The 60628-nt window shown below is 37.2% G+C and overlaps 3 protein-coding genes across 4 annotated transcripts; 1 reads left to right on the top strand and 2 right to left on the bottom strand.

Annotated features, from left to right (window-relative positions):
- Positions 1–7356: 7356 nt before the first annotated feature.
- Positions 7357–18585, top strand: mGluR (metabotropic Glutamate Receptor). Its single transcript, XM_064681612.1, has 8 exons — positions 7357–7709; positions 10322–11707; positions 12669–12913; positions 13000–13106; positions 14184–14309; positions 14369–14888; positions 15771–16066; positions 16805–18585. Exons 2-8 carry the CDS (start codon positions 10410–10412, stop codon positions 17222–17224), a joined length of 3012 nt encoding a protein of 1003 aa, XP_064537682.1. The 5' UTR covers positions 7357–7709; positions 10322–10409; the 3' UTR covers positions 17225–18585.
- Positions 18586–19433: 848 nt separating this feature from the next.
- Positions 19434–26317, bottom strand: 4E-T (eIF4E-Transporter). Its single transcript, XM_064681551.1, has 8 exons — positions 25796–26317; positions 24022–25519; positions 22708–22840; positions 21230–21733; positions 20892–21107; positions 20391–20810; positions 19825–20157; positions 19434–19756 (listed from the first exon to the last, which is right to left on the bottom strand). The coding sequence occupies exons 1-8, from the start codon at positions 25819–25821 to the stop codon at positions 19518–19520; spliced, it is 3369 nt and encodes a 1122-aa protein (XP_064537621.1). The 5' UTR covers positions 25822–26317; the 3' UTR covers positions 19434–19517.
- Positions 26318–32379: 6062 nt separating this feature from the next.
- On the bottom strand, positions 32380–47379 carry CtsL4 (Cathepsin L4). Of its 2 annotated transcripts, XM_064681615.1 has the most exons (6): positions 47258–47379; positions 47042–47194; positions 46318–46704; positions 45960–46120; positions 34161–34271; positions 32380–32398 (listed from the first exon to the last, which is right to left on the bottom strand). In XM_064681615.1, the coding sequence occupies exons 1-6, from the start codon at positions 47369–47371 to the stop codon at positions 32395–32397; spliced, it is 930 nt and encodes a 309-aa protein (XP_064537685.1). In that variant the 5' UTR covers positions 47372–47379; the 3' UTR covers positions 32380–32394. The 2 variants fall into 2 exon arrangements, with proteins under 2 accessions (XP_064537685.1, XP_064537684.1); XM_064681614.1 differs by lacking the exons at positions 32380–32398; positions 34161–34271 and adding an exon at positions 45049–45456 and having other exon boundaries at positions 47258–47378.
- Between the last annotated feature and the right edge of the window lie 13249 nt (positions 47380–60628).

Below are 60628 nucleotides of genomic sequence, written 5' to 3'. Positions count from 1 at the left end.
ATAAATAGAAACATTTTCTAGAAGATTTATGATTGGCTTAAGCAAACGTTTTGTTATTCAACAGTATGTTGTCAACTTCTGCAGGTTATTAGCAAATTATGTAATTTATATACATATGTAATAAGTATAAAGTGAAGAGCTTGTATATGATAAGCTGCATCATCTGTTAGATGATTTGGACACAAATGTGACTTAAGCGTTTGTCGGGCTGCAGGCCAATTGGCCCCCAAGGAGGACAATATTATTAAGCAAGATCGGACAGGCACAGCTACATTAGACGCACCCCAAACAACGTAATTAATCCTTGCTTCAGCTTTCTGCCCGATCCGTTGAATGCTAGCGACTTTATCACACAGTTGAGTCAACCTCTACTCATACGATGCATAAATAATGCACCAGAAGCTTTAAAACAGTAATGATTGTTAATCGAACGAGAAGCTTTCGTTATGGTGGAGAAAGAGTCAAGAGTCCATGCTGATCAGATAAGTCTAACATTTGTCGCCTCATAAACAACGTGATACGATTGAATGAGAATGCAACCCAGACCTTTCTCAACCAGTTCTGGAATTTACTTGCGCAGAGCCTAGGAGGCGCCTCTGCAATGATCTGCTTGAAGTTCTGCGCGCCTGGCTGAAAATTTCTCAGTAGCTTATCGCTTAAATATTGATAGTTATCCAAAAAGTACGCTTTATCCGAAATATACATATATACTGCGTAGATATACCATTAATATTGGCAAGCTCCGTTATACCGTGAATGTGTAAATATGAAAATGCAATACAAAAAATATTTGCATAATAATGAACATTCATATGAAAATAACAATAAATTAAAACAGAAAACATGAAACTTAACGAAAATGTAAGTAAATTAGTTTTAAAGAAAGAATGTTTTAAGCTTTTCAGTTTTCAGTTTTCTTTATTACATTTCTTACTTATATTTATAAATATACTCTTGATAAACAAGCATCGCAAACGTAAAACCAAAATACCTGGTCTATGTATATTTAAATCATATCTCTGTAAATTTCATTGGCGCTACACTTTTCGATCACGCTCAGTGCAACGTTGTGAGCAGTGTTGCAAATCATTGGAAACTTACCAACACACGCACAACTCATTTTGCCGGTGCACGTTTGACTGACAGCACTTAACAATAAAAATGTCGCTTATATGATAACGATAACGAATATGGCAAAAATAACATAAAATCTTTGTGCTTCTCGACCTGCTCTGAAGAAGATTATTGCGATCCTTTATTAGTTTAACTATGCTCCCTCCACTTACGAAAAATCTTATTTACAGCAGACTACTATATCATATGGCTGCTATAGGAACGATCGGTTGAAAATTAAGTTGTATGAAAAACTTACTTGTTTTTCAAGATATTTTAACTATTTTCCCAGTGCTTCTTAGATACGGGCAAAGCACTATGAGCATAATGAAAAGATTGGGTCTGCAAGGGTATTATATCTTCGGCGTGCCGAAGATAGCCCTTTTTTCTCGTTTGGAAATTGAGAACGAAAACGAAATTAGTATCATTGCGCTCTCACAGCCGAAAGAGCGAAAAGCTAAAAATAGAATGTACCCTCAGCTTCGGCTCTATGAGGGTCATGCAAGCAGTTATGTTTGTATGTGTGTGAATATGCAAATTAATCAAGACCGATTTGTATTTAAGATTATGATGTATTTATTTTTGATAGCAGTTCGTTTGAACTGTTTGAGAATAAATTTTAAACTAAACTTAAAGTAACTTAAATGATAAAATGCGAGTGTCGAATTTCGTCTGCAACTCTGTTGCAACGGCATCCGGCCGAACTGCGTTATCAGCTCTTGTTGTCTCGCTCGTGTTAACTTACATACATAACAGCATATTTGAATGTGCAGTTATTCACAGCTCTGGCTTTGCGAAAGTATATGAATATTTGCATCGACTTAAAAATACAGATTTTCTACAGAGCCATTGAGTAATAATCTCTTTATTACTCAATGCTACAGAGCCAACCTCAGTACACAACATGCATTCGTATGTGAATACAAATTTGGGGTAGGTCATGCATGATCAGCGCATGTATAATGCACACATACATACAAACATAGGTGCTTGCACGCCATTGGCTGAGACAAGAACTTCTCTCGAGCATACACTGTCCAAAAACAAAAGTGAAATCAATCTATGTATGCTATTTTCCTAACATATGTAGTTATTGCACAAGATGCGCTCTGTGAAAAAATTATTTTATTCTTAAATTTTCCTGTAAAATTGATCGTTAGTATCTAGGGTAATGTATCATTTAAATAAAGCATGCATTTCATGGATAAAGCAAAAGTACTAAGCCGTAAAAAAATGCGTCGATCGTAAGTTTAAAGCTTGTACGCTCAATGTACATACATATATATGTATGTATGTACATACTTCGAAAACAAAGCGACGCAAAGCACCAGCGACCAGCTTCGCTGAAGGCAGGCTGGCGACTAACTTCGCTGCTCGTGTCAGCGCATCGGCCAGCCGCGACTTCGGCATTTGTTCGTCTGAACGAAGAGCAGTCGGCAGCAGTGTTGTCATTTATTGAGTAACCAAAAAAGCTAGATCTGCTTTAAAAAAAAAGGCGCAAAACCGTCAAATGTTGTTCAAAAAAGCTGAACAAAAAGCTGAAATTTTAAAGGTGTTTTTGTTTGACATTTTCAATAAAAGTAATATAGTATTAAATAAATTCAAAACGTTTTATAATGAAATTTAACTCTCATAGAAATGAGGGGCTCGAACATTTTCAATTATACTTATTTGTGCATTTGGTTCGATACATTTTTAATCGGCTAGCCGTGCTGCTGCCATCAAATTTAAAATTGCTCTACTATTTTAACTGGCACATGTGCAAAATCTACTTTGTTTTTTTTGCGTATGTCCACCAACCATACTTAAATGTTTTTTTGTGGCTACATATGCTTTTAAATCGGATAACTTGGCCGATTGCTTTTGCAATAGCTGCAATAAGTCAGCGTATCGTCAGTAACATCCGTGCGGAGCCAGCTTCTAAACTCGACAGCCTGCAGCTTTTTGCTCATAAACAGCTTTCGACATTTTACAAGTCAAAAGTGTATTAAGTTGTGAAATTCACCGCAATAAGCAATTTTAAACTAATATCGATAGTTATACCAGCATGTCAACTTCGCGCTTTCCTTTCAATAATGATGCCAACTTCGCTCATTTAAAGTTTAAGCAAATTATTATTAATATTAAACCATTTAAAAAAAAATGCGAAAAACAATTTTAGCTCATTTTTAAAAAGACAGAATTCCCGCTGCCCGTTGATTTCATTTTTTTTCCCGCAATCAGACTTTCAAAAAAAAGCCAGATCTGACGGAAAAAATCTGAATTGGCAACACTGTTAGGCATTCGTTCGTCTGAACGAACAGCAGTCGGCAACGACATGCTCGTTTGAAGTCGTAAAAGCCAGATGGGAAGCCAGGCTAGAAATTTTAGTTTGCATGAACCTAGGTGAAGAGCTAGCAAAAGATGCGGGTGACCTCTCGTCCTGTTACTTATTGCACTTGCGGCAAATGTTCAATCCCCTCCAGATCCACATACAGCCACTAAGAAAACGATCCAACAGATGAAAAGGCCAAAAACTATGAGTCAGCAGCTAACGAGGATCTTCTTGCTCGCACAACCATGTCGGAAGATAAAGTAATCCAGCCAAAGATATGTTTCTACTATCCGGGCGGCAAACGAAGCGATGCTGGAGCAGAAGAAACAACTTAGCCAAATGAAACTAATTTAATTAAATACAAAAATTCTTCAGCGTATCGTATATTCAGAATCGCCTGCATCGCGCTACTCCGTCTCCTAGCGTCGCCAACCCCGGCACTGCCGGTTCAGTTGCCGCAGTCGCAACCATAACAAGGAGTCCAACTATTGTAAAACGTCTGCACGTCCAAAAAAAGAGGTGAGTTCCACAATAATTTTTGAGTGTCAATTCTTTGTTTGTGCCGAACGTTGCCTTTTGTAGCCCCAATCGCTGGCCCGGAAACTGTCTCTGAAACCGGAGACAAGGCAGGCAAAGAAGAAATCGAAGCCCACAGTTGTGCCAGTGTCCCTGGTCAAAGGCTCCGAAAGGGATATCCCTTTAAATAAGTTAACTTAATTAGTAATGAGTAATTAGTAATTAGTAATTAAAATTAATTAAATAATTAGTAATTAGTAATTTGTAATTAAAATTAATTAATTAATTAGTATTTAGTAATTTGTAATTAGTAATTAGTAATTAGAAATTGGTAATTAGTAATTAGTAATTAGTAATTAGTAATTAGTAATTAGTATTTAATTAGTAATTAGTAATAAGTAATTAGTAATTAGTAATTACTAATACAGTAAAAGATATTTTCAAAAAATAATAAAATGTTCCACTAAAAAATGTATGTATATGAAATAATATTTATATATACTAACGGGTATATCCATCTCGGCCTTGCCCGTGGCACATGTAGAGTAAATGTTCTCAAAAAGCTTTGAACATGATTTTGAAAATGATCGGATGGTCAACAAGCGAATTTCATTCAAACGATTGCCGCCAATTTACCACTGTTGCGGGTGGAATTTCCCAAATCGCTGAAACACGTTTTAATCAAATTCTTATGAGGAGCTTTGCAAATAAGTTTGAAGCCAATCGGAAAAAAATTAAAACTTCACCAATAAAATCTTTGAGTTATTTTGGATTTTGCGAAAAATGTGAAAGACGTCTCAAATGAATTTTCATATAGATCTTTGGAAATTAATTTGAGCGCGAAACGTCACTCACCAAATCTCTTTGACCCCCATATCCACCAAGGAGGAATGCATTTTTCGAAAAGTGTGAAACACCCCTCAAAAGAATTTGAACAAAGATCTTTGAAAATGAGTTTAAGGCCGATCGGATGGTAAACAAAAAAGTTACATACAAACGTTTTTCGCGTTTTTTCCACACTTGCGGGTGGAATTTCCCGAAACCCCGCCTTAAGGTGCCCCCTCATCACTTAAGGTAACTACAGTAAAAAATTTCAGCTTCCTAGCTGTTACGGTTTGGTCAGTCAGTCAGTCGGTCAGTCAGGACAAACAGTTTTATACGAAGAGATTATAGAGAACGTGCGAAATCGAGTAGGAATTGATTAAACGGTCGTTGATAGCTGGATGGATTGAGCGTGACTATCTCTTTTTGGTTTGTAACTTTGCCTCCTCCAGATTCTAGATTAGGCAACTTTACATTGTAAGAATTTTGGAAAATATATTTCGTTGCCTACGAGCTGCATATATAATAAATAACATACATATAATATGCGTGTAAATTTACGTGGGCCAATTGCTGTCAACGTTTTATACCAAAAACATTTAATTATTGCCTTAAAAGCGGGCAGATTTTAAATAAAAATAATAATGTTAAAAAAAAATCAAATCTACAATTTGTATTACTTGTGTCCTGTGCTGCATTAATTTATATTATGTTGAAAAAATGCTATGTGAAGAAGTTGTAATTTAGGAAATAGTTATTATTGTCATATGTTTAAGAATGCGACCAATTATACACACCAATTGAAAAGGAGAATGTCCGGAAGATTGTTTATTATAGGATAGAGAAGACATGACAACCAACATGAAGGAGACGGGGTTAAGGGACTGGGTCTGGATCATATGTGTTCAGTGTTGTGTAAGACCTCTGATGATGACAGAGCTTCTAGTTGTCACTGGATTGATCACAAATCCTATCTTCGCTGGAGAGGAGAATCTAACTCTTCTGCAGGAGCTATAGAAGTGGAGATGTGATCAGGCCAGGCTTAGAGTGCAATTAATCTTCGGAGCAGAAGGCGTTGCAAGAAAACTTCCTGAATTTGACCCTAAAGATTGATATATCGTTTCGTTATTAGTTGCCTGTGGCAATTATAAACGTACTCTTACTATTTTTAACTCAATGAGAGGCAGATTTAATGGAATATGTGAAACACTCTAAAATAAATTTGATCAAATAGCTTTGAAAATGAGTCCAATGACGATCGAATACTCTGAATACCCTCTTCTTCTAACAGGCGATAGGTATTAAATGAAAGATACTTGATATTTTAGAAGCTACATATCAAGTTTGGTGATTTTAGCTTTTATTATTTACCAAAATTGCTAAAAAAAAAAACACACCACACTTGCAGCTGGAATTACCTAAAAATCGTCTAACCTAAATCTAAAGCCTTCATCACATATCTTCTTAGCTCTCATGATAACCAATTAGACAGTCAATCAGGACAAACTTATAAATATAGATGGATCGAAGTTTAAAGTTTTGTCAGAACTAAATGAATACGTGTTTCGACGATTTTCGAAATTCCACCCGCAACTGTGGTAAATTGGCCAAATATTGGCCTAATTTTATTTTCAATTAACTTTGTGGATGCAAAATGCGGATCAAAGGTTAATTGACCGAAGTTTTGGAAATATACTCATTTGACACGATTTTCACGAAAATTCAATTGAGAAATGTTCCACACTTTGCGGAAAATACACCCCTTCTGGGTGGAAAATGGTCAAAGGTTGAAGAGGTGCAGTTTCAGGATTTGTCTAATCAGCTTTAAACTTACTTTTAAAGCCCTACAAATTTTGGAAATTTAGTTTCGCTTTTAGTTTAAAATCGTGTTCAAAGATCTCCGTTAAAATTTATTTGCTCTTGGATGGAAAATGCCGTTCAAAGGTTTAATGAACTTAAGTTTATGTTTCGATTCCAGCTTATAGATCTTTAATGGATACTTAAACATATTTTTTTGAATAGAAGTGAGTTCCAGACGGGCAGAATTACATTTACATTAAAAGATTAACATCTAATATTTTTAACAGAAAACTTGCCACGGGCAAGGCCGGATATTGCCCGCTAGTTAATAAATGGTATAAATATTTGCTATGTTTGTCAATATTTCGTGTTTGTATGTGCATACAATTTGATATTTGTGCACAATGATAAAGCAACAATTAAGCATATGTATTTCCTTTGTCAAAGTACTTCTCTTGCAAAATCGAGAAACTCAAAGAGACAGGCTAAAGCTTGCGGTGAACTTTAGAAAGCTTTTGCCCGCTCTTAACTCAGGCTGCAGGACGAACCTACTGACGGACACATGTTTTTTTTTTTTATTTTGTTCTTTTTTTCGGTTTTAGCTGCTAGTTTTTATGTTGAAATTTGCTCTTTGAGATCCATTGCGGCTGCTGCAGTGGCGAAAATGAGTATTCAAGGAGAGATGGACAACAGTTAGATGACTGCTGTGGGTGTTATTGCTGCCGCTGCTGCTGCTGCTGCTGCTGCCGCTGCCGCTGCTGCTGCTGCTGGTGTTGGTGTTGGTGCTGCTTCTGATACTGTTGTTCTTAGCCATGATGCTGCTGCTGCTGGCACAGCTCTTATCATTGTTGTTGTGTTGCTGCCGTGGTCGCTGCTGCTGCTGCTGCTGGTGCTGCTGCTGCTGCTGGTACAAGAACTGTTTGGGCTTATCATGAGCAAATCAGTTTATCTACTGTTAATGCTATGGACAGATGTGTGTGCGCTCTTTGCTAGTGGCTAAAATAAGTGTTAACGGAAAAAAAAATAACGTGAGTGCAAGCAGATACCTTAAACAATTTAATTACATGTGTTGTTATATTCGCACATATCTAACTATATATATAGGAATAATAATTATGAAATAATCAAAGCCAGCTTAATTACGGTAAGTACACATTATTAATCCTCAATTCGACTTTACAAATAGTACATTGATTTCGAATATAGTCCGCACTTGCATACATACATACAAATACATATATATATATATATGGGTTCGAGTGAGTGTGTGTGCTTGTGTTGGCGCTTGGTTTACGTCAGTGTACAAAACTCTACGCACGTACATATATTTGTATGTGTACCTTAACACCCACACAGGAACAGAACCGTCACAGTAAATAAGGACCACCATGCCCTGAAGAGCAGAAGAGAAGGGGTCGGGGTCGGGGTCCGGGTTGGGGGCATATATTGTATATAAAATGTCAGCATCGAAATATAGTTGAATGTTAACTATGCTTAGAGCACGAACAAGTCTTTTGTACCTACATTCATACATACATACATATATAGATTGTTTTTAATTTTTTTCTTTCAATCCCTTGACCTGACCCGATTCAATTAATAGAATTTCTCCACATACATATGCAATAAGTGTATGGTATATATGTATATATGTAGGTGTATATGTTTCTCAAAATGTAGGTGTTACTGTATTCGATGTCTGCTGCTGCTGCTGCGGCTGCTTTTGCTTCTGTGCGCATTGCCATCATCAGTGGAACCATTCTTCCTTGGTACTTCTGGTAAAGTTCTTGCATCAAAGCTTTTTCTGGGTCGCCATTGTTACTTGCGAAGCACACACACACACAAACGCGCGCGCGTACACACACACACACACACACACACATTAGTCGGGACCGTGTGCGTGTTCTGCCTCTGTGCAAGCTTTGAAAAGTTTTTGTATTTGCCGTGGAAAGCATCCCCAACTGTTATTCTCTTTCGAGTGTTTGTGTGTGACGTTTTGCCCTTCCTCTCTCTTAACTTAAGGGATTCTGTAAATAAACAAGCATCCTCTTAACTTAAGGAATTCTGCAAATTGACAAGCATTCAATTTTAACAGATGACCATTCATGCGTTTCAAGGCACAGGAATTCGGTATATACTAAATGGAGGTTCTTGTACACATTTGCAAGAGCTCTACTTGAAAATACCTGAACTGAAGTTTTAGGCTTCCACTCATTTCTTTATGAAAATTCTTATAGGGCACACATCCTAGATGAAAAGCGGCGCTCAAAGGTTTTTGGGCGAAGTTTTCAGTATTATACGCTCGATTCAATGCATATTTTTTAAAAAATTAAAGATTTAAAACATATTGAAAACGTGCTTAACGGATTTTGAAAATTCCACTCGCAACTGTGGAAATTTATCGGAAATTAGTTGTATGCAATTTTTAATCAAAATCTACCACTCTTGAATTGAAAATCCAGCTAATTGGTTGTATGAATGAAAGTTAACTTTGCGGCGGAAAAATTTGATTCCAACTTATAAACTCTATATATAAAACTGTTTGTCCTGACTGACTGACTGAATGACTGGCTGACTGACTGACTGAATGACTGACTGACTGACTGAATGACTGAATGACTGAATGACTGAATGACTGACTGACTGACTGACTGACTGACTGGTGATCAACGCACAGCCCAAACCGTAAGAGCTGGGCTGAGCTGAAATTTTTACTGTAGCTACCTTCAATTTGATGTGATGTAGGTGCATGTTAAGACGGGGTTTCGGGAAATTCCACCCGCAAGTGTGGATAAAACGCGAAAAACGTTTGTATGTATTTTCAAAGATCTTTGTTCAAATTCATTTGAGGGGTGTTTCACTTTTAGGAAAATCCATTCCTCCTTAATGGAAATGGAGGTCAAAGATCTGGTGGGTGACGTTTCGCGCTCAAATGAATTTCCAAAGATCTATATGAAAATTCATTTGAGACGTGTTTCTCACTTTTTGCAGAATACAAACTTCTTTGGTCGAAATGCGATTAAAAAAGTTGTTGGGTGAAGTTTTATTTTTTCCGATTTGCTTGAAACTTATTTGCAAAGATCTACAAAAGAATATAATGAATACGGGTTTCAGCGATTTGGGAAATTCACCCGTAATAGTGGTAAATTGGCGCAAAACGTTTGTATGAAAGTTGTTTGTTTACCGTCCGATAAGTTTCAAAATCATTTTCAAAGCTTTTTGAGAACATTTATTTTTTTAACATTATTATTATTATTATTTAAAATCGGCCCGCTTTTTGGATTCCAACTTATGAGTCTTAATTTCATGAGCTTCAAACTCAATTTTATTAAATACTTATCTTTATTAAACTTTTTTTTTTTAAATAATTATTATTCGGGCAATAATTAAATGTTAAATTGCATTGCCCGGCCTTGTCCGTATCAAATGAATTTAAATAAAGTTCTCGCTAACATTCCACAGTTGCGGGTGAAATTTCCAAATTGTGAATTATGAAGTGAATTTAAGACCGATCGAACGAAACTTAAGACTTGGGCCAAAAAATCTTTGGCCCGCCTTTTCATTGAGAAATAGCGCATTTTGTGAAAAGTTTAAAACATGCCTCCAATGAATTTTCTAATGAATCTTTGCGAATGCCCGAAATAGCAAAAAAAAAACCTATATGTAAAATTTTGAGCACAGAGCTCGACACGGGCATAGCCGGTGAATACCCGCTAGTATATATAGAGATGTGATATATATTGACTTTTCTTTCAGATGTTTGGGAACGACAATGGACGTGGCCGCTTTTGTATCACGAACTAAAGAGCATTGCAAAAAAAATCCATATGAATATGTTTATTAAATGATTCGTAGAACTATTAAACTATTAACCAATATGTGGGAAGTGTTCAAAAGGAATGCAGATGACATTAACAGTCCAGTTGGCTTATGGCTTATGGTCCTGGTGGCCACTTGCTGGAGCTTGATACCACAATTGGCAGGCGCCGGATCGTCGCAGGCGCACGACACGGTGTCCGTGTCCTTGCCGGGTGACATAATACTTGGCGGACTTTTTCCGGTTCATGAGAAGGGCGAAGGTGCACCGCCATGCGGACCCAAGGTCTACAACCGGGGTGTTCAGCGCCTGGAGGCCATGCTCTATGCCATTGACCGTGTTAACAACGACACAAACATATTGCCGGGCATAACGATAGGCGTGCACATACTGGACACGTGCTCTCGGGATACCTATGCTCTGAATCAGTCTCTCCAGTTTGTGCGCGCCTCGCTGAACAACCTGGACACGTCCGTGTTCGAGTGCTCGGATACATCCATTCCGCAGTTGAGGAAAAATGCGACATCCGGTCCGGTTTTTGGTGTAATCGGCGGCTCGTACAGTTCGGTATCCCTGCAGGTCGCGAATCTCTTACGCCTCTTTCACATACCGCAAATTTCACCAGCATCCACGGCAAAGACTCTCTCGGACAAGACGCGCTTTGATCTATTCGCACGCACCGTGCCGCCAGATACATTCCAGTCTGTCGCCTTGGTGGACATCATCAAGAACTTCAACTGGTCATACGTATCGACAATTCATTCGGAAGGATCCTACGGTGAATACGGCATTGAGGCCTTTCACAAGGAGGCAACGGAGCGACATGTCTGCATTGCCGCCGCCGAAAAGGTGCCAAGTGCCGCGGATGACAAAGTCTTTGATTCAATTATTGGCAAGCTCCAAAAGAAGCCAAACGCTCGTGGAGTTATTCTGTTTACACGCGCCGAGGATGCACGTCGCATCCTTCTGGCGGCGAAACGGGCCAATCTCTCGCACCCCTTCCACTGGGTGGCCAGTGATGGGTGGGGCAAGCAGCAGAAGCTGCTGGAAGGACTGGAGGACATTGCCGAGGGTGCCATTACGGTTGAGCTGCAATCGGAGATAATCGAAGACTTTGACCGATATATGATGCAATTGACGCCACACAATAACAAGCGAAATCCATGGTTCGCCGAGTACTGGGAGGATACCTTTAATTGTGTTCTATCCACGGCATCGGACGATGGCAAGTTAATGAATGAACATGACCAAGACGCTAGTCTTCCACAAAACGAAAAGCCGAAAATTACCTGCGATGACAGTTTCAGGCTCTCGGAAAAAGTCGGGTAAGTTCTAATCCGGGAGGGGGGCGGGGGTCCGGTTAACGACTCTGCAAGGTGTTTCAGTTCGCGAGCATGTCCAGGCTTGGGTTCAAACCTTGGCTTATCCTATATTCTCCAAATAATACAATCGTCGATTTTTTCATATAGAACCAGGCTTGGGCTCAAACCTTGGCTTATCCTATATTCTCAAAATAATACAACTGTCGATTTTTTCATATAGAACCATGCTTGGGTTCAAACCTTGGCTTGTCATATATTCTCCAAATAATACAACCGTCGATTTTTATACCCTGAACCCGGACGGAGGGACGGACAGACGGACAGATCGACTGGGCTGTTGATGCTGATAAAGAATATATATAATTTATATGTTTCCTTCTGCCCGCCCAGTTTACCCATTTTTAATGGGTTCAGGGTATAAAAATGGGGGCTAAATGTGATCTCTTTTCGAGATGGTCAACGGGACAATAAATTCAATACCGTCTCGCCCGCAACAGACATTTGTTGTTATCCAGAACCGAAAATTTTAAAAAAATATGTTTCGCTGCTCCAAAACCCGGCCACAATTTGGATTCTTTCAAAGCGTCACATTTATATGCTATCAATATTAATTCTATATAATCTATTTAAATTTTGGTAATTCCGGGATCATGCAATAATCCCATCAATCCTGCACATATTTAATATCCTTAGGTCCCAAGCGATTTGCATCCCGTTCCCCGTTTTGAAACGAAAATTGGGATAGTAAATCAAATGCTTGGCCCCTCAAAAGTTGAATATGGTTCGGTTCGTCTGTTTTTGGAGCGAGTGGTTTGGTTGAAGGCTCGGTTCATAAAAGAACTATGAAAATTGGAATTCTGGGTTCGAGCCGGCTCGGCTCCAAATCGTTTCCCATTATTGGTTCTAATCACCACTTTCTGTTGTGGAGCCATAAAATAATGTAGACATTTTTATCTTGATCAAGATACGAGCAAGAATCGAAGACGCAATTCGTAGTGGACGCTGTGTACGCCTTCGCCCATGCACTTCATAATTTGCACAACGATCTGTGCACCCAAAATGATCAGAACCCGGGACCACAACATCGGCATAGCGAGTCCGTGTGGTATCGCAAGCCCGTCGACAGCCACTCGCAGGCGTGTCCCAATATGGCCAACTATGATGGAAAGGACTTCTACAACAATTACCTGTTGAATGTGTCATTTGTAGGTACAGTACAGAATTTAAAGGTCCCCATTTGATATACTCGATTCTTCTTATACGACTATTTTGAATTAACCTTTGACTCTCCCAAGATTTGGCCGGCAGCGAGGTGAAGTTCGATCGTCAGGGCGATGGCTTGGCGAGGTACGACATTTTGAACTATCAACGTCTGGACAACTCCTCCGGATATCAGTATAAGGTAATTATATTTTAGTTAAACCAAAAAACGACAAGATACCGTTGTCCGTTGTCGTATTGAAATACGAAGCTTAATTTTTTAAATTATTATTAATTTCATTTAAAGTCTGCCTAAATTTTTATTTTGTTTTTACATTATTATTATTTTTATTTAAAATCTGCCCGCTTTTTGGGTAGGAATGTTCCTAATGAAGCGCATATTGGCACCAGTGTTGCCAACTACTCCAAAAAAGTGGCCAAATTTAATGTTGAAATATGAAAATCAATAAAAAGAGTTGCCACTACTATTTAAAATTTCACCCGTTCCTTGCTGAATAGCCGAATTTAGATTTAAGAGGTTATGAAAATCAAGCAAATTTCCCATTATAAATCTAAGCATTGCATCCAGAGTTAATGGCAGATATGGCTTATACGATAAAGTGATCCAATCTGTTTTTAAAAAAGGAACTATTCAAATTTTAGCTGAGCGACAGACAGATTGACTCTCTGTTAATAAAGACAGAGCAAAAATATGATTTTATTTTAAGTACTATATGATGAGAGATACCAGTAAATATTAATTTCGTGACAATATTATAATACTTTTTACAAATTAACCAAACTTAACAATATTATAATACTTTTTACAAATTAACCAAACTTAATAATAAACTCACGATCGACAAGGAATATTTTGTATATTACTTACACTAAAAAAAATTCAAAAATCCCCTTGAAATTTAACTTCAGAAAATGTTTTTATTTTTAATAGGAAATTCTCATGTTTATAGAAAAAGATCCCAAGTTGTAAGTTTCTAAATTTAGGCGGACCATTTGAACTTTTCACAATTTAATCAAACAAGATCGACAAGGATTTTTTTATATTACTTACACTCAAAAAAATTAAAAAATCCCATTTAAATTTCATTTAAATTTAACTTCAGAAAATGTTATTATTTTTAAAAGGAAATTCTCATGTTTATAGAAAATGACACTATAATATAAATCCTATATATATATAATGGTATAAAATGGGGGAAATATTTAAAAAATGAAGATACTTTTGGTTCTTTTCTCAACTGTACGTACGTCTATGTAGGTGATCGGTAAATGGTTCAATAACCTGGAAATTAATTTGGATACAGTTGTGTGGAACAAGGAAAACGAGATGCCAACCTCAGCATGCTCCTTGCCGTGTGAGGCTGGGATGATAAAAAAACAACAGGTAGTAAAACTCACCTGCAACTCACCTGCTCAATTGCTGACTCTCTTTCTCGTTAACAGGGGGACACTTGTTGCTGGATCTGCGACAGCTGTGAGCCCTACGAATACGTCTACGATGAGTTGACCTGCAAGGACTGTGGCCCGGGTCTTTGGCCGTATCCGGACAAGCTGTCATGTTTTGCCCTCAACATACAGTACATGCGCTGGAACTCGCTGTTTGCCCTTGTTCCATTGGCAATTGCAATATTCGGTATTACGATGACGATCATTGTCATTGTGTTATTCGCAAAAAATCACGATACGCCCCTCGTGCGGGCATCCGGCCGTGAGCTCAGCTACACTCTACTCTTTGGCATACTCGTCTGCTATTGCAACACATTTGCCCTGATCGCGAAGCCGACTATTGGCTCTTGTGTTCTGCAAAGGTTCGGCATCGGCGTTGGCTTCTCTATCATTTACAGTGCTCTGCTAACGAAAACAAATCGCATATCTCGAATTTTCCACTCGGCATCCAAGTCGGCGCAGCGCCTTAAATACATCAGCCCTCAGTCCCAAGTGGTGATCACGACCTCCTTGATCGGTACGTATTCGAACAATTTATTTCCCTTCACTTTTACATCAACCATCTTTCGAACACTCGAACAACAAAAGCATAATTAGGCTCGAGCTAATCGAAATTTGACGATTCGTTCTATCCCGACGATTCGTCTGTCTGAACGCCTCGTTACCTCGTAACCTCGTACCCTAGAAACATCAAATTTTGAACGTAAATCCTCCGAGAGTTCGCACAGTATGAGTTTGTTCCAATCTCCAGCAACTTGCCCCGTTTCGAAGTAATATCAAATCCTGTTTCTTAAGAACCGTTACTCAAGATCTCAAAACCCCAGAGATTTGCTCCAAAAAAAAAATTTCTATATCGATTCTTATCGATTGCTTGGAATCCGAACGAGTTATTATCGGAAACAAAATTTCAAGTCTGTAGACACAAGATCGACAAGGATTTTTTGTATTTTACTTACACTCAAAAAAAAAATAGAATGAAAAAAATTTAACTTTGGTAAATGTCCATGTTTTTAATATTTAGAGAAAAAGGTCCTTAAATTTAATTTTATAAAATTAGGGAAATATACAATAAACACAAGATCGACAAAAGTGTAGGGTATCCCTAAGTTAGAGGGTATCCCTAAGTTATCGATAATCGAAAATCATCGAGTCTATCGGTTTTTGGTTAAATCGATTGAGTATCCGATCGTCTTTCAGGGAAGCGATCGTACATTATTTTATGATCCATAAATAGTTACACATGTTTGCATGTTGAGAAATCTCAAAGTAATATTTGTAGAGCTCATGTTAGATGAATTAATAGAAAATTATTAAATGCTGCGCCAAAACAGATGCTGATCTTATGGCTCTAAAAATATTTAATAACTACGTTTTTGTTTTGTTTCTACCAATTGTTTAGCAATACAAGTTTTGATTACGATGATTTGGATGATTGTGGAGCCGCCGGGAACTCGATTTTACTACCCAGACCGCACCGAAGTCATCTTGAAATGCAAGATACAGGACATGTCCTTTCTTTTCTCTCAGCTATACAACATGATACTCATTACAATTTGTACGGTTTATGCTATAAAAACCCGCAAAATACCCGAAAATTTTAACGAATCCAAGTTTATCGGATTCACAATGTACACGACCTGCATCATTTGGCTAGCATTTGTACCAATTTATTTCGGTACTGGCAACTCCTACGAGGTAAGCTCTATAAAATACTTCCAATAACACTAAAAAAAATTTATTTCACTTTCAATTTAAAACTTGAACTAAAAAATGCTTACGTTCTTAATTGGTTGAACCAAAGACAATATAAACACAAAGATGAGTAACGCCGCTTGCTTTTTTAAAAATTTGAGAACGAAAACGAAATCAGTATCATTGCGCTCTCACAGACGAAAGAGCGAAATAGCTAAAAATAGAATGTACTCTCAGCTTTGGCTCTATGAGGTCCGAACGAATCGACGCAGAGCACCATCAATCGACCAGCTTTGCCGAAGACAGGCTGGCGACTAACTTCGTCGTTCGTGTCAGCATCAACAAGTTGCGACTTCGGCATTTGTTCGTCTGGCTTTTGGAGAGCGAACAGCCAGTCGGCTGGCGTGTCGTGTGAAGTGGGAAAAGCCAGATGAGAAGCCAGGCGTCGCAGTCAAATGTATGGGCGTTACTCATCTTAGTGTTTATATCGTCTTTGGTTGAAACTAAACTTATTAGAATCAATTGTTTTTGCACAACAATATTATTTTGTTTTTCAAGAGTTTTATTTATTGAATAAGAAAACATAAACCTAGAAACCATATCCTGTGCTAACTATTTTCGTTAAATAATTGATTTATTATTTATAAAAGTGACTGCCACAAATTTGGACTTTCCCTAAATTTCGACAGCGACTGCTATGAAGCAATAATAATTAATGAATTCAATGTATTTCTTGTACAGATCCAAATAACTACATTGTGCATTTCCATCAGCTTAAGTGCATCCGTGGCCCTCGTCTGTCTTTACTCTCCGAAGGTGTATATATTGGTTTTCCATCCTGACAAGAATGTGCGCAAGCTGACAATGAATAGCACAGTGTACAGACGTTCTGCCGCAACTGGAGGAGCTCCGGGAGTGCCTACAAGTTCCGGATATGGCCGCACACCCATTGGATTGAATGCTGCAGACGCAGACGCAGGCATTGGCGTTGGCGTCGGCGCTGCTAAAGCTGGACCTGAGCGACAGTCTCAAAGCGATTGCCAAAACAGTCCATGCTCTGAGCTAGATCAAAATCAAACTGCGGTTATTCATAGGAGCGAAGAATGCGTCAATGGTGCTCCGACATCTGACAAGTGCGATTGCATTGGCATCAACGATTAGATAAGTCGCAAAGTGCGCCCAAGATTGACATTTCGTACTATGAGTACTCTCCACATACTACGAGTACTCTCCACATACTACGAGTACTCGCCACATACTACGAGCATGTATAAACAGATTTTGTTGCGATTGAAATGTCTGCGTTTCTTACATAAGTAGTTGCTTTAATTTTACACAGAACGCTTACTGAATTTAGAATATAGTCTGCGAAAAATCAAGTTGTTAACTTTCTCCAAAAAAAGAAAACAAATTATTGTAAGGATTGTTTGAATTAAGTCAACTAAAAGGTGGCCGTAAGTCTTTCGTTCGAACGAATTGTAACATTTATATTAAACAACACAAGTATATTACCTTAGTGTTTAGATTATCAAACATCTTGTGCTTTCTGTGCTGATAGTTTATCTAAGTATAACTCGTGGTAAGGCGAAAAGAAAACAAAGTTCTATTATACATAATTTTCTAAAGGCGGTTAACGAGTTGAAAGGTGTTCATTTAATGTTATTCAAGGATTAGCAAATTATAATATTTTACTTGCATCCGGGAATCAATTGCTCCGAATTGAAAAAGCAAGCAATCATAGCAAATGTCTGTTACCATATTTAAAATTCGTTCATTTGTTCGTTAGGACAATCATTAACTTTTGTAATGGACTTTGATATTCGGATAAAATCATTATAATATTTTACAGTACATTGAATGTTGTGTACCCAAAAGATTCACGAGGCTTTTAACTAACTTTCATCTTAACAAAAAGTTCATTGGCACATTACTAAAAATATAAGCGACAGCCTTCAGTTTTAAAATTGAGAAAATCTTAAACGAAAGTTCAATGCCAAACATATTCTAAAGGAAATATTTAAAGTTTCGCACATAAAACAATTTAAAGTTAAATGAGATCAAGAGATTTTAAGTATAATAGAATTGTTTTGAAGACAATTTAGAGAAACGCCTAATAGTAAGAAGTCGAAATTGACTAGTTCTTTGCAAATACTTTTCCGTATATCAATGCTAATTAAAGCATTAACTACGTTTCTATTGCACGCTATACGTCAGTATGTATATGGATATGTGTACATATCCAGGTGTGTAAGTTCTTGTCGCTCAACTAGTATGTTTAGTGTACGTAAGATTAGTCGCAGATTATCCCACCTATAAACATGTTTAAACTTATACATATGGAGAGCACAATTTGAATGAAGAATAAGATAAATGCACGGACAAACAAAAATTAGTTATGAATGTTCAAAATATGTACTTGTGTGTATTGAATTGAACTGCGTTTCATAATCAACACTTTATTTATTCCCAAGGAAAAACTCAAATCGCATTATTTGAACCAACTATCATAACTAAAATGAGAATGTAACTAAGTATATTTAGTACTTAAGAATCCTACAAGGGGTTCGGAAAAAAATAAAAACAAATAGTACTTAGCTCAATAGATTTTCTTGTGTCCAAATACTTATTTTTGCAATGATTTTTCCCTCCAATTCAGTTATCATATATTAATGGGAATTACTGTTTGGATCATTTGCAGTGTTCTGGAATGCCTTAAATAAAAAATTTTTTTTTTAACTTAGAAGAGAGATAGATTTAAAAATCTAAAAGACTTAGAGAGAGAACTAATATAGAATATATAAACGCAGAATATGCCATACAAAGTATTGGGAGTACAAAAGGTATAACTCACTTTTATAATAGACTAGAGGTTATTCCCCCTATTTACCATCTTAGTTTCTTAACTGTGGGAAATTTTGGAAAAATTTTCAAACACGTCTTTAATTAAAATTTCACATAATCCTTAAAAAATTAGTTTCGACGAGATCAAACGATAAGTAAAAAGAAAAACAACTGGTATCCTACCTCTTTATTACATTACTTAATGTATTCGGGTTCCCAGCTCTTAGGGTTCGCGTGCAGATGAAGATTTGAAAACTTGGTAGTTGGTGTATCTCTTAGTCGGAAACTGAACAATTTTAAAATGTTTTACTTTATTATTAAATTTTTGTTGCAGTATATACAGAAGAATTGTTTGTTTGTTTGTTTTTTTTTTACAATACAATCTACGATTAGTGATTAGTTTTAATATTCTTAGTTCAAGTGTGTTTAATGCTTTACGAATCTATTAGAGTGTACAGTAAAGCCTTGCAACTATGCACAGATGAACAGGTCGGTCTTTAAATCTTTTTAAAGAAACTACAGACAAAACTTTTATTTAATAATACAGCAATCATTTCAACTAATTTTATTTAGTTTCATTTAAGTCTCTTTCAAAGTAGATTTATTCTTAGTCTTAATTGAGCACTGTGGCTGAGGAATGTTGCATGCTACGTTCGAATTCTTCCAAGCTGAGCGCCTGGTTCATATTTAAAAGAGGCAATTTACCAGCTGATGCTCTGGCAAGCAATTCTGGGGAGAACCATTGGGCTAATTGATTTGTTGTAGGCGACAAACGTTCATCTCTGTGGTAGTTCATGGGACCGAGACTATTGTTTTTTATTAAATTTGCAGACTCGGAGCCTTCGGGGACACCTAGATGTAGTCAAAGAAAACAAATATGAATGTATTTTGCTTTTTTTTAAATATTAGTTCCTAATTACCCGCCATTGGGAGTGTCTGCATTGGTATATTAGTTTGTCGGTGCATATCTCCATGCAATAATCGATGTCTGGGCGGCTGTGATCGTTGCTGTTGCTGTTGTATATAATGATGTTGCTGCATCTGGGAGATGCCATCGGCATATGGAACATTCTGATGTGGTGGTGGTGGGGGTCCAGGTCCAACGTGAATAATTTCATTATTTATTATTTCCGTTGGTTGCATGGACTTCAGTTTTTGCTGATGCATTTGTTGCATGTCATTATTTAATAAAAATGCTAGCGGAGGCATTTGTTGGGAACTAGAGTTTAATGTTCCTTTCAGAATCGGACGACCTAGAAATTTAAAAGTCAGTTTATTAATTCAATCAAAAACATCAATAAACGAATTATAATGGTAAAACACATCTAAATTGCAGTCACTTTAACACATTCAATTTTGTAATTCCTTTCAGACAAACGAATAGAGATAAGACACGTTATGGTATGTTGGTTTTTAAGTAAACAATATGTCTACGAGTACGTGCGTATAAGAAAGAGAGATTGTGTTGTAATGTGAGGCATATTACCAAAAGACTTAGATGCATGTGTTGCTTGCATGTTTCCAGGAGGCCATTTATTTTGTTGATTTCGCGATTGAGTCATCTGTGGGGGTAATTTTGGAGAAATTTGTGGGCTGTTGGCATTCAATTGATGCTGCATGGCATAGTTTCCACCCAAAATCATTCTAGGTTGCAGTTGGTTAATTGCAGACATTACCGGTGACTCGTTCATCATATTGAGTACAGGCGGTTTTGGATGGTGCGTGGATAATTGATATTGGTGAAACTGCTGGTTGTTGGCACTGCTATTGAGCGCGGATGTTGATTCTTTATCAGCAGTCATTTTTCTTAAAACAGATGTTGGAGTAAATGCCAAAGGTGTCGGCGAATTACTATGCCTTTGGTGTTGGTTTATGCCTTGGCTCGGAGTGTTTTGCGAAAATACATCTAAAAGGCATTAAAGCATGTTTATAATTAACATATTTTTGCAAAGCAAATAAATATATATAATAAACTCAGACAGCGTACCTTCGGGGCCCATATTTTTGTTAAAGAGTTGATGATTTTTCACGAGATTATGGGGATGTATGTCATTCGAATAAGGTAAATGTTGTACAGCATTTCGCCCGGAATTGGAACATTCATGAAGTACAGCTGCAATAACCTCCCTAGACTGATGCGTTGTGTTGGGATTATTCAGTTCCTTATTTAAAAATTCAATGGAAACATCTCCTCGAACAACTCCTGAAATTCAAGAAAAATTTTTTTTTTATTTTTTACAGAATCAGAGCACAAGTCATATTAAATATCCCTTTTTTTTAATAAAAAAAATAAATCCTTTCAGAAGTTACTTATAAATGACATACCTTGCAGCAATTGTTGAATCTCCATACGTTTATGTGCTTGCATAGGTAAGAGCCCAGATATGTTTGAATCATGGACACCCGGCGTCAAAACGGGATGCAATTGATTTTGGGTAATCATTTCAAGGTGCCTTTGTTGTGACGCAGCATCCATTTTTTTGGCACGCTGCTGATATAGTTGCAGATCATCATCTTTAATTTGGGAGTCCTGAACTCGGATAATGTGCTGGTGGCGGTCTTGAGTATTAGAACTTTGTCCGCTACGAACGGCCGAAACATTTGCATTTATAGGATACGACGACTCAGTGCCTGGATGCGATATGTTCTGGGAGCCCAATTGCTGCAAAAGTCTTTTAAAAGCTTCGGTGTCCTTGGTAACAACTTTGTCTCTTTGTTCTGTGTGAATTGCTGGGTGTGCAGCATTTGACGTTGCGTTTATTATATCGTTTTCCGGACGCAAATCAACTTTTCTCATTTGTGCTTCCAAATCTTTCACACTAGGAATTTCTAAAAATTAAGAATACAAAAATTAAGCATGAAAGTAAGGAAATATGTGCAGCTCGCAAATGCTGAGCTTGATGAAAATATCTTGAAAAACAATACAATTTTTCCATATATGTTAAAAACACATTTTTCGATTAATCTTTCCTATGGCAGCTATAAGACATAGTAATCCGATGTTGATAAGATTTTGCATATATATGAGATTCATAGTGGAGATAGGAAATCTCATGCTTGGTATATATAAATAAATGTTATATTGTCCGATGAATTGTTAATGTAAAGAACAAAGTCAAACTTATAAAAGCCGAGTTGTTTAATTTTCGACCGACCCTTCCTATATGGCAGCTATATGAAAAAGTGGTCCGATTAGGCCGATTCCGATATATATACTGCCCGCAACAGAAAGACCAAATACGCAATACAAGGTTCACAGTGTATGTACTGATTTAAATATTCGAAAAAGAGACTTGGTCACTGCGACTAACCGTAAAGTGACTTTTAAATTATGAAAAGGCGATTTTTGCTATTCGTTGGGTGATGAACGTGGGCGTGATTGCCATAGTTTTGACTCCTTCTTGGGGTTTGATTTTTCGGTCGAAGCCAATATAGTCTTCACGCCATGAACCAAGTATAGCAACAAGAATCGCATGTAACCGACTCTAAGCACAGTGTGTTAAAAGCTAAAGACAGTCTAAAAAATGTTAAGTTACGAATGAAGGCCCATAGGCATTTTGGGGACAGTCACACGTAGAGACGTACGAACAGCAAGAGACTTCTGAATTGTTCATAATCACATAAAATGGGGACAGTGCTTAACTAGGTTTGGACACCTGCTAAATTTTGTGGACAGTCACACGTAGAGACGTACGAACAGCAAGAGACTTCTGAATTGTTTAACATTACATAAAATGGGGACAGTGCTTAACTAGGTTTTTTCTGATAAAAGCCACTCTGTATGTAAATTCATAATTGCTTACCTTGCGTATCTGGCGTAGAAGAGTGTCCAAAGTAAAGCTGATCGTTGGCTGTATTTGCTGGCTCCTTGGATGCAAACCACTGACTGAATCGCGACGTCCCTTTGACATCGCCTTGCACCTCGCTATCATTACCCTGAAATTATCAAAATAAGTTTTAAATAGATAACGACCAGTTGTATCATATATATGTTTATATATATACTAGCGATTATTGCCCGGCCTTGCCCGTGAAACGTTTTGTGCTTTTAAATCTTTCCGTATCATCTTGAAACTTGTGTTTACAGTCTTGGGAATTTTCAGCCGCGAATGTGGAAAAAATTGCGAAAAATGTTTGATTTTATGATATTTTTAGTTTGACATTCGATCGGCCTTAAACGCATTATTAAAGCTCTTTGTTCAAAATTGATTTAAGGGATGTTTCACAATATTTTGGAAAGTCCATCGCTGCTTGGTGGAAATGGGTGTAAGAGATTTGGTGAGTGAAGTTTTGGATTGAATCTCATTTCTCAGAATCTTTATGAAAATTCGTTTGGGACGTTATTGTCGAAAATGCGAATTAAACATTTTTTAAGCGAATTTTTAAGTCTTCGATTGGCTTCAAAATCACTTTAAATGATCTTTATGAAAATATATTTAAGATGTGTTTCACAGAGCTTTCGCGAAATCCAACCGACTTGGCTGGTAAATGCGAGACAAGGGTTGAACGAGCGAAGTTTCGAGTGTAAGCTCATTTGAAACGATCTTTCAGATAAATTAGTTTTAGACGTGTTTCGCACTTATCGTAAAATGCAGGCCGTTTCGATGGAATATGCGGCTCCAAGGTTTTTAGGGCGAAGTTTTAAAGTTTGTCCGATCGGTCTCAAACTTATTTTCAGAAAAACCTCTCTTATTAGCGGACAGAAACAACGAAACTCACAAACAAGAGCTTTATTCAATTTATCGCCCTTTTACCTACTCGTATTTGTTGTGATTAAAATGAAATCGGTGATTCTTATTTTTACACAAATTTACATATTCATGCCAAAAGAGTTGTGGATAGCAATGAAATTTCTAACTATTTGAAGAAGTTTAAGCAGCCGAATCCCAATATATGATATTTCCCATTAGCGGACAAAAAAACCGCTTCGCTTTCATTGTATGTCTATATCTATAATCTTACAATAGCCGATAGCTATATACATATATAATAATCTATATAATTTCAGATATTTAACAAGTAGAATTTTCCTTGAACTATTATATACAATATTTCTGAATTTTAACGAATAAAAGAAGCTTTTTGAATTTGTGATATGTGTTGATAAATATACTTACCATAAGTGCATGATCCATGGGATCCATGTTAAGAAAGGCATCAAAATTGAACTCAACGTCAGATTTTGGAATCGGATGAACGCTGTGATTTTGTATACTTGGCGCAACATTTGCCATTGTAATATCCGAATCAGTATCCTTTTTGATACTGTTCGATTCGACAACGTTTAGGCTGGCAATGCTACTGCTTCTAGATGTTGGGGATGCTGCTGCTTGGTTTGTTTTTACATCGAGTTCTTTGCTGCTGGCATCTTCTTTGACGATTTTCAAATTCGCCGAACTCTCGCCCTCAAAGTCATCAAAGCCATGCAAATCGATTGTCTCATGCTGCGATGTTGGCCCAGCACTAAACCATTCAGGTTCTGGTCTATCGTGTGTCTGGTATAGGTTCATGCGCTTGCCTCGACTCTGAATGTTGCTATCACCAAAATTAAATTTGTCTTTATTGGAAGTGCGACGTCCGGTTTGAACCATTTTTTTGCCATCATTCTGATCACGATTATCGACTCCTTTGCGTTCATTAAGTCTACGATCTCGATCCCGGTCGCGATCGCGGTCCCGTTCTCCTACATTATCGTTGGTGCGTTCGCTATGTTTTCCAGAACTCGTTCGCTGGCGCTGCTGATTGGCAAGACTGCCATTTTCAGGTCTGTCCTTTTCAAGATTGTTCAGTAAATTGTCTGCAGCATCCTTGTTTTTATATTCCCAATTATCATTTCGTGGTAATAGTCGGCCACTGCCAATGCGTCGTTCTTGAACATTCAAGCTTCCACCCTGACGGCCCGATGAAAATGTTGGCGATAGCGCCAACGTTTGTTCATTCTCTTGTGGATTCGAATGTTTTTCACCACGTTCCCACTCGCCTGGTACAGGAGCTCTGCGTATGGGTGATCCCCTGCGTATGGGTGAGCCTAACGAGCTGTTAATGGCACGTAAATGACTTTTTAAATCGGCTGTGGCCTGGCTAGGAGTCGCAGTATTTTCCTTTGCATTCATCGTACCGTCTTCATAATTACCCGAAGCATTCGTCTTTTCGTTTTGGGATTCATTTTGATCAATTCTTTCTCCAGAAGCAATAACGAAGCGTCGTTTTGCAAACGCCGGCATTAAATGCGACGAGGATATGCTTCGATGATCTATGTTGGGTGACTTATAGGATGCACTGAGATTTCCGGTGGTTGACGCTAAGCTAACCTGTACGTCTTCTCCACCAATCTGATCGCTAGAACTGAACCGTTGATAATAATTGTGGGCTCGTTCTCGGTTCCGCAAGGCGCGGCGAGAACTTAAAAGTCCATTTGAAATAGCAAGACTTGAACTTTCCCTTTCAGGGGACAACCCTGTTTTATTCCCGTAGCTGTTGCTGTTGCTGTTGTTAGATTGAATCACGTTTATTTTCCAAAAATTTAACGTCTGCAGCTCTGTTCGATTAGCACAATGTGGTCGTTGTCTCGAACTTCCTTCATAGCGAAGAGCCAGTAAATCAGACCGTGAGTATCTGAGAATACGACATTTATGGATATTTTTATTCAATTTGGTTCTGTTCGGGCACCCATACATACATACATACATACACAGATACGCGTATGCAAATATTGGAGAAAGTATGAAAAAAGCTGAGCAATTTCATTTTTTTAAGAACAAAGCATAGAATACGATATTAATGTATATAATTACGTATGTATGTATGTATGAATGCCCTTTGATACATCAAAAATATGCTTTTACGAAAAGACTATCTTTTTTATATCACAAAACGGAAAAAATCACTTACCTCGAATTATCTTGAATAATGTCCATTTTGTACCTTCTTGTTTTTTTGTCCTCGCTTTATTTACTGCACTTTTACAAACAAATATTGAAATACGTACGTATGCTGCTTGTGTGAACTGGCATACACACATACACACATTTATATTTATTTATTGAAAAACTCAGCAAAGTTAACATATATATATCTTATTCGTGTGTATCGGGTTATGTTCACAATAGTCTGTATAACTAAATACTAAATCTTTTCTGATTCAATTACAGGCATTTAAATTGTTTTAATAATATGAATTCACAAGCGTTCGTTCGTTGTTGTATCTCAACACACCTCACACATATGCACATATGTACATATGTAGGTAAGTTGAAATGTGATACTTAATAAGGTACATCTGATTTTGATTTGTTTTACTTGTTGCGTTGTCACATTTTCTATTATTTTGTTACAATAAAAAGTATTCTTAATATTTCACTTTACGTTGGTGTGCAGTTTTCCATGAAATATTCACTTTTTTAGCGATTTACTCAATATTGAACTAGTTCAATCAAACTGGTATTTACTAGGGATGTAATAAATGTTGTATCGACTTGTATCAAACGATGTTTTAAAAAACAAAATTTTTAGCGCCGTTTATATAAATCCTTTTTGCTGAGTAGAATGTCGATATATACATTTTTTGCTAAATATTAACTTAGTTCAATAGATCTGTTTATTCAATTAAATATATACGTTATGGGACGTGTTAGCTATCGATTGCCAAAGGCACAAATTTCGCCCTTAAAATATGTGGCCACACTGTTTACTATTTTTATATATACAACATATGCGCAAACATGGTTGCGTTCCGATTTAGTTATCGTTGTTTAGTATTTGGTATTTTTGTCCATTCAATTCGGCCAGAGAGCTTTCGGACTGCGCCGCTATAACTTAATTCTTCGCTTATATGCTGCCCTTGTAGCTTGCAAAGGATAAGAATTTTTGGCAACAATAATGGGGTCTTAAATTTCCATTTAAAATGACTGCGGTCAAAAAATGCAGAAAGGTGCGTGAGTATAATAAAAATACCCCACTGTAACATTCTCACTGTCAATCAAATGTGCAAAAAAATGTCCCAGGCCTTCCGCACAACAATATCAATTTTGCATTCAACAAAGTAATAATAAAATACAAACAATGACCGCATTTGCCAATATTTTATTATACCCTTGAGGCGATTTCACACTTTTCGGATAATCCATTTCTGCTTGGTACAAATAGGAGTAAAAGATTTGGCGGCTGACGTTTCGGATTCAAATTCATTTCCAAGGAACTTCATAAAAATTCGTTTGAGATGTGTGTCAACTTTCGCAGAATCCAAACTTCCTCTGCTTTATTGCTTTAAACTTGTTATATATTATATATAAGATATATACTATAGCCTGTATAAGCTGGGCGGTCCAATAATTTTTCAGCAAATTTTTCATAAGTAATTTCAGCCTAAAACTATTTGAAAAAAGTAAAGTGATTGTGTTGGGACGAAAGTTCTATTGTCTAGTTTTATTATCTTGTGTAAAATATCCAAAACATTAGTTTTTTTTCGGTATAATCAATTTATTGGACCTTAAACGTTACAATCGGAAAGTATGTACGATTTGTAATTTTTTTGATTTACTTAAAGGAAATTATATTAGTCAACGCCATTCTCATTAGTTCTCGCTGTTGTATCACAGCGATATAATTGTCTTGGTGTATTGGGGCTCGGCTGTCGGTGGTGGCGTTGTCGAAAGGAATTTAGATGAGACCTTAAGAATACCGGAAAAGTGACCCGCTGTGGAATGTGTAGACTAGGTTGGGTCGAAAATAATTTATCGGTGTCAAGAGTGGGTCCATTCTTTTTTAGATATTGACGTTGGGTTTGTTGATTTGAGCACTTCCGCCGGGACAACCTTTTTAATCCATTTGCGTCCTAAAAAGTTATTAATAAAATTAGTATTATAAAGTGTAACTTACATATACAAAAAAAAAAACAGCCTACAATTTTAATATGAAATATTTGTATATTTTACAAAGACTGACACATTGGTTATTGTTGGCAATCGGTTGTACAAAATATTTGTATTTTTTATCCGATTAGCTTTAAACTTATTTCGGCACGTCGTAGATTAAAAAACTCTCTTAGACATTTCGCTTACGGCTTTGTGATATGTGAAGCTATAAAATGCCGAAATTGGAGAAATTATCTTGGGAAACCGAAAGCTGTACCTGTGCACGTTTTCAAGGAGCTTTACAACTGAGCGACGAGCTTCCAGAGTTGCCAACATGCAGACGGACAACTAGGCTGTTGATGCGGATGTTGAACATAGTATATATTTTACTAGCGGGTATAATCCGGCCTTGCCCGCGGCACGTATGTTATAAAATCAATGTTTTAAAAAAGCTTTGAAAATGATTTTGAAACTGATCGGACGGGAATCAAACAACTTTTATGCAAATCGGACAAAACTTAAAATTCACCTAAAAAAATCTTTGAAATGCATTTTCCACCAAAGGAGTTTAGTTTTTGCGAAAAATGTGAAACACGTCTGAAATGATTTTTCTTATAGATCACTGGAAATGAATTTGAGCGCAAAACGTCACCCACTAAATCTTTGACCTCAATTTCCACCAAGGATGGATTTTCCTAAATGTGTGAAACACCCCTGAAATGAATTTGAACAAAGATTTTTGAATATAAGTTTGAGGCCGATCGGATGGTAAGCAAAAAAGTTACATACAACCGTTTTTCGCGATTTTTCCACACTTGCGGGTGGACAAACAATCTCTATATATAAAACTGTTTGTCCAGACTGACTGACTGACTGACTGACTGACTGACTGACTGACTGACTGACTGATTGGTGATCAACGCACAGCCCAAACCGAAATTTTCATTTAAGACGGGGTTTCGGGAAATTCCACCCGCAAGTGTGGAAAAATCGCGAAAAACGGTTGTATGTAACTTTTTTGCTTACCATCCGATCGGCCTCAAATTTATTTTCAAAGGTCTTTGTTCAAATTCATTTGAGGGGTGTTTCGCACTTTTTGGAAAATGCATCCCTCCTTGGTGGAAATGGGGGTCAAAAATTTGGTGGGTGACGTTCGCCCTCAAATTTATTTCCAAGTATCTATATGAAAATTCATTTGAGACGTGTTTTTCACTTTTCGCAGAATTCAAACTTCTTCGAGGGGAATGCGATTTAAAGATTTTTTGGGCGGCGTTTTAAGTTGTGTCCGATTTGCTTGAAACTTATTTTCAAAGCTCTACATAAGAATGTAATGAATACGTATTTCAGCGATTTGGGAAATTCCACCCGCAAGAGTGGTAAATTGGCGGAAAACGGTTGTATGAAAGTTTTTTGTTAGCGATCCGATCGGCCTCAAACTTATTTTCAAAGATCTTTGTTCAAATTCATTTGAGGGGTGTTTCACACTTTTCGAAAAATCCGTTCCTCCTTGGTGGAAATGGAGGTCAAAGATTTGGTGGGTGACGTTTCGCGCTCAAATTCGTTTCCAAAGATCTATAAGAAAAATCATTTGAGACGTGTTTCACACTTTTCGCAGAATCCAAACTTTTTCGGGTGGAATGCGACTCAAAGATATTTTGTGCGAAGTTTTAAGTTGTGCCCGATTTGCTTTAAGCTTATTTTCAAAAGTCTCCATAAGAACTTAATGAATACGTATTTCATCGAATTGGGAAATTCCACCCGCAACAGTAGTAAATTGGCGGAAAACTGTTGTATGAAAGTTTTTTGTTTACCATCCGATCGGCCCCAAACTCATTTTCAAAGATCTATGTTCAAATTCATTTGAGGGGTGTTTCACACTTTTTGAAAAATCCATCCCTCCTTGGTGCAAATGGGGGTCGAAGATTTGGTGGATGGCGTTTTGTGCTCAAATTTATTTCAAAAGATCTATAAGAAAAATTATTTGAGACGTGTTTCACATTTTTCGCAAAATCTAAACTCCTTCGGTGGAAAATGCTTTTCAAAGTTTTTTTTGGTGAATTTTAAGATTGTTTGATTCCCGTCCGATCAGTTTCAAAATCATTTTCAAAGCTTTTTGAAAACATTGATTTTATAACATACGTGCCACGGGCAAGGCCGGGTTATACCCGCTAGTTTTATATATAGAGATGGGGCCTTTCTATACATACACATGTCGAAATTATAATCACCTCTCTAAGGGTATACAAATGTATTCTAAAATTGGGTGAAGTCGTGTTTCACAATTTCTAAATATTCCCGTATGATCAAAAATTCATTTTCGTCCTATCGGATTTTAAGAAAAAACCCACTATCCACCAGAAAGTGGACGGAAAACTCTTGATGTTAAACTTGAAAGACGTTCAATTGATTTTCAATTAGTTTTTAAAGGGTAATTTTAAATGTGTTTTTTTTTCGGCTCCCATCCGCATCCGCTTTGGCTGCAAATCATAAATTGATGATTTTCAACGAGCGTAAAATGGGTGGAAAGTGAAATTTGAATGGGAATGAGTTTGAATTCGGTGGCGCATTTTATATATATATATAGCATATTTTGTTCGCAACATTTAGTTACCTCATTATTTTTGATATGATTTGTACGCATCTCTTCGTCCGTATTCGTGGCCAGGGATGAAAGTTTGTCCTTTTCATTAGTGTGATTATACAAATTTGAGCGGCTAATGTTAATGTCGTATGAGCAATTGTTTGATTTGAAATCAAATTGATCTTCGACATCTGTTGTAATGCCATCCACATCGACATCGTCGTTGGGGCTACCAGAATGTGAATGTGAATGTGAATGGCTTGCACTGAGCGATGATATATCATCATTCGGTGAGTGCGCAAATAAGTTGCGAGAATCATTAATTGTTTGCAGATCGTCTTCCGTCGTTTCAATATCGACGACTTCGTCATCATCATCAGCATCAGCGGCATCATCATCAGCGGCATCAGGATTCCTACAAAGACTCGTGTTGATATATATTGGATCCGACAAGTGTTCCGCAGTTAAACCTGATGAGAGTTCATTATTATTATCGATTGCAAGTGCAAAGAAGTCGGGCTGCTCACTTTCTGTGCTCAGTTGGATCGAGTTCAAGATGGGCGGAAAGGGACACGAAGCCGAGTTAAGTATCGCCTCCGAGGGTAATCGTTGGGTCGTTGCCGCTGCCGTAATGCTGTTATGGGTGAACACTGTGGTTGTTCTCGTCGTCGATTGCGATGGACTTATGTAAACGTTGCTAATCGAATCTGAATTGGATCGCGTGGCATATAGCGAGGTGGACATAATGGATGCAGAGGCGACAACCGGCTTGAATGCAGACGAACTCAATATCGACGACATTTTGAAATCCGACTGATCGTCGATTTTACGATTTTTGATCACACCATGGAGGCTGGAGGCGGAGGAACGCGACTCGTTTTTTATACTAGCATTCAATGGAAGTGGTGCACTTGTCCCAGTTGTCGTCGATAATACATTCAAATCCGGTCGAACCCATGGTATTGGTGGCACTGTCGCCTCCGTCATCTCGCTGGCGCTCATTTTTTTTGAATGCGTTTGATTTTGTTGATTTTGTTGCTGCCACATCGTATAATCGACAACGAAATTCCGCGAGAGCGGCACAATCGACAGGTCGTGCTCGTTGCGCAGCGATTGGAGCGGGGACAGCACCGACGACCGGTGCAAATTGAAGGGCACGCCCACCGTGGCAGCTACGGCCGTAACGCCCACCACGGCAGCGGCAGCGGCCGCCACAGTGCTGTAGTTGTATTGGTGGTGATTCATGGTGGTTCTCTTCGAGCAGATTGTCTCCTCATGCAGCAGAGATCTGGGCTTGGCGTCATCAGTCTCACAATTGACCGGAGACTGCGAATCGCACGCATTTTCCTCAACTGCATAGGCCGAACTTTGTTGCTTTCGATGAGTATTATTATTGTTACTATTATTATTATGACTACTATTGTTATTGTTGTTATTATGGCAGCCAACAAGTCGCTTGCGTGTGCCGCCATTGAACATGGCCTTCACATCCTCCCAGGCATGGATAATTTTCTCGTCCTGCGCATGGCCGGCGAGCGTCATGTGGCGACGCCACGAATTGAAATTGGCCGCATCGGGCTGGATATATCGGTCGTTGGTCGTTATGCGATGCGAGTGAAAGATGAATTTATTTGGCGAAAAGAACATGCCACAATAGGTACACTTGATGCATTTGGCACGTGACGAATTATAGCGTGCGGGCAAAAACGATCCACGACAGCCCCACGCGCATTTATGCTGTACGCTAAACGCAAAGTCATCGGGTAATCGGGGCGGCGTATTATCTCCCAGAAAACTCTTGCACAGCCTCTCGGCTTCGCGGCGCGTTATCATGCCGCATCGCCGTGAACTCACGGGCATTGCTCCGGCTCGCCTCAGTATTTCCAGCTGGACTGGAGTGCATTGCACGCAGGTAATGCCAAGTGCGACGCGTCGATTGTGTATCTCATTGTAGCTGAACTGTTTCAGAAGTGTGTTCGAGATCTGCGCCAGGCAGAGCCGTTCCTGCCCCTCGATAAACAAGGATACAATCGGAATGCCATACAGCATTACCGAGCTTACCTACAAAAAAAACATATACAAATCGTTTTATTTCAATTAAAATAGAATTGTTTGTGTTACATTTGTACTATTTAACTGTGTGTTTAACTGATTTCAAATATTTTCTATTTATTTCATATTTAATATCAATTTTACATACATATGTTTGATCTCTTTTTAGTAATAATTGCGAATGGGTTAGACAATAATTAAAATATGAAACAAGTAAGACTGCTTCAGTCGGGAGTGCCCGGCTGGGGGATACCCTAGCGCAGCTCGCTGGCTAAAATGGGTTTGTGCAAATGTATGCAACAGGTCGAACGAAACATCTCCGACTTCTTAACATATTTATATTCGTGATCAGCATCAATCTAGCCAAAAAGAACTAGTCTCTCTCAGAGCCTATCAGAGCTATAGACTTGATTTTTTGGACATAGGTCTCCCTAGTAGCAGGCAGGGCAGTACGATAGATCGATAAATCGCCCTATTTCTAAGCAATCGATAAGATTCGATATCGAAACCCCGTATTTTGAGCATATTTCTCAGGTCTTAAGACCTAATCAATTATCCCTACAAGATCCTATTATTTGTTATACACTGAACCCATTGAAATTGAGTAAAAGGTTATTGTGGATTTCTGCATAAGTATGAAAAAGGCGAAGAAGCATCTCCGACTCCAAAAAGTGTCCGCCTGTCTGTCCGTCAAGAGCTAGTTCCTCCTGGTACAGCACGAATTTATTTCCAAAAACTTGCCCCGTTTCTAAGCAATCGATAAGAATCGATATTAAAATTATATTTTTTTTGAGCATATCTCTTAAGTCTTAAGAGATTTTAGCATTGTATTGTGCAGATTAAGAATCTTTGTGCACTTTTCGCTGACAATGACGAAAGGCAATATATTATTTTTGACATTGATTTCTTACAATTTTATCGTGTACCATTCCAGTAACATTCGTCATTTCGGCCATAATCTGCGCACTTTTTGCAGTGTCTGTTTTGATTCTTCCGTCGGTCCCAGCCATGAGAAATGTTCAGGACACAAAAATGGCATTCGAATTTTTGTGTGTCTGCGAAGAGTTACAATTTTTGGGAATATACGCAAATTGTGAAATATTCTAGATCTGTAGAGATCGGACAGAAAGTGTATAAGCTATTCAAATTAAAATTAGTTATAGTGAGGCGCAGACGGAAGAATCAGTTTGTTTGTTGTACATAAATACATCTATGTCATACTATGTTTGTATATAATAAAAACTTTCTGGAATTCATATCAGTAAATATTTGATGATTTGACGAGATTAAAGCGTGGTGCTATAAACCCAAATATTATATTGACTGAGGGGTACTCTCTGAGAGCTCTCAGTTTTCAGCTGATCCAAAGTTTCTAGACTTCAGGTACTTGCTGTTGCAGTATTATTAGAAAAAGTGGAATAACACCAAAGTAAATTGTATACAAGTATTTACGACAATTTCTTCAGTAATATATATTAGATATTTATTGCTTAATTGGCACCAAAGTTTGTCCTGCCATCGTTTTTTGATTGCCATCGTTTTTTATTTCTTTCTTAAATCGAATAAAAAATCAAAGCACGTAAACTACAATACCAGAGGGAAACATTTGTCTACTTTCGATTTGGTGTCTGTGTGTGAGAGGAAACACACCCCAAAATATAAGTTTAACGTTCTTTTTTTTTTTTTTGTTTCTTTCTTTGTAATACGATTTCAATAATTGTGTTTTATATATGTATATACATTCTTTTATTTTTTGGTAAAGTTAACGCACATGATTCGACTTTGGGGATACTGATATTTGGTTGTTTTCCATTCCATTAGGCGGAGTTGAGGGCCGAGTAGATCTTTGAATTGACTCTGGGAATGCCATTTAGTGCTATTTCTGAAAGAGAAAACAAAAAATCGATTATATCTTTTGTTAAACTCACTAGATTTTTGTCCCCGCCAAAGAGCTCCCGACTGCCTTGATATATGGTACACTAATCTCTGAAACTTAATCTTTGAAATGTGCTTACAAATCTCTATATATTTTGATTTCTTGTTCTGTCCCGAATCATTGAAAAAACTACATTGAGAGACAAAATTGGAATATAAATTATTGGTGTATAATACGTTTATTTCATTTGAAGAAGTAATTCTGCTAATAATATGTACGCTAAGATGTGTAATTTTCTTCTTGTCGAACGTGTTCACAAAAGTTAGTCAGGAACTGTTATATTTTAGTCGGGTACTCTCCACTTAAGCAATCTAACTTGTTGCCTAATAGGATGATCAGCATGAATTTTCATATCTCTACAAAGGTAGACACGTAAACAAGCAGACGGACATGGACATGGAATTTGGATGCGTTAAAGTTGGTAAAAATGCAGTCAATCTGTAGTCTGTAGAAACCCGCCCCTTATATGAAAGGTCCACATTCAATTATATTATGCGTGTGAATGGCATAATTGAAAAGAAGATTCTCCCCAGAGACAATTCGTTAAAGATAATATGGTTACAAAAAAGTAACAAAACACAGATTGTTAAGCTTAATGCCACTGTTTCTCCTGCGGGAGGCGAAACAAATGATTACGAGACTTCTTAACTTGTAAAGGGAGGAGGGGAGGACGGGTGGAAGGGAGGAGAGGAGGAGGCGGGAGCAACCAGAGGGTTGAACGAATTACAAACCAGTGACGTAAATAATGACAAAATTATGTTAGTATTAAGAAAAACAGCAGATTGTTAACAATGTGGCAGATGTACTTAGCTAGTCAGTAAAAATAAATCGGGGATGTTTGCCCGAGGTTAGGAAATATTTTAACTGGGGTTGTTTCCTGCAACGTTATTTGTATAACAATAATTATTTATTCGACACTCTCCCATATATATATTCAAAGTTATGGAAAATTGATAAATTAATTTTTGCTATTACAAAATAGTTATGCTTGGCTTGGCTAAATTTAAATATATGTTGTATCGGGTAAGCTTAGTCAGGATAGCCTAAAATCAATAACTTGTAAGCATTCCGTCGGCTGAAACCTGCTCCAACATGCTCTGTTCACAGTCTATTAACAGCTGTAAATTGATGGAAAACAGGTTTTCTAACAGAGTTCTGCCCGGTTGGTTGACTGCCTGAATGTTAACTTTCGCCAAGTTTACAACCCTCTGACTGGCAAATTAATACAAGTATTCTTATATCGTTTCCAATGCAATTCTAAATTTAAGTAAATATGTGTTTACATTTTTATATATTCTATACATATCAAAAGGTTTGTCCTGACGAGCTACGAATCTGATCCTTATACTGAAGCTTCCTTTTGGGGCGAAAGTGAGTTCCACTAATCGGGGCAATCATTTGTCAACGTTTTTCTGAAAAGCCTAGTTGTGATTTGCAAACGTGTTGTTTATTTTTTTTAACATAATTATTATTTTTATTTAACATCTGCCTGCTTTTTGGAATTTGCAAACGAAACAGTCGTCAGAGCGTCTTAAACCCAACAATGAAATGAAAAGCGGTTATAATAATTTTTACAACTTTTGGTTGTTTTCCCTTCTACAATTCTGTTATATGTATTTTATTGGCAGGCTCAACTCAGTCGATTGAGTAGCATACCCTTGCAGAGGGTATTATAATTTTGTCTGTAAGCGTGTAGCGCATGGGAGACATCTCAGACCCCAAACAGTATATATATTCTTGATCAGTATCAACAACAGAGTCGATATAGCCATGTCCCTCATTCCAAAAATTTCTGTATACATGTACACACACACACATTCATGCGCGTCTGCTTTGAATTCTATTAACAGCATTGCAATTGCGATTGTATTGTTTTCTGTGCTGCTATTTTAATTGGTTTTTTTCTCATTAAGACTTAATTATTGTAGGCGTTCGAAAATAATAAATACTGCTGCGCCGTAATGCTTGATGTTAAGCATTTGATAGAGTGTGGCATCCTGAGCTTCTATTCGAAATTAAGAGCAACCTACCACAGGCACAATTTGCATTCCTAGCCTCATATTTAAAAGACCGGCAGTTCCATGTTAAATGTGGAGAAGCTCTACAATTAAGGTCATAAGAGCGGGCGTTCCTCAAGGCAGCGTGCTGGGCCCCCTGCTATATAATATCTATACTGCAGACGTTCCTGTTATTGTGAGCCCGAACCGTCTAGTCGGCACATATGCCGATGACACGGCATTCCTCGCCACTGCTGAGACACCTGAAGAGGCCTCCTAGGTCAACCAAGGCCAATTGGACAGGCTTAAAGAATGGCAGAGGAGATGGAACATGATGGCGAATAATGAAAAGTCCACAGCCACCACTTTCTCTCTCAGGCCTGGTAATGCCAGTAGAGACGACACCAAAATACCTTGGCATGACTCTCGACTGGAGGTTAACATGGAAAACTCACCTTTTAAGGAAAAGGAAACAAGCGGAGGACAAGCTGAAGTCCTATTACTGGCTTATTGGCCGCAAATCTAAGTCAACTACACGGTCAAAGTTCCTTGTCTACAAGGCAACTATTAAACCGATTTGGACTTACGGCATTCAGCTTTGGGGTACTGCCAAATATTTCAAAACAAGGCACTGCGCATCGTTTCCAATGCACATATTTTCCACGACAACGCTTCCATCCACAATGTTCTAAAAATCCCATGGGCTAGTGAGGACAACAACCTAGCAGTTGGCCTGCTGGACAATAGCAACACCACCAGAAGACTCAAGAGAGTGCACCCGCTGGATCTTCAAATGGACTTACTTGTGAATATTTGGAAGGTATCTGTATTAGCTCCATGTCAGGGTAAATCTTGTCGATTTGTGTTGCGATCAATAAGCCTCTCTACAGGTGAAAAATATGTTGCGGCGGAATTGATTGTGACAATTAATTGGAGATGTCTATGTGGAGCTTCAATTGAGAAATGTTTTTGTAGACAGAGAAGTCTAGACAGCTTGGGTTGTTTTTAGCTCTGATCGGGATGAAAAAACTAATGACAAAAACAATTGGTTCCAATTTATGCTTCTTCATTTGATGGACTTTAAAAAAATTTTCAAATTGAAGTCGAGTTCAAGATGGTACGGATAGATTGCAATTTGTCCACGGGTTTGGTAAGCTTTGCTATCAACAGTCCTTAACTTCTATAAATATAATTACGCTCTACTTGCTCATTGGCTTGCGCCGAGCCTGTTGCCCTTGTTGTTTTTATATGTGTCATGTTTGCTTCCTCAGTAAATTCCTTAAATGCAGCTGCTCCCCGATCAGATATACAATTTCTCCAAATGGTGGAAAAATACCCATTCGATGCCTTAATCTGCCCGCTTTTTGGGCAATATTTAAATGTTTTTTATGGACGTTAACAGTTAAGTATCTTTGTATTATATTTGTCTCTGTATAGTGTAGGTGTAGAGTTAGACATCTACTCTTTGGGGGAGGTCAAGAGGGTGCTTCCTTTTGAGCCGTCTCGTTGTTGAGATGTTGTATAATAGGTTGATGGCAAGATTATTTGGGTGGTTATCTAATCTGGCGACATAGCGATCACTCAACTTGGCAATTACCTCTTTTACCCAAGGAATATTAAGCTGGTTTACAGCCAGATAAAATTCGCAGAGATTTATTTTGAAACCGCTGAATAATGCTCAGGCTGCTCCTGCTGGCGGTACACCAATGATGGATGCCGTAAGTCCATGTTGGCTTGATCATTGTTTTATGGAGTAACAGCTTGACGCGAAGCATCAATTTGGAGTTCTTGATATGACTGAGTATATTTTATTTATGTTAGAAAAGTACGTTTTTCCAGTAAGGTTTTCCAATTGCTTTTAACAACCTGGGACAATGTTCAATCCAACACCAGGTAATTTTTTTGTTGTCTCAAAACCTTTCTCATCAGCTTCAATGCTTTGAAGATTAGCAATCGTAAGTATTTGAAATTGTTTTGCATAAAACCGCATTTATCCAGCCTTAGCTATAATTTGTTTTCTATCAAACGCTTGAATACTTATTTGAAAGTTGTTCGTACATATTCATGCTGGCAATCATAATATCATCCATATGTACAATTATCATATATGTAAAAATACCATTAATAAACCTTTGAGATATTTTGGTAGCCATTTTCAATCCTGTTTGGACTCTCAAAAATTCAAATTGTCCTAAAAGGGGTCACGCAAGATGATAAGTACTCCTCCTCCGATACAGGAAGCTAGAACACAAGTAAATATTGCGGAATCTGAGATGCCCTGTTTAAGCCAGGACAATATGAAAATTGAAGGCAAGATAATTTAGGTATAGGCTATAAAGTTTAGACTTAAGACCTCTAGTTCTTTGACGCAGCAACTAGAGTTGAAGCGCCACTTTATGGAGGCAGTAATAAAATCGGATTCCGATTTTTTTCTTTTTGGCTTTGTATTCTTTAATTATTAAATGTTCCGGCCCAAACTTTTTACAACAGATGTTTGTTTTTTTTCTGTGCGACTTCGTTTAACTTGATCATTTACCGACAGACAGAGCTTTGATTTGCGTTATACAGGAAACTGCTTTGGTTTACTCTCAGTGCTTTCCATGCACCCTCTCATTAATGCCTAAAGACCAATTTAAATGCATGCACAAGTATGCATAAGCACAGTGGAATTTTTCTCAAATTTCGGTCGCATTTCTTCCTTTTTTGTATCAGACACTCGGTGCCTTTGAAAATATCTCCTGCTGCTGCTGCGAAAAATTTTTTTGGGCTGTCAGATTGTTGACACGGCCTTTAGATGCGCTAACACATCAAAATATTCATATATTTTGAGATTTATAGGTGCCGTTATAATCCAAACGAAGTTACATTAAAAAAACACAATAACGTGTTACACAGACTGACCCAAAGACCTTCTCCAGTTGCTCAACACTTTTCCAGAGTTATCGATGGCTATCGATAGGTGGCGCAACTTTACTGTTAAGTCGTTGTCAGCCTGCAACATACATACATGTTTTACCATGCGTTCTTCTTCAAAATCCTTTTAAAGTTCTTGTAAAAATTCATATAATACGTATTTCACGCTTTTCGAAAAATGGAAGCTTAAAACTTCGCCTAAAAAGTCGACGATAGATGGAAATAACCAAACAGATCGTGTCGATCTGTAGCTGTGTGTAAATACACAATATATATGCATGTAATTTACATAAAAATAACGAATGTTTCGACAAATCAGATGCTTGATATTGATAAGTTTGGTCATCAAGCTTGAATACTTTGTTAACTAAGGGAACAAAGGAATTTTGTCCTGACTGACCCGAACGCGGCCGCCAGGGTCCTGGCTGACCCCATCAGAGAAAGGCGCCTCCCGGCGACCTACCTACGAAGCGAATTATTTAAATATTACCTTTCTTTGTAAATAATCATATAATCATTGTAAATGTCATATAAGCTACTCACTTCTAACTATACATTCTTCCCTTATATATTCGCACAGAAGGCACTGATCGATTCCAGAGCAAAATAAAACATATTTAAAAAAACAAAAAGGAAGCTGACAGTAATTACTCTATGTGGAAATTCCACCACCGATTGGCCCCTAATTCATTATCAAATATCTACATATATGAAAATGCATTTAAAATGTGTCTCTCTCTTTTTAGAGAATTCAAGCTTCCTCGGTGGAAATCTGTGAAACATGTCTCAAATCAATTTTCAGAAAGAACTTTGAAAATAAGTTTGAGGCCGATCGAATAGCAATCACGTTGAAAAACTTGTACCACAGTTGCGGGTGGCATTTTAAAAATTGCCAAAACACTTATTCATTGAATTCTCATGTAGGCCTTTAATAATAAGTTTGAATCAAAATCGAACAAAATCGTTGATTGTAAAAGATCCCTTAAAAAATTATTATATTTTTATTTTACGATCGTTTTCGCGATTTTTCCACGCTTACGAGTGGAATTTGCCGAAACCCCGACAGTGAGAATTTTATACTTCTAGCTCTTATGGCTGTGCGTTGATCACCAGGACAAACCTTTCTATATATACTGAAAAACAGCTAACTTGTTGTAGACATGTCCATCAGGGGCAGACTGATTCCGTCCGACTCTCCATTGTCTGCTATTCAAATAAAGAGCGGAATTATCGTTATCTCGCACATATCAAATCGAGACAATTAAAGGCGACTATAATTATTTCGGTCACGCGCAGTTCAACCCCCGACAAATCGCAGTTTTGGAAATATTAACTTTATAATCAAGAAGCATTTTTTGGCTTTTTGTCAGGTAGGTATTACCCGGAAGTGCTCGCGTATGCCCAAACAGAATGTCCCCGTCCAAATTTCAGCTTTTCAAGCCATACTGTCGGTCATCAGGACAATCTGTTATAAATACGATAAAAGATGTGGGCAAAGGCAAGTTTTGGGTGAAGCAACACGTTTGCAATGCCAATGCAATTACCTTAAATTAATTTTGTTTATAAAAGGCGTGCTGTTCAGTCTCCACTCTAGTTGCTTGTTGGCTTGCACAGGTCTCATATTTCAGCTTAGGCGAGAGTTTTCTGAAGTATCCGACTAAAGGCTACCCTGTACCCAGTTTGAAACGTAAATAGCTTTTGAGCTTAAAGTACGTTTTAATTGAAATTTAACACCAAATATCAAGGCTTTACCTGCAAAAAATGACAAATAAATTATCTGTTTAAGCAATTACCTAGTTTTTCATTACATGAATTACATATATACAATATATATATGTAGGTTTACAAGTCAATTACCCCATTTGCATTCATTCGTAACAGACTACAGAGTATAAAAAAGTAAAGAATGAAAACAACTTAATAAAAACATACAAACATGTATATATGTGTGTGTGTATATGTATATGTATATGTACATGTGTACACGATGGGCTATTGAAATTGAAAACGATTACGATTACAGTTTGGCAATACGGCAATCCCGAGGGTGGTTGAAATTTGAAAGCATGTGTCCTTTTGACGAATACGGAGCACGGCGAGGCGGCAGATAACGACTGAAATGCCCACTGATGAGTTGGCAATAATTCGGTTGAGTGGTTACTGTCAACAGGCAAATAATAGAAGGTGTTCCATTTGAGGGCGGGTAATCATTATTACACTGATGCCGCCGATGCCGTCGATGCCGCCGATGCCGCTGCTGATGGTCTTTTGTTTACACGTAAAACATCATGCATATTTAATTGGGTTAAATTGCTGGACGATTAACATTTGAAAATGAAATGCGCGGATAATTGAGTTTACTTTGCCTAATTACAAGTGGTTTGCTACAGGTAAGCACTCGTAGCCATGGAAAAGCTGCATTTAACAGATTACACATTTTACTTGAAGTATGTTCAATTACCAAATGCATTGCATGTCTACAAAGCAGCTGATAATGTTGATACTATATTCCCCACACCTTTCTCCATAGTGGAGACTGATGGCCTGTGGATTGTCATATATAATTGTCCTGACTGACTGACTGACTAATTGGCCAACTGCGGAAATTAATATATACCATAGACCCAACCCAATAAAACCTTACTAAAATATCGGGAAAATTAATAGAAATAAATTATAAGCCAATCATATCTTCTTGAGCTTCCTATCCCGGAGATCGAGATCCTATATTTCCCCACTATCTAACATGTCTATTTACCCAATCCATTCTAACGCTGTTAAATCGATGTTCTCCCTAGTACTTCCTACCAATTGATTCAAACTTTCTGTCTAATTCGGGTTATTCGGGTGAGTAAAACACGGAAGACAGATCTCTTATTTTGTGGTGTGCACGGGATTGGCCCGATCTTACGTAAGATCTGGTAAGGCTGAATGATCATATTCAAGTCAACTGGACCCAACTCTACAATTGTGTAGACATTAATGCTGCCATTAAAATAATAAATGATACCCTGTACTCGCTTTTTGCCAGCTGCATTCTTCTTTATTACCCAGCGAGGTCCAAAAGTACGACATCTATATTGCCATCTTCGGTTCAGTTTGCAGGTGAGATCACTAATCCTGATCCAGACACTGCAGAACTGATGCACATCGGTAACACAATTTAGACTGCATCTGAAATCCTATTATTACTGAAAGTTCGCAACAAAGCGACTACAACACAATCTAGTCGGTATAGTCCTTATAATTCGCTAATATTTTTTACTTCACTAGTAATTGATGGTTTTAAGAAAAGAATGCAGACTGACATTATTTATACTGATTTTAGTAAGGAATCGGAATTCCGTGCTTCAAAAATTATGCCCTCTTGGCTCCCCAGTACTGGATCTTGGAATATTTGAGTAACAGAACCCAAAAGGATCTGTTAGAAAACTCGTTTTCCAAATGTATTCAGTTGACTTCTGGTGTTCCCCAAGGTAGTCCGTTTGGGCCGCTCCGCTTTCATCTTCCTTCGATATTGTCTAACTCTCGGGTATTGTATTGTGTGCTGATGATGTAAAGCTGTGCCTTGTATTTATTATGTAATCGTATAATCTATTACAAGCCAAGATTGAAGGCCTTATAAGGCTAAACTGTTCCAATGCAAGTTAACGACCGTGTTACGACCGTGCAATATTCAATTCACCAAGGTTTAATCCAAGGTTTTAACCAAGAGTTTAATCTGTGCAGGAACAATTCCAATTATTTGCCCATTATCTGTGATCCTTGTGTGCGTATTCCGTCTTATTCCAGTACACTTCTAATTATTGTTGTTGTTCCTTCTTAAATTAATCGTAGATCCATGCTTGGTGTTATATTTATTCATAAGTTAATTACGGGTAAATCAACTCTACTGGGTTGACTAGTCAGTTTAACTTCTCAGTTCCGACTCACCCCCACAACATTTTTCTCAAGGTTAAGAAACAGAAGTTATTAAAGAAAACATTGGCAAGCCACGTAGCATTAATCGCATGTGTTGCAATTTTAATTAAGTTTTTCCTCTAACAAAATCCAATTGTTAGTGTAGATGAAAGGTGTGAGACATGGCAAGAAATTCGGTCAGTTGCGAGTTCGACGCCGTCGGAGAGGAAACAAATTTATAAAATATAACATTTTTTTAAATAATGCTAGTATGTCCCTTGCCCCAATAAATAGGTAAAGAAAAGTGCTAAGGTTGAGTACATCTGGTTCCGGTAGAAGAAGGTTCGAGGTATCACCTAGTCGGGGGCACTCTTGATTAGAACACTCTTACTTGTTTTTTGCATAGATCAATATCAAATGGAAAAAATCGAAATCAAAATTTCTCCTTCCATTTTAGATACGTGGTGTGATTCGTGTTAAACATGTACATATGTTTATCAAGGCTCTACGCATCGTGCCCAATGCACATATTACCATACCATGACAACGCTTCCATCCACAGTGTTCTGAAGATCCCATGTGTTAGTGAGGACAACAACCTAGCAGTTGGCCTGTTGGACAACAGCAACACCACCAGAAGACTCAAGAGAGTGCACCCGCTGGATCTTCAAATGGACCAAACTACTGAATCCAATCATACCCCCCTCCCACTACTCACCACTCAACAACCACTAATTAAACATCGCCAAAAACAGAAAGTTTTTTTCCTTTTTGTCGATATCTCGTGCCATTTCCAAGATCGATCAACTACTTATTTTAAGACTTGGTTTTTTAAACATAGCTCAAACCAAAATTTAATATTAAGTCTCTCGTATAGTATATACAGATTAAAAATATTATAATTTTGTACAATTTTTCGACCCACAAAATTAAACAGTCATGTTTATACCGAGAACCAAATTAAAAATGTATAAAAAGGGTATTATGGTTTTGTGGAAATGTATGTAACAAGCAGAAGGTTAGTACCTATATTGATAGCCGAGTCGGGGATATTTTCTGCAATGCACAGCAATTTTTATGATATATTTATAAAGAATATAAAGCATTTATAAAACTACTCAATTCCAATTGAATTGAATCAAATGATCAGTCGCGACAAACTGTTGTATAGATTTTTCAAAATCCCAAAAACGCATGTTTCTAATGTACTTAGTTCATAAAAGTAATGCAATTAACGCTTTACACTGAGAGATTATATTGTAGAGAAACATCGAGAGACACGGACGGATGGGAATATCTATTGCAAGTGTACCTTGTGGGGGACGACTCCTTGGGGATTCCTTGTGCAATGCGTCACAATACATAAACCGATGTTGGATTGTTCGACTACATAAATTGGTCGCCGTGCATTTGTTTTATAATCATTGTAATTATTATATTATATTCACTTTTTCAAACATCATTTTAGTTTGTTTCCGACAAACGTTCCGAAAAAATCCAGAAATCTCGCGTCGCGAAATAACCGTGAAGACTGAACAGGAAAGCGTTTCCGTTTCTCTGTTTGTCTGACTTTTGCAAAAGCCACCATACCAAACACTAAACTAAATAAATAGCAGATAAGATGATAGTCAACCAATAAGGTTCGCGCCTCGAATTTTAACCAGCAATGTCCGGGAGAGATTTTGTACATTCGGCATGTTATCCGCCAATTAGGAGTAATGTGGGCGTGTCTCCATCCGATACGCATGCGTCTGTTGTAAGACACCCCCCTAGGGAAACACAGAGTGAATTCCGGCACTTACACCCCAAACATCGCATCATACCCATAATTTGCACATAACACGTATTTTGTATTTGGAATTCAACGAACTGTGAATATTGCTTTTAATTTAATTAACTTTTCCAACAAATTGTGGCATGCAAATTAAATTAAGTTATTGGACAAACGAGATTGCAGGCTGTAAATACCATACATACTTGTGTACATATTTCCGTTCGCATGTTGGACACATCCAATATGATTTTATTGAACATTAATATTATACAAATTAATCTACACATTAAAGCAGGTTTAGTTGTGTTCAAACATTGCCTGTAATTATGGCGACATTTCCCTTTCTCCGGATTATACTATTGCATAAGCTGCATAATTGGCAATCCCGCATAAATTAATACCTTTACGCATTCGCATAAAGCCAGATTCACCCCACAATTCTCCCCACCAGTTCTTAAGAATCCAAAAGTCTTTGTCAAAGCCAATCAGTAGCATGGCATGGTTTACAGAGGTTGATGTACAGGATATGTCGTCATAAATGCCCTCACTGCAAAAATATAAATATCAAAAAATAAGAGAATTAACAATTTAGTCTCCATAAATGTATTCACCTATCTTAACTATTTGGCCTGAGAGGTTGCTGTTTAAGTCCCCATTCTATTGATTTTAGGAGTTGGTGAGTAGGGATATTATAGAGTAGGGATACATTTCACTTTTCCAACAGCGGAAAATGGGAAGAGAATAAAACTTGACCCAGGCAAGTCCGGGTAATTGCAAATAGTGTATAATGGTTTTCTATAAATGTATGTAATAGTCAGAAGGAAGAGGAGAAGGGATCTTTGACCAACTCTCGAGCCGACCCAGCCGTCTGACAATCTAATTACCTAATCTGTACACACTTGTACTATTAATCTCTCCCAAATTATTATATTCTTCTGCTCTGATCAGCTTTCTACTTTTGATTAATAAAACAGAAGACAGTAGGTAAGTTACCCACGAGATTTTGCAGGAAATAAGTTTTCAGAAACTTGATCGTATGTTAAGCCTTACCTATACAGTTGAAAGGTTTTTGGACTTGCGTTGACGGAGACTGCAACTGGACCAATGTGTGCCACAGCTGCTTGAATAGCGTTTTCATCCTTTGTCGGTAGAATTGCCCATGATGTGACATTGACTACAGCTAGTTCGCTTACGAATTGGCATTCTCCTTTCTAAAACAAAAACATAAAAATGTATATGTGATTTAAGAATTAAGAATTCGTTAACTTTACTTGCGGTTTCAAGTTCGCAGGACTCGGACTCACATTCAAACATTAATGTGAAATACAACTTGAGACAGGAAGTTAAAGATAGTACGGGTTTTATATTTTATATTATACGATTTTGCATAATATTATTATTCTATTACCTTTGACACATATTTGTAGTCAAGCGATCGCATAAGACCTCCGGTAGCCTGCAGATATCTTAGCGTGTTCCGTAGTGATCCCCCTATACAGCCTTGATTGCCATGTGATATACTACAATCCACGATTTGTTGTTCACTTAGGCCCAGTATTTTACCGGTGCGCTTGAAGACTTGCCCTTCTATGCTTTGAGCTATACTGAACGCATAGCAGGAGCCGCAGCTTTGTTGATTATACGATGGTGTAATAAATCCCTTTTTACGCCAATCAAAACTTTCTGGAACATTATTCATCAGCGTTGAGCCCACTATGTCGGCAATATTGTCCAAATTCGAAATCGCTGGGCTCCGTAGTAAACGTAAATATCCTTTGAGGTATGAATCGGTATTCTGTAATTAATAGTCGTATTAGTATTTACTTCGGTTGGGATAATTTTGAATACCCTCGTAGAGGGTGCTATAATTTTGTCACGAAATCTGTAACGCACATAAAGAATATATAATATATATTCTAGATCAGCAGCAACAGGCCAGTTAATATAGCTGTAGCTGAAGTCTGTAGCTCTTATAGGTTCTGAGATCGACCCGGCTATTGATGCTGACCAAGAATATATACGCCTTATAAGGTCGGAGAGGCTTTCTTCCGCCTGTTACATACAATTTAAATGTGTTCAGGGCATAACAAATATTTATAGATATATATTCGATGATGTTCAAAAAAACATACCATGTCAGCCAATGTATTTGTTGATAATCTAAAGGTGCTTTTTCCAGTTTCGTAATACGTATTATGTTCGTTGACAATTTTTTGATTTTCCTCATAGGCTTCATAGCTGCGCACTTCGTCATAGGAACGTGTATAGCTTCTATTGTTTTTTTTCTAAAAACAGATATACTGGTTATATATTCACATATTGTGCAATTATTTAGTCGGTAATCATACCTTGAAAATTTCAAATTGTTCTTTATACATTTGATTTGATTCATTATTTTGACACATAATCGAATTACCATTTTGCAAGCTGTAAAGGTAATAAAATATAATAACGATCCGCATCGCTGCAATTTAATAAATTAACTATCAATATTCCAAATCCCATTATTTGTCATTCGCTTTACATATTGGTCAATTGCGATTCAGCAAATATATATACCCTCACTGAGGGTATAATCGTATTACAATATTTGTACACAACAAGCGTTATAAGGGAATTATATTATTTTTACCATATATTTTAATAAGCTCCCATCGAGTCTCTTATTAGTCTGTTAGTCTTTTGACAAACTGTGTATAGATTGGAAATTTTGTTCATATGTTGAAAAATTGCTTTATTTTATATTTGGGCACTAAAAGATTGTTTTATAGTAATTAGTTTCTCTGATGTCAAAAGTCTTTCGAAAATGCATGAAATCGTTATACTCCCTTTTGTCATTCTTTATATATTGCGATTGCAATTCAGCAAATTTTCTATACCCTCCCTGAGGGTATAATTATATTAATATATTTGTTATGCCCAAAAGTATATCTCTACATGTAAAACTGTTTGTTCTGACTGATTGGTGATCAACACTCAGCCCATACCATACCCAGCTAGAAAGCTGAAATTTCCACTGTGTTGAAGGTGGACGTTAAGACGGGGTTTAGGGAAATTCCACCCGCAAGTGTGGAAAAATCGCGAAGAATGTTTGTATGCAACTTTTTTGTATACCATCCGATCTTTGTCTAAATTTATTTGAGGGGTGTTTCACACTTTTCAAAAAATGCATTCCTCCTTGGTGAAAATGGAGGTCAAATGGGTGACGTTTCGCACTCAAATTCATTTGCAAAGATCTATATGAAAAATCATTGGAGACGTGTTTCACACTATTTGCACAATCCTAAAATGCGATGTCGGACTTTTTTTTTTAATACTGAGTGTGCAGGGTATCCTCTAGTCGGGACCTCCCGACTAGAGCCTCTTGTTTTTTGTGCCTTACTTTATTACTTGTGCAGCTTAAGTTTATTACTTATTGCATTCATTAACCGCGGCGTCTGCCCCGTTTTGTTGTTGGTGTTTGTTTTGATTATCCGTTCTCTTCGTTCTCCCCTGTGCATACGCTTTTTGTGTGTGTGCGCTTGTGCATCGCGCTCTCCCAATTTGTTGGTGTTGCTTATTGCACCAAATAAAAATGGTTTGTATACGAATAAATTTTGAGCGTATTCTTGCTCTGTTTTTGCGCACCGTTCATCATTCGCTCTGTCTTCTAGCAACTTTATTCTGCTTATCGTCAACCCCGGTAGTCAATATAACGTGCTGATAAACAAGCTAGCACGTCCAAACAGGCTGGAAATTCTCCACAGCCCCAATTTTTAAATTGCTGGTTATGTGCGAAGATGATGTATGATGCATGCTCTACATTGCTATGAAGGGCTGCGGCTGCTTGCGTTGATCGTGCCCAGTGTCACTAACCATAGAACATATATGTAGATGAGACATCCAGTACAATTTCATGTGGACGTTGATAATTTTGAGGACTGGTCGACTGTGGTCAATATACATACATAAAACTTGACAATGTGGCTATAATATATTGCTTCTTCGATATCGAAAAAGTATAGTTCGTCACTAGGTGTCGCTGCTAGTCGATGACATATTTATGCAGGTATAGGGAACGCACCCATCAATGCAGTTTGCACCATCATATATTGAGTGCCACAGTTGAGCGTCAACCATCACCGTGACAACTTGATTATTACATAAAATAAACCCCACAATAGCATTGAACTTAAATAATTAAAGTCTTTTAATTATAATAATTCAACAATTATTACAGTATAAATTTGTGACTCCGGTTGGAGTGTCAATTTTTGAATTTCCCTTCAATTTGGACTATCGCCAATGCAATGTCCTGGCTTTCTTCTGACAGTACTTGCGTTTCTGTGCCAAGCTAGAAAGGTCAGGTCGACCGACTCGACGTGGTGGGGTATTTATTGCCGTTAAAGTCACTCTCCAGTCAGAAGCTCTTTGTTTTGCTGCGTCTACTGACGCTGAGATTGTCTCAATGATAGTTACATATATTCCCAACGCTACTCCGATATTCGAGTTTACATGAGACGTATTTAAAAAGTTTCCACTCATATGCTTGATAATGGCCTATTTAGCAAGCTGGGTTATTTTTTTGACGAACATATCGTGGTGATCCAAGTGATCCCTGTTCCAAGTTCTTTACTCAAGGAGTGTAGTGCTTCCCTTTATCGTCCATTGCTAAAACTTTTTTATCTATCCCTTGAATCTTCTGTTTTTCCAACTCATTGGAAAGTATCCGTTCTCCACAAAAAGCGTGAAGAGTTGAATAGAACAAATTACAGGGAAATTGCAAGACTGTCCTCTATCCCTAAATGATTTAAAAACATTATTTCTTCTACTTTTCAGCATTTTTGCAAATCAGGTGCCTTCCCTGCTAAACATGACCACTTACACCTTAAGCTTGACATTTTAGGTTTCCCTCCCTCTCAAGCTAAAAAATCTTGATTTAAGTATAATTCGTACTTAATTTAATTTAAGCTCTGTATTTGTGTATGTTTATGTAAGTAGATGCTTCTCTATGTGCACACAAGTTCGTGAGCTCTCGTGAGTCAAGAATTGTATAAACTTATTTCAAGCTCAAACTGGGATTGTATTGTTGTTATTGTTATTGTTCAGTACTGTTCCGTTCTTAAATTCAGCGCTATAAGGCTGAAAAACGTAACAAGCAAAGCTTACAATAGATTATTCCTCGTATTATTCTGTGGCTTTTCCCCTTATAATCTCTTTGCTTTCAGGATACCTTCGGGCAGTACTCACTGACCATTCCAAGCTATAATTAGACAGACAGTCTATAAATTTCCCATCATGAACTCTTTACAATATCCACTCAATATTCTTTATATAACTACAAATTGATATACATTTTAAATACCTTTTTGCTGCGCATTTGTCTGTTTGTTTTCTATAGTAATATGATTTCGACAATAAGGTTTATGTATTAATTATTCTTATCGACCATTAACAAAAAATCTCTCCCTGGACACACTACCTTCACGCTGCCTTCCAGTTTTCTTAGATGGTTCCGTCATTCGGAAGCAGGCTGAGAGCAAACTCAATCAATTTTCTTGGCTGATCGGAAGGCAGTCCAAGATGAAGCTCCGCGTCATAGTGTTCTAAAGCCAGCATGGACTTACAGCTAGGTATTCCAGATAACACAATAGCCCAGACAATCTCGTCCCCAATCTGTTGGACAACAGCGTATCATCGAGACAGAGTCGGAGACAAAAACACACCCGCTTGATCTACCCCAGAGAGTATGTTCGATTTTTAACCCTTCTCCTCCCACAACATTTGCACTAAACAAGCATTTAATACATAATTGTTAAGGTCTTGCCAACAAACTTAATTATTGCCTAATTAGAGGGCAGATTTAAAATCTATTCCCTCTCGGTATAAATAGGGGGGTCAAAGATTTGGTGCGTGAAGTTTGTTTGGCAACTTGCCCCGCAAAATGGAGACCTCTTCCCAATCCCAAAAGGATACGGACTGAAGACACCCTTGGGCTACTTTTGTGCCCTCCAAACATGTGCATGGCCTAGTTTTAAGATGTATTTTGATCAATTTAAAACTTATATAAATAGTCATATTTAACAAACAGAAATGTTCGGAGGAGTATACCCAGTGGGGTCGGAGATGCGGAGATCCTTCTGCCTGTTATAGACATTTGCTCAAAACCATTTTCAATTTGTGTAGGCTATAAAAAGATGTGCCAGACAATGTGTCCGCGTTAAGAGAGTGTTCACTGTATATTCTCGATTACGTCCGTCCGTCTTATAGAGACTATAAGAGCTAGAGACCTGAACACAGGTCCAGTTTATTTATCTTTTTGGATACCATAACAAGGGCATTCGACGATGGTGGGAATGGTAATTGGTTACAGGGTATCTCTTAAGTGGATACTCTCAAACGAGTCACTTTCGCTCGTTTAACTTGTCTTGCTACTTATCAATCCTCGTTGAAATAATGTCGACTTTTTTGGGGTGGCTCCTTTCATAATGAAGGTATGCTTAGAATTTGTATGCCACGAACACGAATGATACTGTTAATTGGTTATTAAATTTAATTTGGGTCGTGTGTTGGGCATTAACTTTATATCCAGCACCCTATTTATGTTGCACGATACAACAACAACAGAAACAACAAAGGAATCTGCGATTTTTAGTAAATATCTATATTAATGTATGCACACTAGATATGGATGCGGGCCAGGCTTGAGCGATACGGTCCAACACGAGCACGAACACGAAGCACGAACACGAAACACGAAGTTGTTGTGGTTATGTTTTTCAAGAATTCGAATAATTATTTCCCAATATTTGGCAAATGTCTGCAGAAGCTTTAACTGATTCGCAAATCCGTTCAGAATCTGCTTTTCCATCATTACATTTTTCTATCCAAATATCAATATTCCCTTTTACGCTCTGCGAACTGGATTGCATCTCAGTCGAAAGTTATGCCTGTTAATATTTATATTTACTGTAGCGCGAAAGCACGAATGAGTAGCCCGTCGTGACACGGGACAAACTCACGGCCCATATCTAATGCACACACCACACACTAGTTCCATAGAGATGTCGGATCGACCACAAAGTGCCCAAGTGGAAAAATTGGGGTGAAATACGCGCATCCAACTCGTGTCATGTCGTGGTGTCTCTCACCTATCGCCTATCGCCCATCTCCAATACGCGAGCAATGCGTTCCAGCTGTGGTTACCATTGTATTGGCATGTCAGGGACGTCTGACTAAGGGCCAGGCTGTGCTCGGCCGTGTACGTACCCGGCGTACAACATTAGGCAGTGCACACATTGCACCTGAGCGGTATCTAACGGGTTGCTTTTCGCTCACAATTGCAGCATAGCATAGAACTAGCAGATACCCTGTAGATGTAATCAGACCGAAAGCATATATGTATATAGTTTTTTAATATTCGAAAACGGACTGGAAGGAAGTATTGATAAACTATATATGTATATAACTGACGGGCTGATTGTGCATACCCTACTTGGTGTCTTTGGCCCTTTTGCTATTTTGATTGAAACTGGCTATAATTATGATTTTTTAACTGTAGCAAAAGTATATGGCTCCTTCTTACGCCCCTTTCCGTTAATGGACAGGATATGTCTCGTAAGCCGGAAGCTTTAGACTGAGTAATTTTTGATTGTACATTTCTATTTGTTCAGCATATCTTCCTTCAAAAGCTCGATTTATGGCCTTTTACTGTGGGCAATCATGGGATATGCTTGCAATGAACCCATGAACAATACAAAATTATTAAGCGTAAGGTTAAATAAGTTTGAGTTGTTTATTTTTGCTATTTTAATATTTTTCAGTAACTAGAATTATTATAGGGAATTTTAAATTTAATTTAAGCTAGCCTGCAAGCTATAAGCATTCGTTAAATATAATATGAAAAACAGGGTATCTCCCAGCCACTCGCTTTTAAAGCGAACGAAAAATACTTAAGCGCCATCTATCGTTAAATTTAACGATGCATCTTAGACTTATACTTAAAAAACTTTGAGCTTTCGACAGCAAATTAAATTTACGGAACAATCAGGTTGGCTTGTCCACATAAGTAGTTGTTGTCTGTACTATATTATAATTACGTATATATTGTTTATATTATTCACAGAATAAAAGTTTCGCAGCCAGTTTTTTGCAGAGAAAAGTAATTTGTGTCCTTGCAATCGCTTTATTAAGTATAATTTATCGTCAGTATAAACCATGATGTTTATGTCTTAGCTGAAGTTTTTAATACAACGCTTTTCCACATAATAAATCAATAAGAGTACTTGGGAAGGAAAGTAGTTTGCGTCCTTGCTATCGTTTTATAACATATATTGCTTACATCTTTCTATATTATATATGTATTCTGTATTGTGTTGTGTATTCAGACAACTTCTGTTTGTGTCTACGCTATTTAATTCTAAGGTGTATTTCGACTCATGACTAATAGTTTGCAACAAAGTGGTGTGTGCCCTTGTTATCTTTTTAACACATATATTACTTTCCTTTTTTTTAACGTTATATGCTTGTGTATTCTGTATTGTGTTATGTATTCACACAACCTTGGTTTGTGTCCATGCTATTGCATTCTAAGGTGTATTTCGACGATGCCCAATAATTTGCACAAGGAAGTAGTGCGTGTCCTTCCTACAGTTTTTTAACATATATTGCTTACCTTCTACTTTATATGTGCATTCTGTGTTTGTTGTGTGTTCAACAACCTTGGTTTGTGTAATTGCTATTGTATTCTACGGTTTATTTTGACGATGCTTAATAATTTGCACAAGAAAGAGTGTGAATCCTTGCTATCGTCTTATAACATATATTGCTTACCTTCTACTTTATATGTGTATTCTGTGTTGTGTTGTATATTCACACAACTTTAGTTTGAGTCCATGTTTTTTTTATTCTGAGGTATATTTCGACGATGCCTAATAATTGGCACAAGAATGTAGTGTGTGTCCTTGCTATCGTTTTTTCACCTATATTGCTTACCTTCTTCTTATATGTGTATTCTGTGTTGTGTTGTATATTCACACAACTTGAGTTTGAGTCCATGCTATTTTATTCTAAGGTGTATTTCGACGATGCCTAATAATTTGCACAAGAATGTAGTGTGTGTCCTTGCTATCGATTTTTCACCTATATTGCTTATCTTCTACTTTATATGTGTATTCTGTGTTGTGTTGTATATTCACACAACTTTAGTTTGAGTCCATGCTATTTTATTCTAAGGTGTATTTCGACGATGCCTAATAATTTGCACAAGAATGTAGTGTGTGTCCTTGCTATCGTTTTTTCACCTATATTGCTTACCTTCTTCTTATATGTGTATTCTGTGTTGTGTTGTATATTCACACAACTTTAGTTTGAGTCCATGCTATTTTATTCTAAGGTGTTTTTCGACGATGCCTAATAATTTGCACAAGAATGTAGTGTGTGTCCTTGCTATCGTTTTTTCACCTATATTGCTTACCTTCTTCTTATATGTGTATTCTGTGTCGTGTTGCGTATTCACACAACTTTAGTTTGAGTCCATGCTATTTTATTCTAAGGTGTATTTCGACGATGCCTAATAATTTGCACAAGAATGTAGTGTGTGTCCTTGTTATCGTTTTTTCACCTATATTGCTTACCTTCTTTTTATATGTGTATTCTGTGTCGTGTTGCGTATTCACACATCTTTAGTTTGAGTCCATGCTATTTTATTCTAAGGTGTATTTCGACGATGCCTAATAATTTGCACAAGAATGTAGTGTGTGTCCTTGCTATCGTTTTTTCACCTATATTGCTTACCTTCTTCTTATATGTGTATTCTGTGTCGTGTTGCGTATTCACACAACTTTAGTTTGAATCCATGCTATTTTATTCTAAGGTGTTTTTCGCAATGCTTAATAATTTGCACAAGAATGTAGTGTCCTTGCTATCGTTTTTTCACCTATATTGCTTACCTTCTTCTTATATGTGTATTCTGTGTCGTGTTGCGTATTCACACAACTTTAGTTTAAGTCAATGCTATTTTCTTCTAAGGTGTATTTCGCAATGCTTAATAATTTGCTCAAGAATGTAGTGTGTGTCCTTGCTATCGTTTTTTCACCTATATTGCTTACCTTCTTCTTATATGTGTATTCTGTGTCGTGTTGCGTATTCACACAACTTTAGTTTGAGTCCATGCTATTTTATTCTAAGGTGTTTTTCGACGATGCCTAATAATTTGCACAAGAATGTAGTGTGTGTCTTTGCTATCGTTTTTTCACGTATATGGTTTACCTTCTTCTTATATGTGTATTCTGTGTCGTGTTGCGTATTCACACAACTTTAGTATGAGTCCATGCTATTTTATTCTAAGGTGTTTGTCGACGATGCCTAATTTTTTGCACAAGAATATAGTGTGTGTAGCAAGGACTATACGTTTTTCATTTATATTGCTCACCTTCTACCTCAAATGTGTATTCTGCGTTGTGTCATAACACAACTTTGGTTCTTGTCAATACTATTTTATCTAAAGATGTATTACGACTCATGAATAATAATTTGCAACAAAGTGGTGTGTGGCCTTACTATCGTTTTATAACATATATTGCCTACCTTCCACTTTATATGTGTATTCTGTGTTGTGTGGCGTATTCACACAACTTTGGTTTGAGTCCATGCTTTTTTATTCTAAGGAATATTTCGACGCATGCTCAATAAAATAGCGAGTGCTCCTTGCTATCGTTTTCTCATATCTTGTCCACTGGTTACACCAGGCTATTTGTCTCTAACTTTAATGTAGGTGTAGCCCCAAAATACTAAGTTTGTGTCCCCGATGGCATGTTTTCTCCGGCTTTCCTTACACTAAACAGATTATGATTGCTAAAAAGCGAGCAGATTTACAACAAAAAATCAGGATTTATTTTATCTACAGATTATAACAATAATTGTAATTATAATAATACAATTACAAATTGCAACAATATGGTTTGTGGTAATGCAAACTTATTCTCCTCAGTATTTTAACCATACTTTTTAGTGTCTAAGCTGAAATTTCACCAAGTGTGGTATCTGTTTTGTAAGTAGGTGTAGTCAAAATTATAAATAAAGTTGCCTAAGCAAAAGTATTATCAAGCAGTGCAACTGCTTTCTGTACTCTGCTTAGAGCACAGCATATGGTTTTCGCAGATATTTTCTAGTACAGTTTCCGTAAATCGAAAATGGTAGATTTCATGATAAGCCCAAATCATGAGCTACCCTTGTACCATACATTCGCATGTCACATTAAAGCCCCCAGGCAAAAAGTGTTGGCGAAAAACAATTTAAAAACTAGATTTCCCAATTTTGGATGGTGAAAACCCGACTGCAGCATAAGGAATTCATTTTAGGTAACACAGGGAATTTGCATTTGTACGCAAGTAAGTATGTGTATATATGTATGAATCAAGGCATGATCTTCGAATGTATATTACATCAATTCCCCACACCATACAGGGTAATTCCCCAATTTGATAAAAGCTTCTTTTCTTACCCAATATCAGAATATCCCGACATAGAGATACCTCTTATATACGAAAATAATTTAAAAATGAAGAAATGTTCTGTTAAATATATGTAAAGATAATACAGCAATAGTTGGGCCAAAGGCTCAGGCAGAAACAAAGCTGCTGGGCTTCTCCCGCTTCAATTAAATTAAATTTAATAATTAAGTGAAAAATAAAAAGAGAGAAACACTTTGAAAATGAAATCTATTTTTCTATTTTGTTCTTTTTAAGGTGAATAATAAGAAAAATGTCATAAACAAATGTATAAATAGACAATTGCTGCCAAGGGAAGCAAGAGAAGAGAGGCTCACGACGTCCTTGTTTTAGATGATTTTCATGCAAACCTCGACCAACTCTTTCCCCGACTTGGTGCTCCGAAAGGAGGCCCAACTTAAGTCAAGGTACATTTTGGCGTCACCCCGGCATTTGTAGCTACCCTTTGGCAGGGGATATTTTGCGGGATATTTGCACGATGTGAACAAGTGAAGAAACTCCCAGAACGAATTCGAGACACACAAAGAAAATGCATTTCAATGCGGCTTGCATAATTGAACGGATCCGAATGGCTTACCGAAATTATAATCAGATGGGGTTGCTTTTTTCAAAAATGTTATAGATCAGTTTTAAAGTTGCGAGCTTTCAGTCTGCAGTGGACGTTGCTTTAATTAATGCTATCTTAATCCTGCGGCTTTCAGGAATCGCTGTGCCAATATTTTGCTGCGATTCAAATCAGGTTCAAATCAGGTTAGAGGCAAACATTTGGCCCAGTCTCGAGTCGAGGGCATTCCGACTTATCTCAAATATTCTTATCACATGTCAATTTAGTTCCACTTGACGGGCCGTTATTGTTGTTGTTGTTGTTGTTGTTGTTGATGTCAAGCGCAAAGCCAAGCGGGATCAGCTGTTATTTTTCACGTTGCGCTGCGTTGCGGTTCGTTCGACTCATTCGACTCGAAAATTAATGATACACAAGTGAAATGTGGAAATGTGGAAAGTGATGCTGTCAACAACACTTGTTTGGATTTGGATTGGGACTTGGATTGCAGCCCTCCTCAGTGGAGAAATGGAAACGGCGGCTCATGGGATAAGCCACATTCTTTTTGATTCCCGTCTTGAATGTGTTATACAAATCGGGAATCGGGAATTTTAGCTGATACAAACAACTCTTAGCTCCTAAAGGTTGAACTTTACTTATTTTTAAATAAATTTCATTTTTACATTTTAAAATGATTTGAGGTCTATTAAAAATGTTAATTCAGCAGTTTCAGCAGTTGAAATCTGCCCGCTTTTTGGGCAATTATTGAATTTGTTGTATAAAATAAAAGTTATTTATCAAGAAATATAATTTGAGTCTTTTGAGCCGCGCATATTTATAATGAGGCTCATCTTCATATACGATATATGGTTGCCTCTGCTCAAGTCTATGCCCAAGTAGCACATACCATATGTGCGCGTATAAATTCAAAATAAAGGTTTTAAAATAACTTTAATACTCAAATGTCATCAAGGAAAATCCCTAAATTACATGTATTACAAGACAATATTTCCATCCGCTCTGAAGATCCCATGCGTCAGAGATGAGAGGCTTCACCTGCTGGACAAGAGCTAGACTACCAAAACAAAAACAATAACAATTTCTGCAATTAACATAATGAAATATATATCTGTTAATGTACAAAACGAAATATTCATATGTTAATGTGATATTATAAAATGTAATTATTCTCTCCTTTTTATGGCCAGTTCTTAAATAAAAATCCAATACGACAACAATTTTAATAATTTTCAATGTATGACAGATCCTAAGTTAAATGGTTAATTTTATTTTTACTTTTTATTTTTTTGAATAACTTAAATTGAATTTGACTTAAATTGAAAAATGGTCTAAATAAATGAAACAAAGAAATAGAAAAATGTGCACAAAACATGATTTTGTAGCAATATTTCTTCATAGTCATTTTGTAGTTAAAATTCATTCTAAAACCCGTCGCTGATTGGTTTTATTTTTTGTTTGGACATTGCCGCCAAATTGGAAATTGGAAATACTTACATACGACACAGAACTACCTCAATTATAGATTGGAGGGATTAGAAATATATATGTAATTTTTAAATATATATAAGCAGTATATAGGAGCTATATGTACAAATTTTGCTTTTGTCAATACCTTACCTATTTAATGCCTGCAGCATAAAATGGGACATTTTCAATATAACATAACTGTTGTTTTTAGTCGTGACAGGACGTGGCAGTATCTACCTAGGGTATTATTTGATATAAGTCCATGCTAGACTTACACTCCGCTGTTATGTGTGGGGAATAATTCATAGCTGCTTTGCAATTGCATGAATAAATATTTTACTATCGAATCTTATTTAGATATTAGATATTATTATAGATTGAAAACAAAGACTTGAACCATGCAAATATTATTCTAAGAAAAGTAATATACATATTCGAATCATCAAAAACTGTAAAGGACCAAGTTGAATATCTTTACAGATTCAGCAAATGTCTGCATTTGGTAAAAAGCTGTGACTGTGAAAGAAACCGATATATATATATAGATCAATTCGTGAATTGATTTATTATCCTTATCTAATTGTAGGTAAACTACAATCTTGATTATATCTGCTCATATGTGGGATTCTCTTGTTGCCTCACCAAATAAACAGGATCAACTAACATATTATGAAAAATAAGGCAGATCGACCATAATCGAGATGCCGACATTTTGAAATACCCTTGGAAAACTTTGACTGATGGTCTTACAATCATCTGAAGTGAAAAGCTGAGCTCGCAATTGCTGAATTTGGGTTGGTTGTCTTTAAAAAAAGTAGAGCATATTGACAAACGAGCTCATTATTCGACGGATTCTTCCTAAAAATCCCTTATATATGAGTCTGATGCAGCTGGGACTTAGCTCATCTGCATGGGGCATAGCAGAAATCGTTAATGCCAAGTTTAGTTAACATATCTTATTATACCCTTGCAGAGGGTATTATAGTTTTGTCGTGAAATGTGTAACGCATAGAAGGAGACATCTCGGACCCCATAAAGTATATATATCCATGATCAGTATTAACAGCCGAGTCTGTATCTATCCGAACTAGTCTCTCAGTTTTAAAGCTATCTTTATGAAACTTCGCAGAAGTGCCTCTGTCTGTTGCAAGCAGTTAATATGGGAAAACCAGCTGGATCGGACCACTATATCATATAGCTGCCATAGGAACTATCTGTCGAAAATTAAGTTGTTGTATGGAAAACTTTTTTGTTTTTCAAGATATCTTAACCATACACGGCATTAACTATTTTCCCTGTGCTTCTTAGATACGGGCAAATCACTATGAGCATTATGAAAAGGTTGGGTCTGCAAGGGTATTAAATCTTCGGCCCTTCTTTCTCGTTTTTCTTGTGCGAATCCCGATGCAATGTACTCTGCATCCCACGAGTCGCGAATTACAAAACAAATATAATCTACGAATATATTCGAAGACTATGTAGTTGCTATATAGTTTAGAATATATGACTTTATTAGAGGAAGAGAGGACTCCGAGTCGATTTGTCGATTTATTAGATTAATCATCAGAAGTCGGCTGGAGGACCCAAATTTCAACCACGAATGGTAACCAACCAGAATTGTTTCTTTACAGAATTCAATTCTGTCTTGACGAATAGAATATTGATGAATAGAATATCCAACTGAATTGGATAAGGTTAATCTTAATAAACAAAAATAATTTTTAAAGAACAACTATAATTTCGACTGATCATTCTTATCGGTTCGATCCGTCCGATTCCGACATATGCCTGCAGAAAGACAGAAAGACCTTTGCAATGTTTCAGCTTTGGCAGACGGGCATGACTTTATCGTACCGGCTTGTAATACTGATCAAGCATATATACTTATATATTAATGCATATATATTTATAGGGTCGGAGATGCCTCCCTCATGCAAATCTTATAATGCGTGAGTAAAATCTACTTAAAGTAACATCACAATTTTGTTTTCCACAAACGATTTTAGAGGCATATTCAATAACGAAATGTCTAACGAATGAAATTTGTGGCAGTTCGAATATAGCTTCTGCTTCTTGCTCCTTGCTTCTGTTTTTTTTTTTATATGTTGTTGCATTTGAGAAGTCAATTTAAAAAAAAAAAAATGAAATCCAACGTTTCAATATCGTTAAATATTTGACGCTTCAACAATGCAATTAAACGC

This window comes from Drosophila montana, unplaced genomic scaffold, assembly GCF_035044405.1.
Source record: "Drosophila montana isolate Dmon_TW-CO22-7 unplaced genomic scaffold, ASM3504440v1 contig_2397_1, whole genome shotgun sequence".
NCBI classification, from domain to species: domain Eukaryota; kingdom Metazoa; phylum Arthropoda; class Insecta; order Diptera; family Drosophilidae; genus Drosophila; species Drosophila montana.
Note: the sequence above shows the minus strand (reverse complement) of the source record. Positions and strands in the feature narration are given on the sequence as shown.

Bases quoted from the DNA above. Each gene is read 5' to 3' on its own strand.
- CtsL4 (XM_064681614.1), bottom strand. From the start codon at position 47,371: ATGCGGATCGTTATTATATTTTATTACCTTTACAGCTTGCAAAATGGT. The intron at 46,121-46,317 runs GTAATAGAATAA...TTTTTGTTTTAG, and splicing joins ACTACAAATATGTGTCAAAG to AAAGGAGAATGCCAATTCGT. The intron at 45,457-45,959 runs GTAAGGCTTAAC...ATATTTTTGCAG, and splicing joins AAAACCTTTCAACTGTATAG to TGAGGGCATTTATGACGACA.
- mGluR (XM_064681612.1), top strand. From the start codon at position 10,410: ATGATTCGTAGAACTATTAAACTATTAACCAATATGTGGGAAGTGTTC. The intron at 11,708-12,668 runs GTAAGTTCTAAT...ATCTTGATCAAG, and splicing joins AGGCTCTCGGAAAAAGTCGG to ATACGAGCAAGAATCGAAGA. The intron at 14,310-14,368 runs GTAGTAAAACTC...TCTCGTTAACAG, and splicing joins GGATGATAAAAAAACAACAG to GGGGACACTTGTTGCTGGAT.
- 4E-T (XM_064681551.1), bottom strand. From the start codon at position 25,821: ATGGACATTATTCAAGATAATTCGAG. The intron at 20,811-20,891 runs GTACGCTGTCTG...AATGCCTTTTAG, and splicing joins CAAAAATATGGGCCCCGAAG to ATGTATTTTCGCAAAACACT. The intron at 19,757-19,824 runs GTAATTAGGAAC...GACTACATCTAG, and splicing joins GCAGACACTCCCAATGGCGG to GTGTCCCCGAAGGCTCCGAG.